This window comes from Ursus americanus, chromosome 18, assembly GCF_024610735.1.
Source record: "Ursus americanus isolate L20-20 chromosome 18, mUrsAme1.1.p, whole genome shotgun sequence".
In the NCBI taxonomy this organism is placed as follows: Eukaryota; Metazoa; Chordata; class Mammalia; order Carnivora; family Ursidae; genus Ursus; species Ursus americanus.
In genome coordinates this window covers 1,775,230-1,839,520 of record NC_142144.1, presented here as the reverse complement: position 1 = coordinate 1,839,520, position 64,291 = coordinate 1,775,230, and the positions used below count along the sequence as shown (strand labels likewise).

Genomic DNA, 64,291 nt, shown 5'->3' with positions numbered 1-64,291 from the left:
TCGCCTCGTTCCTGGTACCGCGGGCTTTTCCCCACCTGGGCCTGCGGTGGCAGCCACGGCATCCTGAGAACACCACTGCCCGGGGCCTTGGCGTGGCACACACGTGCAGACCCACCCGTGGTGTGTTCCAGCAACCCCAACGCCGGCCAGCCGTGCCGAGGTCAGAGCCTTGACTCCCCGGGGCTGGCACCCCAGCGCCAGGTGGGCCGGGGGCGACCCGCGGAGAAGGCGTGGCAGTTTCCCGCCAGGACGGCCAATCCGCGGACGCCGCGTCCGTCAGCCTCGGCCCTCGTGGCAACACGCGGCAGCCTTCGCTTTTAGGGAAACAGTTTCATGCTGTTGCTGCTTCTCTGCAGCGGAAGCAGCCCAAGGTTTTCAACGCCAAGAAATGCTTCTGCCTGAAAACTGCATGCCTGTGTGTGGGGTTTGTTTTACTGTGGTTTTTACTACATTTCTTTGCTCTCTTACTCATTCCCATTAGAAATGGCTGTGGCGAGACAGTCCCCCTGCTATTCAGATCATTCAGAACAGGTAATGTGCTCTCTCTAAAGCAGCAAGGACCACGTGAGGCGGAGAGTGGGGACCATCGCTCTCTGCTGTCAGACGAACGAGTGCACGGATTTTCCCGGGACAGAGAGAAGCAGAGAGCAGGACAGGGACACGGAGACGCTCTTCAGACCAAGTGACTCCCCGAGATCTCAGGCCACGTCCACGGCTCGGGCTGCCATGTGCGACTGAAGACAGAACCCCCAGCACAAGTCCGCTGGTGACCGCGGGCTCAGAGGTGCCACCCAGGAGACCGCAGCCAGGCACCCCGAGCTGCCGAGGAACGATGCCACCCTGGGTACGAGCTGCTTCTCGGCCGGTGCTGGCAGACGCGAGCAGCAATGCAGCCGTGTCCCCTCCATGCGTGACACACTCTGACACAAAGATGTTCCAAGTCAAAGCTCACTCCACAAAAGTCACCACCGATCGTCAAAGGTGACCAAGCCAGTCTCGACCACATGCGTTCCAAAAGGCAAGTTCCTTTCAGGTCGACACCGTCCCCTCCAGAGGATAACCGCAGTCACAGCAGCAGAAGTACAACCCAGGCGTGACTTCGGAATGATTCTCCTCACCTCTGCCTCATTGAACAGCAGGCCTGGGGCCTCAATATCTGACCAGAGACGGCTCTGGAGCGGCGCACGGAGGACACAGATGGAGGGCCCCACGGGCAGACAGGCCGCCTGTGCGCGCGCACACATCCGTCATCTAGACGCCCGTGCACACGTGTGTACAGACACGAGAGAACTGTCGACGGAGGACTCCCTTGCTCGACCGTCATTCACCTTAAACAGCAACGCTCCGGGCTCCGGGCGCTCTACACCAAGACCCAGGACGCACGGCAACCCTCCGGGCTCCGGGCGCTCTACACCAAGACCCAGGACGCACGGCAACCCTCCGGGGTCCGGGCGCTCTACACCAAGACCCAGGACGCACGGCAACCCTCCGGGCTCCGGGCGCTCTACACCAAGACCCAGGACGCACGGCAACCCTCCGGGCTCCGGGCGCTCTACACCAAGACCCAGGACGCACGGCAACCCTCCGGGCTCCGGGCGCTCTACACCAAGACCCAGGACGCACGGCAACCCTCCGGGCTCCGGGCGCTCTACACCAAGACCCAGGACGCACGGCAACCCTCCGGGCTCCGGGCGCTCTACACCAAGACCCAGGACGCACGGCAACCCTCCGGGGTCCGGGCGCTCTACACCAAGACCCAGGACGCACGCGTCCTTCCATCATCTGGTTGACATAAACTCTATGGCTAGGTGAGGGCGGCTTGACCTCACCCCGTCAGAATTCCAAGAGGCAATAAGAAGATGTGCCTTTCCATCATAAGAAATTTGCAACACGACACAAATACCGTAGGGGCTTCGGAAACCGAAGTGTTAAAGCTGTAACGCATCCCATAGAACTGAACGTTAATAAAGCTGTAACGCGTCCCACAGAGCTGAACTAGTTTGCCACATCAAGCCAGAAAGGACTAAAATCTCGAGCACAAAATGCATCCCACGTGTCTGAAATTTCTCATAGTAAGACAGTTCGCTACACCCAGCAATGCACAGAGAACCCACACACTCCTATCAGCCGATTCAGCGCACGCTGGCCTGCAGACAGGATATCGGAGATGTCCGCTGCCGGGGCGCCTGGGGGGCTCTGCCAGTGAAGCGTCTGCCTTCGGCTCAGGCCAGGATCCCAGGGTCCTGGGATCGAGCCTTCCATCAGGCTCCCTGCTCAGTGGGGAGCCTGCCTCTCCCTCTGCCTCTGCTCCCCCACTTGTGCTCTCTCTCTAATAAATAAAATCTTAAAAACAAAAAGTCAGCTGCTAAGTTAGAGCTTGTTGCATAACAGACACTGGAAGGACTGCATGAGGACCATGTCCGATATTCCGTATGTTGACTAATGACATCAAGAAAATCCAGAATTTACCCAGAAGTCTGGCAGGAACGTAATTTCCCAGCTCTCTGCCGGAAGCACCGGAATCTGTCTGAAAAGTAATCACGTTCCACTGACGTCAAGAGGACTGTGTTCTCGGTCGGCAGACAAGCGGTCACACGCCAAGTCCACGAAGGAGGCAGTCAGAAAGCCTCCCCACTCCACGAGACGGAAGGACGCGATGTGTGCTCACTGACACAACGGGAAGCTCCCTAAAGCAAGGAGCCGAGACAGCCGCCAACAGAGGGGCGCAACCCCTCGCCCATGTGATTAATAAAAAGCAAATTCGTTCACGACTTTATTACATTTTAGTGATTTCTTAAAATAAATAGAATAGAATATCAAACATACAGTGAGAAATAAAGCACACGAGTGAAAAGCACGGGGACAAGAAAGTCCACTCAGCACCCTTTAGCGCTCCGCTTCCAGAATCACGCGGCCCCCACTACTTACAGGACGAACTGCTAGCACAGGACTTACAAACTTGTGTGTCCTCGGGGCACGGAGCGTGGAGACGGGCGAAGCGGGAGGAGGGCCTACAGTCCTTCCCGTGTCTCGTGGCCGGTTCCCTCCGTCCTCAGATACAGACCTCACTTACCTTTATCTACCTGAAGTTAGGGAGCAGTGACGTTTTCCGGCTTTCTCTATGGATCTTTACGTTTCCTGCAGTTCGAGATAGATTCAAAGAATACTCCCAAGAAAACATGTGCAAAACTAACACAAGTGACCCCAGAATCTTCCGGCAGTCGGCTCAAATCAAGGCTCAGAGCAGCTGGTCAGTCACACGGCGTCCGCAGGACCGCAGCCCCATGGAGGCCAGGCGGGGCTGGGCGCACCTGTCTCCCGGGAGCATCTGGTCAGGAGAAGCGTCAACGACCATCTGGACCAACATGGGGAGAATCCAAAGCCGTTCGCTCACTTGGAGTCCCAAAATAACTGCGGACAACCGCCTCATTGTTTCTACATATGCAACGGAACACAACGATCGATCTGAACAGAGCACCGCACGCTCGTGGGGCCTGCTGCTCTTCAGAGCAAGAATCGGACGGACAAGTCAGGATGTCCTAAAGCCACTAAAAAAACCGTCAGCTTAAGTGCATCACCTCTCCAGAGAAACATGCTCAGAGTGAGAAATATTCTACTTTACCAAAATCTGTCTTTATTAAAGTGAACAAATCATTAGGACTATCCAAAACTTCACGAGCGATGGCTGTGGTTTGCTCAGTTTGCCTATTTCCAGTCAGGCAGACGCCGGCTGACAGTACCGTTCGCCACTCTCATGATCGCGAGCCGGCAAGGAGCATCTCCACGTCTGTAAACGTCATCTTAGCAGAAGACAGACTTTGCAGATTTTCAGTGCTTTTAGTGAACTCGTATTTTCAGTAAACGTTTTCTGAGCAGCAAAGAACAAGAATTTTTTTCAGAAATCTCAGAACTGGATATAAACATTGGCAGTAGACACAATCAATAAATATCATACAATTTCTCAAATGAACAAGATTCCCCCAATTCAAATTCCTTTCCTAAAGACATTCAAACACCCTGACCCGAGACCGAGCCTCAGCCCTATCATCTCACGGGATTACAGCCGGCCAGCACGAGGGGGTGTCAGGTCACGTGCAAGAGGGGGTGGGGCAGGAGGTGAGAAAGCGAAGGAGATCACTTTCCATTCACACTGAAGGAGAACTTCAAGTAAAGGGATCCACGGCCTGGAGACCTCGCAACACGCGTACCCCTCGTCTGACCCTCTGCGGTCAGCAGCGGCCGCGGCATCCATGAGCCACTCAACGTGGGGCCGCCGCCTCCTCGCTCCGCCCGGCCTCCTGTGTGTGCCAGGAGCCCAGGGAGGGTTTTCTGTGCTTCACTGGAAGCCTCTCTGGAAAAGGTCTGTGACTATGCACACTTCGTACCCAAACGGATGAAAATAAGAAACATCGATCCCGTCCGCGCACCCTTCAGACTCGCCCGCCGGCGCCGGGGTCATTTACGAGTCTGGGTCTTCTTTGGCACCGCGGGCCGCTTGGGCTGCCACAAGTGGTTGTGAATAGTGAGCGCGTCCACACTGACGGACATGGTTTTGGCTGGGATCAGGTTAAACTGTTTTCGGTCTGAGCTGTATTTATACAGCTTGTCAATCATTTTCTTGGTGATGCTCTTTGGCCCCGTGCCCGTTAGTTTGTAGATCTCCTCCGTGTCGGGATAGTAGCAGTAAAGTGCTCTGAACTGGCAGCCGGCGTCCCGGAACAGTATGATGTAGTGATTGGCGTCACACTTCTCCAGCTCCTGTATCGAGGGAGTAAAGGAAAAAGAGACGAGGCCTTGAGAGTCGCGCCAACAGCCAGAGCCGCCAGCGCTCCACGGGCGCCGCCCGAGGCCGGCGGCCGCCTGGCCACCCGCTCTCAGGAAGGCCTACCCACAGCCCGGGGCTCCGGTCTTCCCACTCGGACAGTCGTGCAGCGGCACCTGCCACTGGGACTTAGGAATCTAGATGTGTGAGAAAACAGGCTTCTGACATTGAGTGAAAAATCACACAGGACACCATGAGCCACCAGAGAAACGCAAATCAAAACCCACACTGGGACAGCACTCCCGCCCACAAGGAGGGCCACAATCTAGCAGGAAGACGACAGCGAGCGGGGCTGGGGGTGTGCAGAGACCAGAGCCCCCCACGCGGCCAGAGCGAACGGAAATCAGTCGGGCAGCTGCTCGGGACGTGAAGCAGTCACCCTGTGGCCCAGCGGTTCTTGTCTGAGGCAGGGACACGAGAGGGGCTGAAGCTTCCACACGAAACCTCGGACGTGAATGCTTACAGCAGCATTCTTCATCATCGTCAAAAAAGCAGAAAGCCAGACGTCCTTCAACTGGAAAACGGACCCACGAACTGGGGCACGGCCACACAACGGAGTAGGATGCGGCCATGGAAGGGGGTGAGGCGCTGACACGCGCCACACGGGGACGGGACAAACCCGTGATGCCGTGGGGCAGAAGACGGCCCCCCAAGGCCCCCCCAGCACGGCGTCTTCTTCACGGGACACGTCCAGGAGAAGCCCATCCAGAGACAGACGGCAGGATGGTGGGAGCCGGGGGCCGGAGGGAGGGCGGGGGCGTGGCTCATCGGGACAGTTTCTTTCTATGCTAGATTAGTGCTGACAGCCGTACTACTCTGCAAACAGATGGAAAACCGCCGGACCGACCCAGACGGGTTTGTGCGTGGGAGCGACACCTGAGGGACGCGGTCACAGGCAGGAGCCCAAAGCAAGCAGCATCGTGGGTAGGCACTACAGTGTCCGCTGTGCTGGGCTCTGGACTGCAGAACGTTTTCGTGCTGCAGCTCTAGTTGAACCGCCTGCCCCAGCACCTCTCCCCACCAGGGGTCTGCGAGCCCAGCGCCCTCCCGCAGCGGCGGCCAGGCTCTGCCTTCACCCTCTCGGCCCAGCGTGCAACGGGCTTTCCCAGAGGCGGGTGACAGGCGTTCCTGTGACAGACTGCCAAGCAGACAGGGACCCAGCCGTCCTCCACAAAGCCAGGGATTTAGAAGATTTGTAAAAAATGTAAAACAAAGCCACTCTTCTAAGTATTTTTGCTTTAGAAAATATACTTATTTTTCATAAAAACATATTAGTTTGGTCAGAATATAATAAGCTTGTTATTAACTCCAATAAATTAACACGTAAATATATATTTTAAAAGATTAAGTGGGAAAACCAGAATCCAAAAGTGTATATAACACGGACTTCAACTAAATAAAAATTCTATTTAAACACGGAGCAAGACGCAAATAAACAGCACCTCGAGACACGGGCCTTCCTGCCCGCTCCACGCCCACAGCCCGTCCCAGTCACCGCCCTGCTTGCGTACCCCCGCTCCCACCCTCGCTCCCCTCACGTCTGTCCTCCGCCTGCAGTCCACAGGCCACTCGGAAGGCAGCCTGCTTCTGGGCCCCGCTCTGCCCACAGCAGTATCCACCAATTCGCTGAAAGCAAAGCTGGGTCCCTCCGCCGACAGAGGCCCTGCGGGCGCTGCCTCATGCCCTCTGACCTCCCCCGAGCTCCTCCAGCCCAGCGGCTCACCACCACATTGGTGCCCGTGCGTGCCACGCTCCCACCTGCCGGCAGCATCCTTCCCCGGGCCCTCATCCTGCCCTCCTCCAACTCCCCTGGGCTACTCATCACTTCCTCTCACACAGCACAGGCCAAGCGTGGCACCACCAGCTGCTGTGAACAGTTTCATGGGGACAGAGCCACGCCCACTCGTCCATACACAGTCTGTGCCGGTTTTCAGGCCACAGCATCAGAGTGGAGCCCCATGGAGCAGGCACCGTTTCCCGTCTAGCCTCTCCCAGAAGCAGCCTGCAAACTCCTCTACCAGGGGACGCCTCACCGCCCAGAATGTCGGCTTCACAGCCCGGACCTCCAGGTTTGCTCCCTGACTGATCCCCAGCATCTAGACCAGCATGATGACACCGAGGGAGAGGCGTCCCCCGCCCCTGCATGACGCACAGAGCATCACCCACCCCGACACGGAGCGCCAGTCAGACGAAGGGCATGCAAGTCCTAACCTTGACCCTCCACCTCCAACGGCCTCGCAGACTGTCTTCGTGCCGAGACCACCATCGGCTCACCTTAAAGTGACCAAGGCCCAACAGCACTCTCGCAGCACGGCTGACCAGTGCCGCCCGCACGAAGACACCGGTCCGCGCAACAGAACCAAACAGGCGTGTTACCGCCCAACGTCCTTCCCTCCAGTGACCCGAGAGCTGAAACTGGAGCCAGGCCCGCCGTCGCACTCCCCATCATCCCTCAGGACACCCCTGCCGACTCCTTCTTGTCTCCAGTGGACACCACCTCGGCCACGGGCGTCGGAGTGCGGAAGCCCCGGTCCCCCCGCCACCTGTAGTCACCCTGCCCTCGGCTACCCCGCCGAGGCTACCAGTTCTCGCCACTTGCTTAGCACCAGAGGGCCCTGCCCTAGACTCTAGCTCTGTCCCAAGTGCAACAGCCTTGAGTCTGGCTCGTCTGAAGCCTGCTCTTCCTCCCGCCATCCCTCCCCCTGCGCCACAGAGCGCCATACGGACGGCTCCCGTGCGAGTGCGCTCTCCCACACACCAACAACGGGGCCCGGGGCTACAGGGCAGCCAAGCCACACCAGGCGACAACCTGCACCTGTGAAGGATGAAGTGCTGCTTTAGGAAAAGCCCTTATTTCACAAACACTCTCATTCTGCATAAAAACTTAGTGGTTAAAAACACTGTGCACCGACTATATTTCACTTAAAGATAAAGAAAAAAATGTAATGCTGACATTTGATACTTGCCTCTAACATTGAACCCTTGTGAGGCTCGTTCACTTTCCCAGCCAGACAGCAGTGGGAGACAGCGTGGTGAACATTTCATACTTGCCTCTAATATTGAAGTCTTGTGAGGCTCGTTCACTTTCCCAGCCAGACAGCAGTGGGAGACAGCGTTGTGGATGATCGGCTTGTTTGACTTGCTACTGGGCTCCTTAAAGAGCTTGGGACCTGTGAAAGCAGGTGACATTCACAAAATTACACTCGGGGGCACGCACACGCACAGCAAACCCCCGTTTCCCAGAGCCAAGCAGCAGCCAGGCTGGGTCAGCGAGGTCCATGCTTTTGAAAAGGGAAAGTAACAGCCACTTCAAATATGAAAGAACTCATTCCGAGTTATGACCTTTAGATAAACTGAGGAAAAGATCACAGTGGTTATTAGTTTATCCCCTTTCTAGTTTCACTGACTTGGATACATAAAACAGTCAGTTTTAAAGATCTAAGGTTCCCCATGCCAAGACGCGCCGCTCAGCGTGGGACCACAGGGAAAGAATGGCACGTCGGCGGCCACGCGGGCAGAGACGCGCCTGAGACTTGCGCGGGGCGCGAGGCTGTTACCTGTGTACTCGGCCACGGAGGCGAGCGAGGACGCTGCAGACGCAGTTTCCCAGTCCCTGTCCGTGCTCCTGCTGGGGTTGCGGCTCAGCGTGGGCAAGGCTTCCAGTGACTCAACTCTGCCAATGGAGGGGGGTGACGGGGGCAGGGGTGGGGCTGGTCACGGGCACCCCCTCTCGCCCACGGCCCACGCCAGCTGGCTGAGCCCACCCTGACACCAGCCAGCCCACGCCATCGGGCAGGAAGGACCGTCCGCAGTGGAGGAGACCCGCGGCAACGCGGGGAGCAACCCCATCTGTTCCACCCTCCACCCTCCAACCTGCAGAGCACAACTATAAACTCTGGGCAAAATACAAAAGTCAGACACCTCGGGTACAACAGAGTGACAAAAGCAGACACCCTGGGGGGACATTGACCTCCATCAGAAGTCTGTTTGAGAGAGCCACCCCGATGGAGCGGGGAAGCAGCACTGGGTCCCTGCTGGCTCAGGAAGCTGCAGGACATAGTCTGGGACATCTGTGCTGCTGACACTCAAGACACAAGACACACAAGGGAAGGAGGAAGGGAGGGAGGGGCTGAGTCCAAAACCCTGGGTCTCGACGACTCTCCAACCCCGGGGGGGCCTGAGGGCACCCCTCAGGGCAGTCTCCACGGAGCCCAGCAGAAGCCTGTGGTGGCAAAACGGCACGTGGCTGCTCCCAAGGGGGCCGACCAGCCCAGGTGACCGAGCGGTAGAACAAAACCCCAGCCGGGATCCAGAACCCCTGACGTGGACCCTGCGCAAGGCCCCGGAGACAGGAAGCCACCAGCCACGTGAAGAGGGAGGACCATGTGGCCACGGCCACAGGATGCCACACACAGTAAAGGACAAAGGACACACAGGGGCCAACAACATATGACGAAGGGACAAGGCCATCGGTGGTGGTACCAACGAGGTTCCCAGCGCATCCTCCCAAATTACTGTCGAGTCACAAGGGAAGTTTTCCCGTGCCACAGAAAACACCATCTCACACAGGCCGAGGAAGCACAACACACCTGCTGGCTGCAGCGCCAAACACCAGCACCAGAGACGTGCGGGCTGACCCGCACCCGGGCCAAGACCCAGCGAGGGGCGGTCACCACAGGAACCACAGCCAGGTGACGGAAGACACAGGGCAGAGGACCGGTCTCGACTGAGCAGGCCCACAATTCAGTGCCATGCACGGTCCTGAGCGGGGTCCTAGGCCCTCAAGGACACTATAGGACAGCTGACGACAAGAGTGTAGACTAGAGGCCCCACCGAGGCGCCGTCTGGGAACTGTGGGTATTTAAGGATGCGTCCTCGCTCACAGGAAAGACAAAGCCCCGCACCGGAGGCTCCGGAGCCAGAGGGCTCCACGGCTCCGATGCAGCCTGGGGGACACAGGACGGGGCAGACACGAGTCCCCGGGAAATCACCCCAGAATCACAGCACACAACCTGCCCCCCGCGTTCGCCCCCCACGCCCCCCGCGCCCCCCTTACCGCTGGGAAGGCGTGCCCCCTGAGTGCACACTCTCGGGCTCGGTGGTCGCCGCAGAGGCCAGGGACAGGCTGGAGCCCGACTGGGCCCGGCTCAGGTGGTCCGCTGCTGAGAGAAGAGAGCTGCCGCGAGGCCCGCCTCGGCCACCCCACCGCAGCATGCGGCCGCCCCGCACGCCCCGCCTGCTTACGGGTCGAGGAGCACTTGGTCCCTGAATCGCTGCAGGACTCTTCGCGATGGACGGACTTGGGCCGCGGCTTCTTCGGCTTGGCTTTCGGCTTCCCCAGCCCCTGCTCCTCTAGAATCTGCTGCTGCTTCCTGCGCAGGTACTCCTGCTTGATGAGCTCCCGCCGCGCCTTCTCCTCCTCCTTCCGGATCCGCTCCTCCTCGGCTTTCCGCCTGCGGGACACGCGCGCCACTCAGACGCACTCGGCGGGGCTCCGAGGGCCGGCGGCCACCGCGCCCCGCTCCCCGCACGGCGGTGCGGCCCCAGGACCGTCGCGAGAACTGAAGGGGATGAGCCCAGAAGTGCGTAAACCAGAGCCCGGCGCAGCCCAGCCCAGCCCAGCAGGGCGGGGGGATGGGGCCGGGGGACGCCAAGGGGGACCTGACCGTGGGAGCGGGAGGGCCGGGCGGGGGCAGAAGCCAGGTTACCGGGCCTCGTCTCTCTTGAGCTCCACCTCCGCCTCCAGCTGCTGCTTCCGCACACGCGCCTCCTCGGCCTTGCGCTGCTGCTTCAGGAGGAAGGCCGCCCGCTTCTTGGCGAGCTCGTCCTCCGCCTTCTGCTCATCCTGCAAGCAGGCGGCGCGCATCACCCCGCAGGCCGCCGCCCCGACGCCCCGCAGTCCCCGGGAGCAGACCTGCACGCGCCGACGCCGGGCTCCTGCACAGTCCACACGTGTTCTCACCTTTTTCGTGGAGGATGAGGCCGTCCTCACAGATACTAGAATTCTGGGGAACACAACCAGGCCACCCAGAAACCAGCCCCACCCGTCACCTTCCTTTCTGCAGGTCTCCCACCGAGTCCCGTTTACCTCAGTGTCCACACGGGAGCGGACCCCTGGACTGATACTCGCTTACGTTTTTAGAGCGTTAAGCACCAAATAAAGCGTGCTTGCTTATCGGAGGAGACAGGCCCTACGCTCTACACCCTGACGGAGGAAAGCTCCCACAACCTGTCTCCCCCTCCTACCTAAGAAAACACTACAAGAAAGGCACAGAGACCAACAGGAAGCTTCCTCAGAGACGCCCTCCCGCCCAGCCGCTCTCACAGGCTCGGCAAACCTTGCCCTGGAGGCCGGATCCAGCCCCCCCCACCCCCCAGCCGGCCGCTTCTGCGGAGCCCGCGAGCGAAGAACATTTATGTTTACTGAACGGTCAGAAAACCATCAAAAAGAAATACCACACTTCTGACCTGTGACAATTACATGGAATTCCCATTTCGGGCCCAGCACTGAAGCTTCACGGGCACACGGCCACGCTCGCTCCAACAGGCAGTGCCCGTGGGTACTTCCGGCGGGGTTGGGTCCCGAGTGCAAGCTTCTAACACACCTGCACAAGCAAGGGCAAGAGACGACCCCTGACACCCACCCGACACGGCCGCCAGCGGCAATTTACCTTGAAGAAGAAGCCGACCCCCGGCTTCTGATCGCCTTCGCTGGTGAGATCCACCGAGCTCTGGGGGCCCTCCGTCTCTCCGTCCTCGTCAGGGGCCTTCAGGTCCGAGAGGTCCACCTCGATGAGACTGGCCTTGCTCCTTGGGGGCTCATCCGCAGGGACGTTCTCCTTCCCCGAGATCGCCGGGGAGCCGAGCCCCGCCTCCTTCACACTGCTCTCCAGAACTTCTTTGAGGCTCATCTGTTCTGACAGGATGTTTGCATCTTTGGAAGAGGATAAGACAAATGTCCGCTGGTTGCTTTCATCGTGGAGCCTGTAGCTGTCGAACAAGCACTTGTCATGAGGGTCGTTTCCAGGCTCTGCAACACCGTCCCAGCCCGGGTCGGAGGGGGTCCGAGGGGGGAAGGCCCGTAAGTGAGGGAGGGTCTCCACACTGGGCGTCGGGGTCTTGCTTCGGGAGGAAGCCTGCTGTCTGTCTTTGGGCACCTTCAGCTCAGCTGGTCTCCCTGAGCGGGAATTCCGACCCTGCCCAAGACGCGCAGGTCTGCGGTGCCCCGTCGTCCCGGGGGGAGAGAGCGGCTCCACAAAGTGGATGGCCGCCCTGACCTTCTGGTCCGGGGCGTTCTGCTTCGTGCCCGGGGCCGGGGCCGCGGGGGGCTTCATGAGCAGCTGCTCCTGCTGCTGCGAGATCCTCAGGATGGCCTGCTGCAGCGTGCTGATGGTCTCGTTCAGCTTCTCGATGGACAGGTCACACTCGCTCACGTCCACCGCCTCGCCCGCGTCCTCCAGCAGGGCGGCGGAAAGCGCTCTGCTCTTCTCCAGCTCGTGCAGGGCGGGGGCTTTCGCTCTGTGCTGCTGCAGGAGCACCAGGCCCTCCGCGTCCGCGTCTGGAGACGGCAGGACGCCTTCCCGCCCCTCCTCCTTCAGGAGAAGCTCCTCCGCTCTGCAACCCCCACCCTCCAAGTCCTCCCCGTTGTGCTGAGTGTAGTCTCCCGCCGAGTGGTCCGCCTTCCGCGGCTGGGGGGTGCCGTCAGCCTTCCCCTTCTTGACCACGTGCAGGAAGGCGGCCTTGCCCAGCTTCAGTCGCTGCCGGGCCGACAGAGCCTCCATCTTCTTCTTCTGCGCCTCGATGGCCCTGCGCTTCTCCTCCAGCTGCATGTGCAGCTGCACGAGCTCGGAGGCCAGCAGGCTGGCGTGCTCCCTGCTCTGCCGGCTCGGGCTCTGCTCCCGCCTCTGCTTCCAGGTTGTCAGCGGGGCTGGGCAGCTCTCCGAGGCGTCGGGCGTGGTCTTCTGCGAGCTGCTGGTGCTGGACTTGGTCTCGCAGCTGCTGAGCCTCTGCAGCTTCCGCTCGGCGAAGCTGGTCATCTTCACGCTGCCGCTGGCCATGGACACGCTGCTGACCTGAGACACCGTGCTCAAACACGGGCTCGAGCGGCCGCTGGCGTCGTCCTTGTCCTCGTGCTCCTTCACCTTCATGTCCTCCTGCAGCTTGGCCGACTCTTCCTCGCCAACATACCTGGCCATCACCGCGGGGTGGTCCTCGCCCACGAAATCCTGCTCGGCTTCCTCCAGGTCTGCGACATCCGAGTCCGAGTCCTGCCTCAGGACAGCCCACGGCTCTGCGTCACGGGCACCGGGGCTCCTGGCACAGCTGACGCAGAGCCTGCCCTCAGTGTCCTCATCAGCTCTGGCTGTGTGAAGGAAGAAGCCATCGGCAGACTGTCCCTGAGGTAACAGATCGAAACCGCTGCTGGCTGGAAGCCCACCGCGGGCGTCCCCTGCCACCTGCGGCCCCGGCTCCGTGGGCCCGGGATCCACGCCCACGGGAAGCTCTGGACAGGAGATCGGGGTGAAAGTCCTGCTCAAGTCACGACCACTGTGACTGCTGGGCGCCCTCTTGCGCACCAGGGGCTGGTGACCCTCACTGGGCCTCTTGGACGTGAAGCTCCGTGGCCGCCCCTCTCCGCACTCTTCCTCCTTGGCAATCACCTGCTTCTCCTTGGCTGGCCTAAGCACAGCCGGCATCAATGGCTCCAAGAAGAAACTGTCAGGCTTACTTTCCAGGGTGTCTGCCAGTCTCTGGGGAGATCTGGCATTTGTCGGCAGGCCCCGGTCACCACTATGGGGAGCCACATCCGTCCTAATGATGGCCACAAGCTCTTCATCCTCGTCCTCGATATCAACATTGTTCAGAAGGCTTTTCCCATCGGTCTTTAGCGCTGTGGGCTGTGGCTGGTTCTGCGGAGTCAGGTTAATAATATTGGAGGCCAAACTATCCTTGCTGATGGAGCGAGCCAGGCTGACGCTGTCACCGGAGCCGGGGTCCATGTCACAGCTGGATGCATGATGGAGAGCGAAGGGTGCCGGCTGAGATACAGGCCTGCAACGTAGGGAAAGAAGCCGCTGGACATGCCACCGTCTACAAGCGGTGATTCAAACACACTGAGTGACAAGACACTAGTGACGGAAAAAGAGTACAAATCTGAAGTCTAGGGGATTTAAGCAAACTCTCTCCCACAGCAGGGGACAACCAGAGACCAGTTTAAGTTCGGCAATTCTCAAATGTTTCAGTCCTGGGACCACTTTACACCCTTGAAAATCACTGAGGACCTCAATGGGTTTTTATTTATTATATATTTATCAATATGAAAATTTATCATAGCACTAGAAATTAAAACTGAGACATTTTGGGGCGCCTGGGTGGCTCAGCCGTTAAACGTCTGCGTTCGGCTCAGGTCATGATCCCAGGGTTCTGGATCGAGCCCTGCATCGGGCTCCCTGCCTGGCGGGAGGCCTGCTTCTCCCTCTCACACTCCCCTTGCTTGTGTTCCCTCTCTCGCTCTGTCAAATAAATAAAATCTTAAAAAAAAAAAAAAAAAAACCCGAGACATTTTAAAAACGATTAAAAATTACAATAAGAAACCACGTTCTGTGAAAAATGACCATATTTTCTAAAATAAAGAAGTTTATAATATGAAACACTTTTGTACTTGTCCCTGCTGTCCGCCCGGACTCCCACGTCTGACTCCGATTCAATGTGTCACCAAAGCGAGAAAAGCAGACAAGAGCCCGGCACGGTCAGGACGTGGCTCTGACTGCGGCGCCCGGGGACGGACCCCGGCGGGACAACCGCTAGGTCAGCCTGATGAGCGCTTCACACAGAAACGTCTCTGAGACACAGGCCTCACCTGTTCTTCTTCTCCGGCCACGCGACTGCTGCACCTCGTGGCCGCGCATCAACCCGGGTGAGAGAGCTGGACCGGTGTCTCTGATCTGCGTGAGGAAGCAGGATGCTCGGTGTTAAGCAACTCATTCCATAGCATCTGAAGTTCTTTCAACAGAATAACCATTTCTTAAGGAAATGCATCCCAAGGCAGGACACCGGAACTGCCTGAGAAAAGCACATCCTCACAACAGTGCCGATTTCGATGCTCTCAGTAAGCAACACCTGACTCGGTCATTAGTCCAAACCAGACTCCCAAGTAAACAGCAACACAGACGTTCTCGCTTAGGTACGACACAGCAATTTTCTGTACACTGCATATAGTTGATTACCTTTCAAAGATATTTTCGCTACAGAGACTGAAATTCTGAAGAACATCAATACAAATTAAAATGTACTCTACCACATTCTTCCTCACTAAAACAACTACATCACAGTAGGACATTCGACTTGAGAACGATCATTTTCATAAGCTGCAGGACGAAGACCAGAAGACGAAGGAGGACGAAGGGGAAACGGCGCTCTTACCGGGAGGGCCCTCCCCCTGCACGGCCTTCTGCTGTCTCTGTCTCAGAGGCAGTAAGGGATGTGACGGGCTAAAGGCAGAGGCCCCTTTCCCCCTAAATGGGAAAGAACGGGAGAGAGAATCACTGGCTTAGTCTGCAAGGTCAGGGGCAAATGCGCAATACGCAGAGCGTCCTGAATTCACAACTATCAAGGACAGAAGATTCACAGGGAAAAATTAAGTACAGAAACAAGCCAAGAGAGTGCCAAGAACTTCAAACCTGGGATCAATATCCCAAAACTGCAACTTGGGGATCAGTGACCTGTGGTTACCCTCTGCCTGCCTGGGGGGTCCTGGGGGCAGAGGGCAAGGCGGAGGGAGGCCCTCCCGCTGCCAACCCCCAGCACCTTCTCCCTCACCCCTTCAGAAAGACACCGCAACTCAAACTGCGAAGCAACTGGAAAAGGGCGGCGGGACGGGGACTCACAGATGCTCGGGCTCATCGTGCACACGGTGCCTATGGCCGCCCTCGGCCGGCGGCTGCGCGGGGGACTGCGCGTCGGCTGGGCTTGCCGCTGCGGGGCTGCCCAGGAAGCTGCGCTTGGTGGCGTTGGAGATAGGAACGGGAGGCCGACTGCTCTTGTGGTGAGACACTGTTTTAGCTGCAGAAATGGCAATTTATAGAACTGTTCACATTACGTACAGGTACTTAAAACATCAGCAAGAAGCGCCTTAAAAAAAAAAAACCTGCAGCTTTTATAAGAACTAAAATACAATGCAACTTTTACTTGAACTTCACACGGGCTCGCGTGTGAAGGAGCCAGAGGCAGAGGCAGGCATACGCCTGGCAGGAGAGAGGCAGCACACAGCCCCGCAGAGGGTGCCGGTCCTCGAGGCGGCCAAGTGACCGCTTGGTGCCATGTCCATTCTAGCAGGCCCACGGTGGCAGGACCAGCGAGTCCTGTAAGCAGACACACGTATCCTGCCGGGAGGCTCAGCCACACCAGTAGCCAGAAGTTCGCAGCACGCCCGGGCTGCGCAGCACCCACACCGCGAGCATCGGACCAGGGGCACACCCTACAGAAGAGAGGGGCCCGGGGGGGCCCCACTAGCCAGGCCACTTCCTACAGTGAGCTCACACGGACTCCCTTTCCCTGCACTGCTGCCTCCAAGCCTCCCTCCCGCTTTGTCTGAAAAACCACCCCCCATCCTTCGGAAGCCAGCTCTTCCAGGTCCGAGCACACGTCCCAACACCGAACGGTCACCCATGACACATCTTCCCATCAGCACCTCTAGCGCCAGCCCTGCTCCAGAGCTGATGCCCCACGCACGCTGCTGGGGGGGGAGGCTGAGACTCCTGCGGGAGCACAGCAAGGTCCGAGACACAGAGAAGGGTCACGTGCAGTGTGCAACCTCACAGGTCACGGTGGGAAGGAGAGCAAGTGAGGCAGGAACTAGGACGGGGCCCGGCGGGCAGAGGCAGAACAGGCTACGGGCCTCTCAGGCCAGAGGGGTCGCTACGGTTCTTGAGCTGGGGCAGCAGTGGGGAGGGGAGGGAACCGAACCCGCTTTCTTGCCCCAGCCCCGGCATTGCTCGACTGTCTTACGGTCAATCTGCTGGGGGTGTCTGTCAGCACTGTTGTCTTCAGTATAAGTAGGCTAAGCACCTCTCCACCTGTATTGAGCGTCTGCAGTACTACTTTCTTGAACCATGTATTCAATTCTTTTGCTCATTTTTCTATTCTTTTTTCTTACTGAAATGCATGAGCTTTTTATATATTCCGGGTACCCACCGGGCACCAGGGACACGCTCCGGGTACCGGCTACACACCGGGCACCAGGGACACGCTCCGGGTACCGGCTACACACCGGGCACCAGGGACACGCTCCGGGTACCAGCTACACACCGGGCACCAGGGACACGCTCCGGGTACCAGGTATCTTTTGTACATGTTATAAGTATCTCCCCGCCTTGTGCCTAGTTTTCTTTTTTTTTAACTCTTTATCTTCTTTCAATGAAAAAAAATCTTAATTTTAATATGGCTAAGTTTCTAATTGTTTCCTTTCTGGCTTTTTAGATTCTTTACAAGGAATCACATAGACACGAAGATATCCTCTCATACTACCTTCTTACATCTTTGTGGATTCTCAAAGGCCAGCAGATTTATCCTACCCCGTGGTAAACAGATTTTTGCTTCCTCATGGACTAGAGTGGAGTTTATACTTCCCAACCAAGGAGGCTAAGCAGAACCCTCCAGAAGCTCTTCTCCAAATAAGCTAGGATTCTGATTGTGCAGGACAAGCACAGGCTCAGAGCGGAGAAGCTCTTCGAGTAACTGCTGTGGGCCACGAGGCAAAAGCAGCAGACAGGCAGCGAAGACAGCCACACAGGTGTCCGTGTTCCCAGAAGCAAGCACTTCCACACCGCCTTGTAGGGAAAGGCAGAGACCCCTGATGGGCGCCTTCTGAGCACCGTATCTGGCACCTCTCGGACAAAACCGCTATCAATTCCCAGAAGGTTTGTCACTCACCATCTTTCAGTTCCTGAACGTCCCTGGGCTGAACGAAATCTGGCTTAACGTTCTCGAACCACCAGAAGAGCTCGGCGATAAACACCATAACGTTCGGCTAAAAGAAAACAAAAACAAGGACACGGTAAGTAGCTTATTCATTAATGGGTTTAAAAAATGTGTCTTTAATAATTCCTGGTTACCTTCAACACTAAGGGAGCATACAGCATGTCTTCTAAGGTGAGATAGAAGCATTTGTTCAGATACTCGTTTGAGAACTCCCTCAGAAGCCGGATGTTGTACAGGCTGTCAGCCATCGACGTCACCTCCTTCAAGCATATATCTAACGAATAAACACAAAAGGACAATTCACATGAAGAAAGATACTCTGCTTTGTAAGCGTGTGTACACGCATGTATGTCTAACTCTGCCCTCAACACATCTTAAATGGAGGGAATGGTGGTATTTAAAAGGGTAGCATTAAGATTTAAACATCATAGCAGGGTCGCCGGGGTGGCTCAGTCGGTGAAGCATCTGCCTTCGGCTCAGCTCATGATCCCAGGGTCCTGGGATCGAGTCCCGCATCAGGCTCCCTGCTCAGCGGGGAGCCTGCTTCTCCCTCTCCTGCTCCCCCTACTTGTGCTCTCTCCCCCCACCTCTCTGTCAAATAAATAAAATCTTTAAAAAAAGAAAAGAAAAATAAACATCATAGTAAACATAACAAGTGACACTAGTACACTGAGGAAACACCCAAGAAAAGGATCTGAGAATCTCTAGGATCTGAATTTAACTGTTACCATCTAAAAAGCGTAACAGAAACTATTTGAGACTTGAGACTGGGGCTCCGAAACGGACAGCAGCACCACCCTGCAGTCTCTAAAAGGGCCTTGCTGCACAACACGGGTTAACGTTTTACCAAGTTTCCTTCAACAACTGGAAATCCTCTGCATGAAGTGATCTCTACTGGGGAGGCACAGGGGGACAGACCAGGAAATGTCAGGCTATCCAAGGAACACTACCAAATACTACTAATCACAAAAAAAAAAAAAAAAAAAAAAAAAAAAAAAAAAAAAAATCAGGAGACAACACATAGCAGAAGTCTCCCTCCATGAAAGAGGTTGGGGACTGCCGGCCACTGGCATCTGGGGCGGGACAACTTCCCAGGTACTGCTTTGCAGGATGCCAGACCCTTCCAGCGGTCAACTCGTGCTTGGGCCTCAGGTCCCAGGAGTCTGACTGCTGGGGGGCGGGGGGAGGGGAGCCGGCTGCTCTGGGACGAACGCGGAAGGAGCTGCACTGGGCACTCACAGTACTTCTGCCTGCAAACATGCATACGTAAGAAAAGAATGCCAGAGGTAGAACTTATTTTAAAATAACTCTTTTTAAGAAGAAGCCACTGCCAAGAGTGTGGAAGCATGACAACTGAGATTTGCAGTGGTCACTGAGGAACCCGGGCTGCTGCCACGCCCGCTGCCAACTCTGCAGAGAAACCTGTTCGAAGCTAAGGAACTTGCACGCTGACAGTGCTCAGAAACCCGTCCTTTAAATTCGGATAAGAAAACATTACAAAGATAAGGATCAGATTCCCGGATGCCCTCTGTGCAGATGGAAGAAGTGGTAACATCATATCTTATCGGATTCAGATCTTTTCTTCCAGTGATAAAATACCACAGACAGTGTCGAAGCCCACCCGCACCCCCAAGGCAACGGCTCTCCTCCAGCTGCGGGACCCCCTCCCGCACGGGCTTCGGCGCTGCCACGAACGCAGTGTGTCCACCCACACGACACTGCTGACCTGGCTTTCTTTCATTTACATTCGTAACATGCTCTGCCTACCATTTTGGGCCTGTCTTTCCCCAATCTCAGGTTTACATTTCCAAGTGGGAGCAGACTTCAGTCCTCGGTGCGAACGGCTAGACGGCATCCTATAGTTCTCACCATTACACCGTGAGAACCACATTTGCGTGCGCGCCCTGCACCTGCAACACTCCGAGAAGGGGCTGGAGGGACCACGACCTACGCTCCGCACACCTGGCGGCCTGCTCGCAGCCCCCCCGCCACCACCGCCTGGGCATTCGCAGGCCTCGGGGTTCCTGGCACCTGGACGGGTGTGAGATCCCCCTTCTTAAACGGCAGCTCCCTGAGCACGGGCGTGCTGTCATTCTTGACTCCCTCTTCCACCAAAAGCCTGTTCTTTCTCTCTCTCTCCAGGCTGTTCATCTTTTTCTTACTCACTTGTACAAATTCTTTACTCATGATGGTTACGAAAGGATTGTGTGACGACCCTTGGTCAGTTTACGTTTGTTCCAAACATTTTTTCACGGTTATCGTTTATCACTTCATTTTGTTCACACTGCTCCTTTGTCAGCACGCTGAATTTCAGTATGGTTAGATGAAATAATCTTTTCTATTGCTTGTGCATTTTTGTAATTGCAGTAATCCATCCCAACACTGATGTCCTAAAAATATTTTCCTGTCTTCTCCTCTCAAAATTCTTAAGTTTTGCTTTTCAGGAGCAGATCTTTCATCCAAGGCAGGGACGCCCACCTCAGGTGGACTGAGACCTCACAGCCTCCCGCAGACGGCCACTCGTCCACAGCGCCGTGAGCCTCACCGACACCAAGCCCCTAGAACACCGCCAGTCCAGCTCCTCCAGGCCACATGACTCTTTGGCCAATGTAAAGTTCAACAAAACGTGGTCTTTGTAGAGCCCAGTACCCACGCTCTTATTCTTCACAATTAACTTGCCTGACACCTGCGATCACCCACAACAGAAGAATGAACACGTGGTTACAATCTGCTGGATAAAACAAGAGCCCGTGGGACCCTCCTGACAGAAATCAACATGTAAGTCAGCGGCAAGCACACACGCCACTCCCCCGCAGTGGTGGGCTAACGGACAAATAGGAAAGGCCAGAGAGAGAAAACCACAAATGGACGGGACCACCGGTAGGTCGAAGTCTGATGAGAAACAGGGTTTCAGTCTCAGAGCCCCTTCCCCAAATTACTAATTAATGAGAAAGCAAAACCGAGTGGTCTCAGCCTGGAGAAGCCCCGGGACACCTCCTGAACCAAATGACCCAGAGGGCCACCAACACCAGCCCACCCTGGGGAGACACACCACTCTGGGGCATTCTTGCTAAAAACGGATGCCCTGAACCTCATTAGGAGGGTAAAATGGACAAATCCAAACAAGGGACATTCCACAAACTAAAGGACCTGCTGTACTCTTTGAAAGGTCAAGGCCAAAAAAGGCAAGAAAGACTGGGAACCAGCTCCCGACGACAGGACACCACGAAGAGGGCTGACGGCTACCTCCGGTGAGTGGTGCGGGGCTCGAACCCCCGCTGGGAGCAACAGCGGACAGCGACGCTACGGGGACGACTGACAATGTCCTCGGACCCTGAGTCAGTGCTCTAGTGCCGCTAACTCCCAACGCTCGCTGTGATGAGAGAACGCCTCTGTCATTCTCAAGTGGTTCAGAGAGAAATCCAACATACACCCGACTACATGTAACGGGACGTGGGTAAAACTACAGCAGAAATCCCTTGTGCGTCCTCTGTACACTGAAACATATCCAAATAAAATGCTGCAAAACAGTCATTTTGTCCCTTTGGCCTTCACTCTTCCAACTGAATTTTTCCGTTACTTTGTCCACTTCTGTAAAAATTCATTTATTGGACTGGCAAAAAATGAAAGAAATCACAATTTTTATACTGATTCTCGGCATCTAAGAATATGGTTTAAAACTTCTTCCAAGGACTATAAACAGGTCCTCCTTTGTTCAGGACTCAGGGCAAGGTGCTCCTGGAGGCAGGGCAGGAGCGGGGCAGGACCCCAAGCCAGGACCCTAAGGGCAGGACCCCAAAGGCGAACCACAGCAGTGGGGCACGAACCGGCGGGCTCCCAGGGCGTCCATCACAAGTGGGCAGTGGCTTCGAACAGCCTGCGTTCTGCACATTTTGTACTTGTCCGGGGTAAGTTCTCCCGCCTTCCTGTCCTGTCTGTCCAGACAGAGCCTCTCACTGTTCCACATCTTCTCTCCCATTGTCCACTTGGTTTTGAGCTCTGCTTTCTGGGAGAGCTCTTCAAAGTTGTCCTCCAGCACTTCAGCGAACTCTGAAATTTCAGCTGCCAAGTCTTATTTCCAGAGCCCATCTGCGCGCAGTTACACCGCACACCCGCATTTGACACCGTCCTTCAGACGGTCTCCTCCAGCGCCCTGGCCACAGATCCACTGTCCCCCCTCATCTCCCGTGCTCTCTCCTGCCCTCCTGTATGGCCTCTGCTGACTCAGCTGGTGCCTTCCTCACATGTCGGGGTATTGGCGGCCACCCAGAGTCAAGGGTAAGGCAGCAGGAAGTAGGCTTTGCAGAGGGGTTGCGGGTGGCGGGCAGCGAGCAGCGGACGGCAGCCAGGGCTCTCTCAGAGGACCGCAGGAGGGCAGCAGCTGTGAGAGTTCTGCCCAAGGCCAGTTTCTGCAGAGAAGAATCCTCCCCCATTGTTTCTTTAGCACTGTATATCCGTTTATTTATTCAATGATATAAAAATTGTCATTATGCCATGAAATGAGATATAAAACACATGCTCACTTAAAAATTACTAATACAAAGAAATGCTGGTAAAAATTAAATGTCTTCAAACGCATTAATGTATTCCACTTGACATGATGACAGTAAGCAAGACTGGAGAGAAATTAGCGAAACTTTTTTTTAATATTTATTTTTGAGAGAGAGCGAGCGCACACGAGCGGGGCAGGGGGGGAGGCGGGAGGCACAGAGGGAGAAGCAGACTCCCCACTGAGCAGGGAGCCCAACACGGGGCTCATTCCCAGGATTCCGGGTTCATGATCTGAGCCGAAGGCAGACACTTCACCAACTGAGTCTGGTGCCCTAGCACAACTTTTTAAAGTACAGTCGACGTACAACATTACAGCAGTTTCGGGTGCAGAGCAGAGTGATTCAGCAATTAGACACATTATGAAATGCTCACCACAGTAAGTATGGTCGCCACCTGCCACCGCTCGGGGCTGTTGTGATACTGCTGACTGTATTCCCCGTGCTGTACGTCTCATCCCATGACTTTTTTTATAACTGGAGATCTGTACTCTTCATCCCCTTCATCCAGTTTGCCCACCCCCACCCCTGGCAACCACCAGTTTGTCCTCGATATTTATTTCTGTTTTGTTTTTTACCTTCCACACATAAGTGAAATTATACACTATTTATCTGCCTTATTTCACTTTGTGTGATACCCTTTAGGTCCATCCATGCGGTCGCAAAAGACAGGATGTCGTTCTTTTTATGGCAGCATAACACTCCATTGTGTGTGCGTACCGTGTCCCCTCTACTCATCGGTGAGTCCTTCCCCGGTCTGAATGTACGCGGACTGGCGCCGTGGAGCCAAGGAAGGAAGGAGGCTCCCTGCGACAGGCGAATGGAGAGGAGAAGCAGTCTCACCTTCCAGCAGGAAGGACTGTACACAAGGCCCAGCTCAGTGAGCTCCCTCGTACCCGCCCGTGCGTGAGACATCAGAGAGAGAGCTGACCGGCTCGGCTTCCCCCAAGAGCGGTCGCCCATCTCCTGAGGTGTATGGGGAGGAGGTCACCGCTGCCCGACGGAGGCGAAGGGACCGCACCCTCACTGCAGGCTGCGAGCACCCCCGCCAAGTCCCTGCGGTGTCCCACGTCCTGAACGCGTCTGTTCTGCTGCCTTTCTGGGATTCTAGACAAGCGAGCCAGCCTCCTTCCCGGGCTTGAGCTCCTCCGCTCTGCTCGTCACCACTCGCTCCTTAATTAGGTGCTTGCTGCTCAGAGTCCAGATGTGTCCTGCTTTCCTCCAAGATGGAATCTGCAATTCAGCTCCTTTGTGTCGGGGACTTCTGACTACAGAAGGAGAGGGAGAGCTACGCCTTGTTCTCCTCCTTTCAACTTTCTTTAGGCTTACTTCTTTCTTAATGCACTAAGTCAACCTAGCTCATTAATTTTCAAAAGTCCTCCTTTTCCAGAATGTGTCCTGAGGCCACAGGTCTGCCTTTCCCTGGCCCCTGCGGCTGCCCACCACAAGCTCTGGCGTGTGTGTCGTTCACTCGCTGTGCAAGTGTCTACCGAACACCAACTTGTCCTCGGCACGAGTGACAAGGGTGGGATGCGGCACTGAACAAAACAGACAGAAACGTGGGGAGCTCACACCAGAGAACCCCATCGGGAGAGCGACGTTGGTCCACAAATATTCCAAAGCATCCCCTTTGGTTTCTAAGCATTAAAGATTTTAGAGGTTTGGAGAAAGCTTTCTCATTTTACTGCATTGTGGGGAGAGTATCAATTCTCTGCAATCTGTTGAAGTTTCTTTTGGGGCCTTAATGAAGCTGATCTTTTACACAGGCTTCTGGGTCTGCTCATTTTAAAAGAGCATACTCCACAGCAGTCAGTGCGCTGGGCCAGGACTCTTGGCTTCGCGCCCGAATCCTCCATGGCCTTCCCCCACTCATGTCTGCACTTCATCAATCAGTTTCTGTGACTGAACCTGGGAGTGCGACTCTGTCCGTGCCTCCTGTACCTCTGTCACTTTTAAAACCCATGCTGACACGCCGCTGTCGGATGCAATGAGGCTCGCCACGGCCACGTCCCCCTGTGGCTCCACCTCCCCTGTCCTGGGGACTCCCTCCCGCTAGAAACTCGCTGTGTCCTAAGACCCCCAATGGACAGGCCAGAGGAGCAGGCCAGATACAAGTGAAGCAGTCTGCACTGTGAGCCAGAAGGCAGACCTGAGAACTATCTAGAACACAGAGGGCAGCAGGGACGGAAACACAAAATGAGGTCCTGAGGGCATGGGAAAGTTCCGGCACACACGGAACAATCCCGTTCCCCCATCTCTCTTAGGGTTCCGACCTCTTCTTTCTTGTCCTTCGTCATTTTGAACATTCCACGTTCTCATTCCAACATTCCTTTCCACTCATGCCAGGGTGCCAAACTTGCCTGCATACCTGCCGGTTCTGCACGGCCGTTTCCCCACATGGTCCTGCTCTCCCACGGAGGTCGTCTTCAGCAGTGGGGTGGCTGTTCTCCACGGGTACACAGTGAGCCCTGGCTCCTGGAGGTGCCCCCCATCAGCAGACCTCCACTCTCCCTCCTGCCATGGCCCAAGGCTTCCACTAGTGCGGGACTCAGATGAGGAAGAACCTTCCCCTTGCCACACGGGCAACACACACATCAACCCCTTCGCACCCATGATGCATCCTGGCAGCTCCATTTCCTTAAGAAAGATCTCCACCCCAGGCCCAGGGCCACGGGCATCCAACAAGTCTCCTCCATCTTTCCAAGGCCGGTACGTGGGCCTTTCCTAGTCCTTTCCTTGGTCTGGTCACCATGCTCCCAAACACACATGGCCCTGAGGCCAGATGAGCATGAGAGGCCCGATGGACCCCGGGGCGAACAGGTGTCAATTTGGGGTTTTCTCTCCAAGATAGAGACCCTCTCTGGAACCTGAGACTCTCCCTTTCTTTCAAGTTCAGCTATTGCTTTAGCTATAAAAACTACATAATCCAGCACTCTTGTGCTTGAGGCAGGACCAACTTCAGCTCCATCCCCTGGTGCCAGGGTCTCACACAAATGTTTCACAGGTAAGAGAGTCATCCGGGCGTGCTCCTGGCCTGTACCTGCCTCCCTCAGAAAGAAGGAAGGATGCTTAGCAAAACCTAAATCAGAATTCCTGTTCCCAAGGCCCCCGCAGACTTCCGCTGTTGTGCGGTCCACGGAGCCGTTCTTGTCTCCTTCCCCACCAGCGGGCTGTGAGCGCCTAAGAGATGCATTGGCCTGTCACCAGTACCATGCGTGCAGGAGTCGTTCATAAACGCATTCTGCACTTGCCCAACCCCAAACTAGGTTTTAGATGGTTTTGGTTCTGTTTATTAAGTAGGGCGTGGAGCCCAACGCAGGGCTTGAGCTCAGGACCCTGAGATCAAGACCTGAGCTGAGATGGAGAGGCGGATGCTAAACCGACTGAGCCACCCAGGCGTCCTGGTTCTAGATGTTTTAAACCAATTGTAGCAAGTCGGACAAAACCCTAACCATTCTGAAATGTAAGAAAAGTGACATATATTTAAGACTTCACCCAAATACTTTCAAAGTCCAATTTCTTCATTAGATAAAAATGCAGGTTAAGTATAAGCACATCATCCTTGTCTTTTTTTTATCTACACGCTACTATCCCAGCTGGGATCAGGACTCGGCCTGCTACTCCCCGGCTGTACACACGTCTGGACCCGGGTGCGTGGGGCGCTGAGGGGCTCAGGGCCGCTCCCGGGGGCACGCGACACTCACCGTCCAGCTTCATCTGCTCTGGGCAGTAGTAGTGGACCACGGCCAAGAGCGCGGCCCCGTCACTGCCGTCCCGCATCAAGTCCTCCAACACCGGGAAGTAGGGTGGCTGCCTTGTGGACGGGTGCTCTCGGCGGTAGCGTACCTGCAGTTGGTAAAAGGAAAACGGTCTACACACGAGATGCCTCCACGAGCACCGCTGTCACAGGCAGGCCGCTACATCAACAGCTAACGTAAAGCCCGCTGGGTGATGTTTACAACAACGGCAATCACACGGTAAAAGCTCAAACGTCGGGATGACACACTCTGCCTTGAACACACATGCCAAGATCCAGGGAACTGAGCGCCACGGCCACCTGGGGCGACAGCGACTAGCTGCGGAAGTGCCGGACTGTCCACTGTACGCGGCACACGAGAGGAGGCCGAATGCACGGCCACACTACCGAGAGCCGCACACTCCGAACAGATGAGAAACAAGTTAAAGGGCGAACAAGCAAAGGCTCGGAAGACCCGCCTTACTGCTCCTTTTCTCAGTATTATCAGCAGTAACTTCAGCCATTAAGAAAAGTACAAAACAACATTAATATATGGTTTGAGAAATTCCCCAAATCAGGGTAGACAAAATTTCCTAGAATACGTCAACCAGGCCCTCTAATAAATGCAACAAAGCATCAGGAAACAGAATGCAAGCAAGGTGCAATCTGAGACAAGTGGTTTGTCACGGTTTCCATACTTCTGCCTTTGGAGCAGAGGGTGTGTGCGGTGTTCCGAGCCACCCCCCGCCCCCCAGCGCGGCCCCCACCGCTGAATGTCAGGTGACGAGTGTACAGACACACAAGACACCAAGGGGAGGGGATCCACACGGGCGCCTGTCCCAAATGTCCTGCTGCGCGCTCGCTTAGTTTCTTCTGCATTAACGTTCACAATACAGCTGCCTCTTCTCCGGGGGAAGAAAATACGGGAGACAAACCGGAGAAAGAAAACCAGCAGTCCATACGAACGACTGTGGATTTCTGAGACCTATGCAGAGGGGTTCAGCCCGAAGAAAAACCCATCGCTCAGCAATTGAGAATTTAAAGTCTGAATGAATATGCAGGCTGGGATCATCAATACTGGTACCCGGCATGACACACATCTAACACACTCGTTCAAGCAGGAATGGGATCCGTTTCATGTCCCTGAAGTCTGTGTTGACGGAGACTTTAACTTGTTTCTCAGGGCCCGCAGCAGCGGTTACGACGGGCGGCAGCGCACACGGCCCGCGGGGCAGGGGCCGGGGCTGCGGCATGCAGAGCGTGAGGACATGCGCCAGGCCAGGCTCGCACACACACGACACAGCACACACGGTGACTGACCACGGCATGCAGTCAGGCAATGGTCTCCACTGAAGATGGATGGCATGGGTTTAAAATCAGGGAAAACAACTGAACTGCAGGGTCCAGTCAGGTGTCTAAACCCTCAGGCTGCGGGGCACCACGGCGGAATGTCTAAGCCTGCCGGGCCCGACCACACCTTACCGCGCTCGTCCTCACTCGCCGATCTGCTGGGCACTGGAGGCGCAGCCCTGGCTACCAGTGTCTACAAGGGAACCCGAAGGGTCACTGCTCTGGTCACATCTTTCAGATTCTACGAGACTCTCTGCTGAGACTTGACTTCCTACAGGACAGCTCAATTTTTGACAATACCCTCACTAAATAACATACCTTAATATTTAGCTCTGTGGCCCTCAGGATTCAAGTGAAGAGATATGTAAATACTCATAACAAGGTTGTCCTCTTCTTTGGTACAAATACATCTCAAAGAGAAGCAAAATTATCCCCAAAGTTGGCCACAGGGCAGAATATATCACATGGAGCCACTGACCAGCTTACAGCCACGATTATTTCCCTTATGACAAAATTCTAAGGACTCTCCGGTCCGAATAATTCAGCTAAAGGAGCGGGCAGTGAGAGTCTGCAGAAAGTTGTGCCCCACAGCTCCACTCTAAAATGCACCACGGGGAGGGCCAAGTGCTTTTCCACCGGAACGGGGTAACAAACGGATTCTGCTTCCAGAATGCATCACCAACGGGAGCACAGCTAAAATTGGAGATCCAAATCACTACTTTCTAACTTTGTTCTTATGGGAAAATTCACACTGAATGTTAAGCTGGATTCCAGAAATCCTGTATCCCTGCTGACGGAGTTCAGGCCTCTGCCTGGCTGCCCCTTTCCCTGCCCCGGGGCAGGGGGGTGTTCTGCACACCCCAGGAGACGTCTCTGCAGAGGGAAGTCCTTCTCTGCCACACGAGCAGCCTTCCACGAGGCACGTTACCAGCATCCATCACGTGACATGTTACACTTACTAAGAGATGTCACGTTAAGTATCACCGTTAGGGAAGGTACTATCAGAAGGACAAACTGTCGAGAGTAACTTGGAAATCAGACTGTCCCTTCTGGTATCTGTTTAAGGCTAGAGATGGATCCTCTCATTTATGTTTATGTTCATCACATAAAGAAGTAAACAGGGGGCTCCTGGGCGGCTTAGTTGGTGAAGCGTCTGCCTTCAGCTCAGGTCATGACCCCGGGGTCCTGGGATCGAACCCCGCATCGGGCTCTCTGCTTCTCCCTCTGTTGCCCCTCCCCGGCTCATACTCGCTCTCTCTCTCTCCCCCTTCCCTCGCTTGCTTTAAATAAAATCTTAAATAAATAAAATAAAATAAAATAAAATAAAATAAAATAAAATAGAAGTAAATAGGTGTCCATAAGAAGAAATACCAAACTCTCTCTGTAAAATTACCTAAGAAATTGGGCAAAACCAAACTGGATGTGGTCTACAAAAAGCCTATTGAGCCCGGAATCTGGACATTGCTCGTACTGTAGAAAAGCAGTAACAACATCAAAGAGGACATTTAAACACAAGAAACAGGCTTGAGTGTGAGCAGCTGTTTGATGGAAGCGAGTGACTGCAACGGACGGCTGTCGGATGCAGCTGGCGCGCGCGGAGTTCACTTACGGGCACTAACTTCCAGTACCACTTGGAGGGGGACTGCTCGGGAAGCAGGGGAGGAAGCAGGAGAGAGTGTCAGCAGACAGGCCACGGCTGGACCGCGTCCGACACTGTCACACAACATTCACGGGAGAGCCGGACGTCCTCTGAGAACTAAGGCCTGTCGGGCGCACATGACCTGGACACCCTCCTATCGTCACACGACTGAAGTGGACGGTCACAGGCACCGCCACAACACTAGCCTCTGCGGGAGCAAAGTACACCCCGGAAAGGGCACGGGCCGGGCACCACGAAGGACAGACGCCAACTGCAACTCGGAGAGGCGCTCCGTGCGTCGTCTGTGCCCATCTGAAGAACAAAGAGGCTCACAAAAGCCTGGCCCAGGGTGTGGTGCCCATGGCATCCCCAGAGGCCAGGAGCACATGGAGGAGGCAGAGGGATGCCGAGACCATAGACGTGACCGAGCCACATCGTACATGCGTTAAAGGGATGTGGATTCAGTCACACACCTGCTTAGCAAAAAAACACGATCACAGGGGAAGGAAAGGACAGAAATGAGCAGAAAGGATAAGGCGCCATCTGTGTCACTTCATAAGACACGTGACGTTATCTGCCTGAATTCCATGCAGGGTTTCAGAGATGCACCACCAGCCACCCTGGACCTCACGGGCAACAGAAGGGGTTCTCAAGGGCACCTTTGACAGTAGCAATTTTCTCCTCCACTGGTGAAATCTAGAAGCTAATTCCCAGGGAACGCTGTACGCCCCCCATTCTTGAGCTTCCGATACCTCCCAACATCTCCCTCACCTCCCGCGTGAAATACAAACCCACCCCCCACCAGGGAGAAACGAGGAGCGCACTGGCACGCCCACCACCGAGGCCCTCGTGGAGCCAGTCTGCCAGGAGACCTCGGAGCCTCGCTCCGCTCTGAGGGGGTGCAAATAAAGAATAAGCAAGTAGTGAACACTGACACAATTTTTTAAAACTGGGAGCAACATTAACCAGATGCATTCCAGAATAAATGTACCCTTTACCTTTTGATGAGCTGGACTTTCCAATAACTGCTGTTTTAACTTAACTTCTTTCTCTGTTATCTCTCTCATTTTAAGATTTACCTGAAGTAGAAAAAAATGCATTAAAAGGGCAATGGCTTCCGTATGTTCACATCCACATCTTTGCTCCTCCACCTAGAGACCCCTCCTCGCTTGTTTGCGTTCCCTTAGACACAGGGATCATTTAGGCCAATAACACATATGCAGGAATGTATGGATTCCACACGGCCGGCGCTCGATGTGGAGACCAAAGCTGGCCTGCTACTCCAGAAAATACTCTGTGCCTCTGCACACCACTGTGATGCTCGCCACCTCGCCACGGGGTCAGCGGGCCACGTCGCTGAACGCCTGGGGCGCACACAGAGTACAAGGTGTCACCATCAGCAAACGCCACTGCTGAGACCATGTGTCTGGACGGCCCGCTGTAGAGCCTAGCGGGGGGCTCATGTGTTCCCCACCCGTTCATACATGAACCAAATCAACTTTAATCATAAGATTTAACCGTACACCCTTTAACAATGAATACAACTTATTAGAAATTAGAGTATTCTCTCCTGAATGATTAACCCAAAGATAAAATCAAAATTGCGATTATAAAATAATACCATAGAGGGGCGCCTGGGTGGCTCAGTCAGTTGAGCTCCCAACTCTTGGTGTCGGCTGAGGTCATGATCTTGGGGTCCTGGGATCGAGCCCCAAGTCGGGCTCTAAGCTCAGCAGGGAGTCTGCTTGAGGATTCTCTCTCTCCCTTCCCTCAATCCCCCACCCCACCCCTGGCACACACGCACGTGCACGCACACACTCTCTCTCTCAAAATAAATAAATCTTTAAACAATAAATAAAATAAAATAAAATAAAATAAAATAAAATAAAATAAAATAAAATAAAATAAAATAAAATAAAATAAAATCATGGAGAAAAATACTCATCAATGCTTCAAGGGACATGATCAAAGCTATAATCGGATGAAAACACAGAACTGAATGTCTTACTAAACAAGAATACAGGGTGCCTGGGTGGCTCGGTTGGTGCAACGTCTGCCTTTGGCTCAGCTCCTGAGCCTCGAGTCCCGGGACCGAGCCCCACGTCAGGCTCCCTGCTCAGCGGGGAGTCTGCTTCTCCCTCTGCTCCTCACCCCATTCATGTTCTCTCTCTCCCTCTCTCTCTCTCAAATGAATCTTTAAAAAAATAAACAAGAATACAGATAAATGAACTCATGCAAATCACATCAGGAAGGTAGAAAATTTGTTTTGAAAAGAAAAAGGTGGAAGAAAAATTAACACAGACGAATTTTAAAATAAATGAATGAGAATAGATGAACGGATGGCTAAGTAACAGTAAATACCATAAAATGTTAAATGTAAAATCTAAGTGTTGGGTACATGCGTGTTCTCCATATAGTTTTTCATGTTTACAATTTTTCGTAATAAAAAAATCTTTGGAAAATGTGTTTCTGTCATTCACTACACGGCTTTCTAGTATGGGGAGGATTTTACAATTAGACTGATGGTGGCATTAATGAGTGTCATGTTTGAGTCTGTTCATGAAGTGTGGGCTCACTGGGAAGACCCACACAGCTCCCCGTGACACCATGTTCCAAATGGCCCATGTATCAGTCACAGTCGTGGTGAGGAGCAGGACCAGGAAGGACACAAGAACCATAAGTGGACTTTAATATAACCACAGACAAAAGTCACTGACTTAATATTTGGAACATACAAAACAATTCTTATAACAATAAAAAGACAAAGAATCTGATTTCAAAATTGGCAGAGGATCTGAAGACACGTTTCCAGAGAAGACCTGCGAATGTCCGACACGCACGTGGAAATGAAAAGGGGCTCCCACCATGGGATGATTCATGGGATGATTCGGACTGAAGCCATGAGACACCACTTCACTCCCTCGAGAACGGCTCAAATCGAAAAATCAGAAACCAAGTGCTCGTGAGGACGCGGGACGCTGGAAGCCGCAGACACCGCGGAAGAAACATACGATGGTGCACCGTTCTTCAAGAAGGTAAACGCAGAGCTCCTGCGTGAGCAGCAGTTCCGTCCCCAAATACCCAAGAGACACGGACACACATCCACAAAATCTCATACACTCGTGACCCCAGCAGCACCGTCCGTGACAGCCAGAGAGGGCACGCACCCCGAATCCCCTCGGCTTGGGAGCACACAACGGAGACCCGCGCAGTCGTACGAGGGATAGAGCGCTGGGGCGAGCTACAACACGGGTGACGGGAGAACACGGGGCGCCGAGTGGAAGCAGCCAGACCCAGAAGGCTGCAGAGTATACGCTCCTGCTGGTACGAAATGCCCACGGTCAGCAAACCCGCAGAGACAGGAAGCAGGTCCACGGCAGTCAGGGGCCGGGGGTCGGGCCGGGGAGTGAGTGCTGATGGGGACTTTCTTTCTGGACGTGATCAAACTGTTTGGAATTGATGAGGACAACTGTACAACCTTGTGAATATATTAAAAGCCATGAAACTAATTCCATGGAACCATGGAATTAAAATAGTGAATTTTCTAATGTGAATTTTATCTCAAATTTTTTTTAAATTGGTAATAGTTTCAAATCCCATATCGTGCTTTAACCTTTGAGAAACGACTACTCGTCAAGTTTTGGTGTAGAATCAAGAGATGCGCGATGGACTTGCGGGAAGATGGCAGAGTAGGGGTTCCTGAGCCCCCCTCACCCACGGATACATGCAGGTATCATCCACATCATGTAAAAACCCAGAAAATGGCCCACAGACTAGCGGCGCGGACTCTCACAGCTCGCGGTAGAGAAGAGGCCGCGCCGACAGCGGAAGCAGCATGGCATTCTGTGACACGTCATCTCAAAAACATCCAAACCCCCCCTCTTCCACACAAAGTCGGATTTCTTCACACACTTCAATACAAGCACACTCTGGCAAATTACATGCAAAAGCAAGGAAGAGAAGCCAGCTCTTCTTCCAGGAAGCCAGATGTTAAAGAAACGCACAAAACTGTAAAATATCACTTTTTCTTCCAAAAAATAGTTATTTTTCATAAAAATATATTATTTCTATTAGCTATTAGCATGACATTAGTTTACTGAACTTTTAAGCAAATCAAATGTTGATATTTTTTAATCCTTTAAAATACACGGCAATTTTTAGAAGTGTAATGGGGACCTGAGACCAAAAGTTTGAGAACTCTTTATCTATGTAAAAGAATGATGTGCAAAAACAAAGGATAAATATTCCCTATTTTCAATCACTTTAAAAGATATCTAGGGGAGCCTGCGTGACTCAGTCAACTGAGCGTCTGACTCTTGATTTCGGCTCAGGCCATGATCTCAGGGTCATGGCGGGAGTCTGCTTGGGATTCTCTCCCTCTCTCCCTCTGACACTCCACACCCTTGCTCACGCCCATGCTCGCTCTCCCTCAAATAAATAAATCTTTTAAAAAAATAATAATGATGAAAAAACAGAAGCCATCTAACTGTTGAAAGCAGAAGCACTATGTCTGAGAGTACAGTAAAGTGAATGAGAGCAGCATCACGGAGGCCGGGAAGGGAAACGATGTTCCTGACATCACTTGTGAAATGGTATCGCTTTATCTGAAGGCCAACTGTAAAGAACTAAAGATGCATATTGCAAACCCTAAACCAGCCCCCCAAAACCTACTGGATAAAACAGAGTACTAACAAACACCCAGCCCAAAATTAGCCATAAGAGAAGAAAGAAAAGGAAAAAATGAGATAAACAGAAAGTAGGTTATCAAACCCAGGCATCTCAATAATCACATTAAATGTAATTGATCTCAACACTTCAAGGATAAGTCAGATTCTCATTTTAAAGAGAAAAACAAGAGAGGGGTGCCTGGTTGGCTCAGTGGTGGAATCTGAGACCTTTGATCTTGGGGGATTGTGTGTTCGAGCCCCACATTGGGTGTAGAGATTCCTGAAACTAAAATCTTTAAAAAAAAGTAAAAAGAAAAGAAAGACAACAAGAGAGTAAAAAAGCAAAAATAAGAGAAAGGGAAAGGATACAGCCTAGGTACATTAGTGGTTAGAAAGCTGGAGCAGCTGTGCTACAGGAAATGAAGGAGCCCCTGGGGACAAGGACTAGCGCCTGTGAGAGACAAATTTTCATGATGACAAAAGGGTTATTAATGCATCCAGAAGATATAAAACTCCTAGAAATTGTAGATGTAACAGCAGACTGCAAACACCAACACAGGAGAGTAAAACCGATGGCGGACGCTGGAGACCTCAAGTCCCATCAGCGTGGCTGCAGGACAGGGCACCCACAGCCAGTTCACGCCCACACGCAGAGCACCCTGCCCAGCCCCGGCACAGCACGCACCGTGTTCAGGTGCACACGGGACACCCTACAAAGCCATGCAGTGGACTGCAGAACAAATCTCAATAGTCCGAGGGCTGAAATCAAGGACTATACTATCTGAGCACAACAGAATTAGAAACCAAAGCACTCAAAGAGATCTAGAATCACCTCCCCCAGCTGGGTGGAAACTAAACTACAAACTTCTAGATAACCCATGGAAAAAGTAGGACCGTGCAGGTAAAACTGAAAATGGTGCAACCAGAAGGACGAGCACCCCAGCATGCAAACGGGGGAGGCTCCTGCTCTGAGGAGCCAGCAGCTTGAAATGAAGAAAGGGCTGAAAGAACTCACTTTCTACCTTAAACTAGAAAGGAGAGAAAATTAAATTCAAAATAAATAGAAAAAATAATTAAAAGTTAAGATAAGTTAAACAGAAAATAGAAGAAATCAGTAAAAACCTAAAGCAGGTTTTTAGAAGATTAAGAAGATTGACAAACCAGACCAAACCAAGGAAAGAAAAAAAAGTGACAGAGCAAGAAACAAGAGGAGACATCACTACAGACATACGCACATTTAAAAGATAACAATGTAATTCCATCATTTAAGTAAAATTGAGAAATTCCTTGAAAGTCACAAGTCACCAAAACTGACACAGAATTATACAAAACCTAAAACTGGGCAAAATATTTAAACATGCACCTAACCAAAGAATATATACAAATGTCTTCAGCCGTTAGGGAAATGCAAACGAAAACCACCATAAGACAGCTCTACACAGCCACTCAAATGACTCCCACTAAGAGACGGACTACGCCGAGTGCTGGCAACAGTCCGGAGCAACCGGGGCTCCCTCACTAGTGGGAGCTTCAAAGGGTGTCATCACTTTGGAAGATACTCTGGCAGTTTTTCTAAGGTTCAATACGTCCTTGTTGCTGACCCGGCAATTCTACTCCTACATATGCTACTCAAAGAAATGAAAACCCATCTGCATGTAGACTCGTACACAAGTGTCCCTAGCAGCTTTATTCACAGGAAGACAGACACTGGGAACAACCGTAGCGTCCATCAACAGGGGAAAAGGGGAAACGTGCTCTGTTCATAGAACGGAATTCTCCTGAGTATAAAAAGAAAACCACTGACAGATGCACTAATATGGATCAATTTCAGAATCCTTTTACTCCGTGAAAGAACCCCGGCCACAAAATGAGCACATACACACGATCCATTTTTATCAAAACCTAGAAGAGGTAAAACTAACTTCCAGTGAAGAAAGGAGATCAGTAGTCATCTGGGCTGCAGGATTAACTGCAAAGGGACACAAAGGAACTTTTTTAGAGTGATGGAAATGTTACCTTGATTGTGAATGTTAAACAGATAGCCACTTGTCAAAACTCAAAGAACTGGACCCATTTATTGCATGCTAATCGATTATACAGCAGTGAAGCTGGGTTTTGTTTGTTTGTCGGGTGCGACTGGGTGGCTCAGTCGTTAGGCGTCTGCCTTCGGCTCAGGGCGTGATCCCGGCGTTCTGGGATCAAGCCCCACGTCAGGCTCCTCCACTGGAAGCCTGCTTCTTCCTCTCCCACTCCCCCTGCTTGTGGTCCCTCTCTAGCTAGCTCGCTCTCTCTCTCTCTCTGTCAAATAAATAAATAAAATCTTAAAAAAAAAAAAAAAAGACTAAGCAACCAGCTAGGCATCAAAAAAAATGTCAAAAGCCACAGCAAGATGGGTCCTGGTAAAACTCCAGAACTCTGGGGACACAGGACAGCTCAGTCACACACAGCAGAGAATCTGGAGAACAGCTCTGTGGTGAGTCCCAATCCCAGGGAGGGCAATTCCCCACACCCCTCCAGAGTGCCTGATGATCCAGGGGAGGGAAAGGGGCTTGTTCAGGAGCTGGGAAACGCTGGCAAGGCTGCAGCCTTTCTGAGCATGCTGCCATGTCCAGACATGCTCCCAGCACAGAGGCTCCGGCTGAGAGCGAGGCAGGTGCGAGCTGACAGACAGGCAAGAGCCAATGTAGCAACCACTGAGCCACCTGGACTGGGCAGGACAGTCCCTAGAAGTGATGCAACACAGAAAAAAAACTCACACAGGTCGCCTGACAGGCCTGTGACTTCAGAGTGGCTGAAAGGGCTGACAGCATCCAGACACAGAGTCAAACACGGAAAGGAAGTGAACCCACAGAAATACCTTCCCAAATGAAAACAGGCCAGCGTGGCAGTGAGAAAAGCTTAAATCTGTACTCAAGTGTAGTCACCCAGCAGGAGTCTTGGGAACACTATCTACAACCACAGCTTCAAAGAAGATTCAGATATCTTATGAGGCATCGAAGATCGATGCAGGACAGAAAACTTTCCTACGTGAACTCTCAAGAGCCCAAAACTTATTAAACATGCAGCAGTTTTCAGTGGGGAGAAAACCCACCTGCAAAATGAAGGTGGGAAGGCTTTCAGGCCCAGCTGTGAGCCGTCAGGCGTCAGAGGACCCACAGCCACTGGAGTCCACGTAGGAAAGGCTTTGGGGAGCTCACACCTCATCACAGTTCAGGGAAAAACCCTCTGAGTGCAGAGAGCATGGGGGCACATCTCACCCTGCCTCAGAACTCACACCTGAGAGGAGCCTCACAAGCAGTGAGTGCCAGAAATCTGCTGAGTGAGCACACCCCTTATTTGCCACCTGCAAATCCACGCTGGAGAGAAACTGCATGAAAGCAGTGAGTGTGGGGGGAGCCCTTGGCCAGAGGTCACCGCTCAGTCAACATCAAAGCACACATGAGGGAAAACCTATCAATGTAAGAAACTTGTGTTCATAGGGAAATGCTAAAGAACTAGCAAAACACGGAAAAAACATTCAATAAAAATGTAACTATTGGGCAAGGACCAAAAAAGGTCACGAAAAACTGAAGCAAGTATTAACTCCAGGAAAACCAAAGTGTGGCATGAGAAAAGGGTTGCGAGCTGTGAAAATGTTGTTCCTTGCCATAGTAATGTCACATCTGACCACAGATCCAACCACAGCAGGCCATGTGACCACAGGAGGCCTGCAGGGACCTGAGGGGAAGGTCACATGAGCTAATAGCAAATTAGAAGGCAACGCCTACCAGAGGCAGAGGCAGTGCCAGAAACAGAGTGCATTTCTTTACGATACCAGACAGCACATATGCACAGAGAAAAGTGATGCCGCTGGACCACATGAAGATCACCTTCCACACACCAGCCAGGGTCCAAGGTCAACCAAGGCAGCAATGACCACATGAAGATCACCTTCCACACACCAGCCAGGGTCCAAGGTCAACCAAGGCAGCAATGACCACATGAAGATCACCTTCCACACACCAGCCAGGGTCCAAGGTCAACCAAGGCAGCAATAACCTGGAAAACCACGCCTAAGACTATGGCACGTGGAGAACACCCTTAATATACGAGAAACGTGATCGGGCAGGGGAGAAAAGGAATACACCCCACCCCCAAAGAAACATGATCAAAGATAACAAACAAGGGGCGCCTGGGTGGCACAGCGGTTAATCGTCTGCCTTTGGCTCAGGGCGTGATCCCGGCGTTATGGGATCGAGTCCCACATCAGGCTCCTCCGCTATGAGCCTGCTTCTTCCTCTCCCACTCCCCCTGCTTGTGTTCCCTCTCTCGCTGGCTGTCTCTCTCTGTCGAATAAATAAATAAAATCTTAAAAAAAAAAAAAAAAAAAAAAGATAACAAACAAGCACTTTACAAAAAAAAAAAAAAAGGAAATAACCAAACATATACTCTATTTTTAAACTCCGATTTGACCAATGAATGGAAAAATAAAAGTAAAAGGAGACACGATGTTTCACCTTTAAAACGGCAAGCTTTCTTTAGTAGTATCTAATTTATGGGAAGTCACGGGATAAGACACCTCCACAGACTCACAGTATGAAAAACAGTACAATCATAAGGTCAGAAATTTGGCAAAAACCAGTCTAAAGCCTTTAAAAATGAACCTCGGCTACACGGCAACCACTGCCCACCGGTTGTGTGTGGGAGGAACATGGCCGCCTATGGAGCCGGCACCTGGAGACAACAGCAGGTGGGCAGCACAGCCGGCCCGAGACCCCATCCCCAGCCTGCCAGAGGCAAGCCTCGGCTTACGGCCCAGCAGCTGGAAGCACCTAATTGTGCTTTTAAGCCTATATATCACGTCCAAATGAATAAAAATGACGAGAATTTATATGAACACACTACGTTTCCAGGTGGTAAGATTACAGGGAATTTATATTTTGTTTGTTCATCATGTTTCCTACACTTTCTGTAAGGACTACGTCATTTCGTTCATAAGGGGAAAAATTCAATAAAAGTTATTAGAGAGAAAAAAAGTTAAAACTTGCACTTGGGCAGGGATGAAAGGTGTAACGTAGGGAATATGCTCAACCCCAGGGAGGCTATGTGGTGACGGACGGTAGCTACGTTTGTGGCACCCACGGCACGATGTACAGACTTGCTGAATCACTATGTTGTACACCTAAAACTAACACGGCACCGTATGTCAAGGATCAAAAAGAAAAAGACCTGACCACAGTAAACTCATGTTGAGACTTACAGAAATATCACCCAAGAGCGCCTGCTTGAGAGTCTCTCTCTCCCTCTCCCTCTGTCCCTCACTACCTCCCTTCCTCTCTTAAAAAAAAAAAAAAGGAAAGAAAGAGTCGCCCAGGGTTCAGTTGCCTATGGAAACACGCACCAGTCCCAAACATCATTCTTTAGCCAAGTTCTTGTGGGTGCTTCCCACATGCACGGGGACAAGTAAGACATGGTGCCCCCCACCAAGACACAACCTTCTGGACAATGGCCAGCTTCCAGGTTTAAAGCAGGATCCAGAGGGGCGCCTGGGTGGCACAGCGGTTAAGCGTCTGCCTTCGGCTCAGGGCGTGATCCCGGCGTTCTGGGATCGAGCCCCACGTCAGGCTTCTCCGCTATGAGCCTGCTTCTTCCTCTCCCACTCCCCCTGCTTGTGTTCCCTCTCTCGCTGGCTGTCTCTATCTCTGTCAAATAAATAAATAAATAAATCTTTAAAAAAATAAAATAAAATAAAGCAGGATCCAGGGATTCCGGTGAACCCTGGAAAAGCCCCCTCCCTCACTGAGCAGAGATTTAAGGTCATCTGCCCCTATATTCGCTTCCCCTGACCCAATCTGGGTAGGAAACCAAGTAAACAACAGGGGTCTTAGCTAGAAGTCACAACACCACTTGACATAAGGCCTTGCTTCTCACCATGGAAGCCCTTTCAAGGGAGCCGACACACACACCATGGCCTTTGCCTTGTTCTTCGACTAATTCCATGGCCACTGATTTTGACCTTGCCTCTTATTAAATAAAGCCTCACTTTACGAATACACGTGCCAGCTATGTAGCGAAATCATTTCAAATCCGCGGCACACTAACACAACTTCACAGCGCACTGCTCCGCCTTGTTTCCTCTGCTTCCTTAGCCAAGCGTCCCTCTCTGCACACCTTTTTGCAAATAAGGATGCTTAAAAACCAAAAAGTTTTGGTGAGGTAATCCTATAAATAATCTCATGCCACTAAAAATACTCTTTCTATACATTGTATAAAAGATTACACTGTAAGCTTTTAAACTTAAAAAGAGAAAACAGCACTTAGGAAAATACCACTTTCCTTAATCTTATCAAAACACCTTGTGAAATCAAGCACTCCTTTAACGCACGGAGATGCTGAGATACAACTCCACAGAACGTGACCATTCAAAGCCTGAGCGCACCCCGCTCCCCGCACCCCGCTCACACCCTCCCTCTTCACGTCTGGGAGCAGACCTGTTGGCTCTGTCTGCGCAGCAGCAGACGCGCTGCGGGACACAGCACTTTCACTTACTGCGTCCGTAGCCCCTCCAAGGGCAGGTTCTCAGCGTGACACACGAGGAGGGTGCCTCCCTTCCTCGGGGGGGAAAGCACCTGCCACCCAAGGAGCACCCCCACCCATTCACACTGCTCAGGGAGACAACCCACAGCCCCCTGTGCCCGTCCTGGCCACGGCTCCCGGCACTCACCTTGTTCACCCAGAACACCATGGCATCCTCGAGGTCGTAGGGAAGCTCTTTCGAGGCACTGAACGTGGAGAAGCGCTTGACGCTGGCCACCACCTTCTCAATGCTGATCATCTCCACGGTGTAGGCCATCATGAGGGCGTCCACCATCGCCATGTGGGCGCTCTGGACGCAGAGACAACAGTCAGCGTGGCCCAAACCCACCTCTCCTAGCAGCTTCAACACAGAGACCCTGCTCACAAACTCTGACCCAATTCCATTGTTTCAAGGTCGATATCTGCACGTTACCCGTCCCCAGGGTCCAGCCAACTCGGCACCCTGTGGTGTGGAGGGCTCCGTGCCTCCTTTCTCGTCTCCATGGCAACCTGGAGAGCCCCAAGGGTGGCATCTCTACTTCATGGCTGAGAGAAAAGGTACAGAGGGAAGAGATGTGCCTGAGGCTGCAGGACCGGGAACAGGTCCCCGGGTACCAGTCAGGAGCCCTGAACACGAAAATCACACCACATCTTTGCACCGTCTCGTCCCAGAACCTGAGGAACATCCTCTTGACTCACAACACATCATCGCAAAGCCCACGAGTGAAAAGCCACAGAATGCGAAATGCCAGTGAACAGGCAAAACAGCAACGCGGGAGGCACCAAAACTCGCTGACCCAGAGTGGTCTAGAAAAGTCATATCAGTGGTGTGGCTTCCAGAGAAAAATGGGGAGAGGGAGAAAAAGGCACCTTTACTTCTTTACCTGGACACAAAAACACGATGTGCGTGAAACAATCTAACAGGATAGGCAACAACTACTTAGCATAACCCCTGCAAAAAATTTGCCTCCAAATGTTTTCATTAATATGCCTCAACTTAAGCTTGGCATCCACAGAGCACTGCCGATGCGGAAGAGAGCAGAGAGGAAGCGGCTCTTTTCCCCTTTCTCTGCAATCACAGGCACTGAAAGAGAGGCACAACAGCTCAGAACCTCATGGCAGACACAACCCCGGCCATCCTGTGGGACACTCATGCTCATGCCATCTGCGCCTCAAGTTTCAGGGCGACCTTGCCGCCCGCACGCCACCGAGCTGCAGAGGGACAGCTGGCAGCACGACAGGCCGGGGCGCCAGGCGGGCGCCCGTGGCCCTAGAAGCGGTCCCCGCTGGCGAGACACAGCCCCTGCCCCCGCAAACGTGCAGGAAACTCACCATCTTTATGGGCGCGTGGCTGAGGTCGGGATCCATCACAGGGGTGTCGTCGCTCTCCATCACGTAAATCCCTTTCCGGGACAGAGCCTGGATGACGGACTGGTGTCCCTGTAAGGCGGCCACCTGGTCCCCCTTCAGGATGAGGCTGCACACACGGCAGTACAGCTCGCTGGACAGCAGGAGCTTGATGACAGGCGGCTTGATGTGCTCCTGCTCATACTGGTCAGTGTAAAAGGGGTCCCTGAGGTCCTCGGGGATGTTATCTGAGCCAAGGAAGAGATCACCACGTGAGCGTGACACGTCCACTCCAACTGCTAACAGAGGACTGAGCTGCCACTGACCACGATGGGTGACTCATCACATACTCGCACATCTCCCCCGGCAGAGGCAAACAAGCTGCTTACACCACCGGGGGGGGGGGGGGGACGCGTGGGCAATGCACACCTTTCAGCAACTTCACCACCACAACCCCAAGGAGCAACCCTCCCTGACAGAGGGGAGCGGGAGGCAGGTGTGGGAGTCCAAAGTGGGTAGTGGAGCCAAGGCAACCAAGACTCAGTCAGGCTAGGGGAGCAGGGCATCTGGTCACACCACGGGGGCCACAAGCAGCACCCAGGGCCACCCAGCACCTGGCCGCCCTGCAGGACGGCATGCAGCACACCCAACATAAGTGCTGGGGAGGGAGTCAAGTGCATCTTTTTTCTGACGTCCAGCTGGAGAGGACAGCAAGGCCGAACACCGGGGTCTTTAGAGAACGCCAGGCCTGCAGCCACCGTGGCAAAGCCAGAGCAGCGGCACCAGGCCTCCACCTGACTTCGGACCAGGAAGCATCAGTGCCACGCGAGCCGTGTCAATCAAGCATCACCACAGTTCCATCAAATCGAGACTTTTGTCCCCGCGTTACAGACGGGGAAGCAGAGGCACAGAGAGTACACCATGTGCTCAAGGTCACCAGCGGCAGAACCCAACCGTGCACGCACCCGATTCAGGGTCTACACCACCTCCCACACAAATACTCCCACCATCTGTGTACACTGGGGACACTCACTTTCTAAATGGCTGGCATGGCTTCCCCAATGGTGTCCCTCACACTTGCCCTCCAAGATGTCAACTGCTGTCCCCCAAGAGTGGGGGACACTCTGTACTCAAGTAGACTGGGAAACACTAAATTAAACAGAGTTAGGCTGATCTCTTCGGGTAGGGCCCGTAGACCTTTAACTCTCCAGCCCGGAGACTTCCCCCATGGTCAGGTTCTGGAACCATCCCCACCTGTGGAAGAGTTCAGACAGGCCTAGTCTCTCCAAAAAGGCCGGTGAAGGACACCCGTGCCACTCACTGCTGAGACCCGGGGCTGCCAGCACACCCTCTCCCTGCACGGTCCAGGCACCGCCTGAGGAAGAGGCCAGTGACCCCCAAAAGCACCCTCCGCCTCTTCCCCTGGCCCCTCACCCTCTTCAGCTACAGGCACTATTCTCAGAGCCCTGAATCGCTTCACTGTGGGTCTGGGGCTCCTCCGTGTTTCCCCACAGTCTCCTTAGCGCTTCACACCAGTTCTTACTTCTAACAACACTGCCGCCCTTTTGTTTTCAAGCACCGTGGTTCAAAGCTCAAAGCTCGGGGAGAGCACCACCGCAGCCCAGCAGGCACAGACGGCCAGGGCCAGAGGGACACACCCTTGCCTCGGGAACAAAGCAGCAAACGGCTTGTGAACAGACCCTGTCAGAGACTATCCTATTTTGAAATCAGCAGGAGTCCTGAAACACACAGATCATACCAATAATAAAAGAAGTGAGTCCCAGTACAAGACACAGTGGGACGATTTCTGCTTTCTTGGTAGGTGACGGTGACGCATGAGTGGGGGGCTAAGGGGAGGGACAGGAGCCGTCCCAGGCAGCAGAGAGCAGCCTGGAAGGACACACGTGGAGGACACAAGGCCTGGTCCCAAGAAGGATGGATGTCGGGAGAGGACACCGAGCCAGGGAGTCCATGGTCTGAGGACGCTTTCAGGGGGGAAAGACGCAAGCAAGGCTGACCTGGGCAGGGGCAGTCGGACCAGCCTCCACCCCAGTCCCCCGCCTCTCTCCGTGACTGCCCCACCTCCCTCCCCTCTGCTAGTTACCCACCATTTCTCCAGACACTGGAAGGGGCACTTCCCACCTCAGGTGGCAGGTGACCTCAGTCATCTGCACATGCACATCCTGACCCCAGCCACTCCCCCGAACTCCTCCATCCCTCTGCTTCCTTGAGAGGGGCAGGTAGAGGCTGCTGGCCAGGGAGCCTCATCTGCCTGTAGGTGGACTCCACCTCCCCCACCAGCCCCTCCTGGGCTTCGTCTCAAGGTCAGCTGCTCAAACCAAGAGCTTCAGGGTCATCCAGTTCTCTTCCTGCCAACCCCCTGGCAACCCCGGCTGACTCTCCCTTTGAAATATATCCAGAAAATGACAGCCACTGCCACGCCACAGTCCCCCTAACCCCAGCTCCTCTCACCTCTCACTTAGGTACCTGATGGGCTCCCTCCAGGAGAGCAGAGGCCTGCAGGCCTCAGCAAAGAAAGGTTCCCCGGGGTCACAGCTCTGAGAGGAGGGGATGGGACACAGGCATGGTGGGGGGCTGGCCCTAGGAAGGACGGGAGTCCCAGGAACCCCGGAACCCAGCAAGGCTGGACAGAGCACCCACCCTGGCTCTGCAGCTGCCTTCCCTTTTCCAATCGACTGGGTGGAAAGGTTTTCCATGGGTGGCCCACTTAGTGGAAGCTTCAAAAATAACCAATACAAATCGATTCACATAAACCACTTTTTAATTACGTCTAACTGTGAACATGAGTCACACAACCGATTCACCTAAGCTGCAGATTCGGGACCCCGTGAGTTACGGGGAAATGACGCGTCCGCTCCAGGTAAACGCTCCGGACTCCCACGAAGGCCTCCTGCTGCCCGTCCCTGCCCAGGCACCAGCTTCCTACCCCCACCCTGAGCGAGGCCAGGCTCCCGCCCCTGCCCTCACTCGCCAGCAGAGCGGAGCGGAGCCAGCTACCCACAGCTGACCTCTGCTTCAGGGGGTCGACTCCTGCCGGGACTTCCTGGGCAGTTCTGAAATTTCCCCTCAGTTTTATTAAAGTCAACAACTATTTTAAACAAAAAACTCTGTCGACGCCTTGAACCTATTAAAGTGACTTATTCTTCCTTTCTTCTACAAACCAAAATCAGCTTGTCAGAATTATTCTTCTGTCTAGTCACTATTTACTGAGCACCTCCTGTGAGCCAAAAACGCACAGAAATGAGGGGAGTCCAATGAGGCAGAGCTCCCTCCCAGGGCAGAGCTCTTAGACTAAGAAGGCACCAGGCGACACGCACACAAGGCACGGGGCGCCACACAAATGGGGACGCGGTTGGGGATGGGGTGCTGTGGGGCGCAGACGAGCCACCGAGCCGGCACCGCGGGGCAGGAGGCAGCCAGGCTGCCTGCAGCCGTGGAGCAGGAAGAGGGGGGCAGGGACGACGACACATGAGGAACACGCGAGGGAATGACCCTGACGAGAGGATTCTGGGAACCTGCTGCTCGGAGCCACAGGAGCAGCGAGCTGCACAGGCCACTTCTACACTCGCCCGACAGACACTCGACGAGGTACCTGCCAGTACCCCGCACCAGGAGGGACTCGGGGCATCAGTGGGGGCCGTCAGGGACTGAGGCAGGCACAGGTGCTCTGACGGCCTGGAGTAACAGGTGGGACTGGCCCGGGGCGGGGCCGCTATCTGCCGGAGCCCCAAGGCGGTCAGAGGCCTGAGTGACGACGGGGGGCCGGCTGTGAACAGGGAGCACCGGGAGGGGCACGGACACCCAGGAGCCAGTGGCATCGGGGCTGTGGTACGACCCAGAAAGACAGATTTCCCACTCTGCCAACGAGATGCAGGACGGTGCCTTCTGTTAACACAGGAACCAGAAGCATGGAGGACAGTCAGGGGAGAAGGACACTCTATTTCAGGCATGACGTCTCTCAGGTGCCTGTGGGGCCCTCGCAGAGATCTCAGAAGAGGCAGAAGAACACAGAGATCAGAGCAGAAGAGAAAGGGGCCGGCTGGAGACATAGCCTGGAACCCTACTACGCATCAACCATCATCGCAGCCACGGGAGCGCACGGAGGGGCACACCCAGCGAACGGCCACGCATGGGGCAGGCCTGGGAAGAGACGCCAAACAGCGACGCGGAGAAGTGACCAGAGAAGGGGGTGCAACAGAAGGTGGGGTCGGAGAAAGAACATTTCAAAGCAGGAGTGATCGGTGAGACGAGACACAAGGAGCCCAGAAGGTGTCCGTGCATTTACAACCAGGAGGCAGTGCTGGCCTTGGGAAGAGCAGGGAGAGGAAGGTGAAGGACGAAGGGGCCGAGGAGAGGGCCAGCACCTCCTGCTGCTTTGAGGGAGGCAGCGGGGCCAACACGCGGCAGCAGGAGCAGGTGTAACCGACCGTGGGAGAAGAGCCAGTGGACCGAGGTCTGAGAGCGACAGGAGGGAGCGCCGCTGCTAGTGGTGGCAGCGGCCGTGTCTCCGGCTGAGAGGATGGACAGAAGGAAGGAAGAGGAAAGAAGGACGGAGGAAAGCGGGAAGGGTGAAGCAGCAGGTGAGTGTGAGGGCAGTGGCCACAAGCTGAAGGACCCCCATCAGACACCTGGAAAGCAGGAGGCTCCTGAGCGGGAGGGCAATGCCTGGCAATCAAGCAGGACTGCTGGCGGGGCCCCAACACGGGCCGAGTGCCAGAAGAGCACAGTCTGGGGGACAGCGGTGCCAGTGACACGGGCCTGCAGTGGCAGCGTGTACAATGTGGCTGGCTGGCGATGCAGGGCTAGGACCCTGCGGGTGCATGGGACACAAAGGCGGTATGAGGGATGGGAGGGTTCTGGCCAGCCTGCACCACAAAGGGAGGGCACTAAGTGCAGAAGGAAGTGGAGATGGACAGCAGGTGCGCGGGGGACAGAGGGTCAGAGCCCCCTACTACGGGGCCTCCCAGAGCCTCAGGCATGAAGAGAGCCTGTCCTCCCATCCCCCAGGTTGGGGCAAGTTCAGTCAAGGCAGGGATACAAGTCACGGTGCTGAGGGCAGAGCTGGAGCCCACGCGTCTCACGCACGTGTTAGCCGTCACTCTCATCCACACGACTGTCCAGAGGCTCCAGAGACGCATCAAAGAAGCGCCACCGCTGTCCGCCACACCGCGCTCCACCCTGCAGAACTGGCGCCACATCCCAAGAGACGCATCAAAGAAGCACCATCGCTGTCCGCCACACCGCGCTCCACCCTGCAGAACCGGCGCCATCCCTGCACCCAGAGCTGGGCAGGGGAGCCCGCCGCCAATCCCCCAAGACAGCCCCCCACTGAAGCCTGAGACCCCAACAGGCTCCAGCTGGGTCTAAGGACAGCAGAGACCACCACCCAGCCGCCAGCGACCAGCAGATCGCACCTCAATCTGGGGCTTTCAGCAACCCCGCGGTGCCCCACCCCAGCCCAGCCCACCTCCCACCACGTGTAGAAGCCCACACGTCAGCATTCGCACCACTGACTGAGAAGTGCCACTACTGAGGCTCCAGAGGTGGCTGTGCCCGTCTCCGTGAAGAAGAGCTACGACGCTTCTCACGGTGGGCACGCGCAAACAAGCCTCACAAATCATCATAAGGGCGGTAACCCTGGCCAGAGGCCTTCGCGTTCTGCCCACACCCAAGCCTACGCTGGGGACGTCAGACAGAAAAGAAAGAAAAACAGCTGTGCTGGGCAGAGCCCAGTGACTTTCCTGCCCTACGCCAGGCAAGCACCAATAACAAAGAAGTCACAACAGTCGCAGGGAACAGGACGCCCTGTGGGCTCTTCTCTGCCCCGCTTTGCTGAGGCAGGCTCAGCTGCAGGAAGCACAGACTCGTCTTCTGGCCCAGACCCTGGGAACCTGCCCCCACCCCCACCGGAAAGCAGGAGGGGGTGCTGGATAGGGAATCCTAAAATCTGTGTGTATGTCCCAGATGACCCGAGTCGCCCCTATGTGACACCAACGGGGATCGGCACAGCAATGACTGGAGAACTACACTGGGGCCCAGGTTTCACCGGGTGTCCCGTGGCCAGGCCAGAGCGGCCCAGAGGCTTTCAAGACTAAACCACCACTGAGCTAAGGCCTACGCAAGGCAGGTCATCGGGACTCAGTCTCAGCCTAACCGGGCTGGCTACCTGTTTAAAAAAAAATTCTCTAGATTTTAACAGGATCCAGAGTCTCTCACATGTAAGAGTCAGAATGTCCAAGATACAATCCAGATTTACTCCACGAAGAAAACAGAAGGAATCTACAACTGTTGGAGGAAAGGCAATCAACAGACCCCAACCCTGCGATGGCCCAAACGTCAGACTCATCTGAGAAGGACGTGACCAGTTTTTGTAAGCATGCTCTAAGAAGGAAGAGCAAACATTTTTTACATGAATAAAAAAACTAACACAAAACTCTTAGCAACTCCAGGAAAAAAGATGTCCCAGGATGGAGGGAAACCAAAGACCAGAGCAGAGGAGGGCCGGATGCTGGTGAAGATAAGAGTGGGCTGCAAACTTCACAGCACTCCTCCCCTGTGAGGTGGAGACACAGCGGCACTGGGCCAGCACACAGCGCTGCTGGGTACCACTGGGAAGCTATGGAAGCCAAACTCAGGTGGGAAGCTATCAACCTATCAACCCTCAGCACGCCCCTCCTCCTCCTCTTCACCTCCACCTCGAGGCCCAGAGTACAACTCGGAGAACAGCTCTCTTACCAAGGACGGTGCCGAGGGGAGGGGAGGGGTGGGGATCAACAGGAAGGGCCGAGCACAAACCCTAATGCCAGCGTCCTGGCAAGACCCTCCTCACTCACACCTCAGACTCCCCAGGAAGTGCTAGTCTCCCCCCAGAGAAGAGACAGCGCGTGTAGCTAACACCCCAGGGATTCCACCACAGGCACCAACAGCAGGACCAACGCGAAGGAGGTGCAGACTGAGTACCCATATCTGACAAGGGAAGATTCGTGGCCAAACGTGACCAAGCACAGAGTCAGGATCTTTACACACCCGCGTGGAGAGCTGTCCAGCACCGATGAACAGCATGATCCAGACGGTACACAGAGAATTAACCACCTTCGAGGGTCACCTAGCTGACTGGAGGGCAAGATTGCTGGAACATGTTCCAGAGAGCCCGGGCTCCTGCAGCATGCTCACCGGACGGGGTGCTCCATCCTGTGTCCCAGGAGGACCTGTGCCTCCAGGGCAAGCATAAAGAGGGCAAGCCAGGGCGCCTGGGGGGCTCAGTCCATGAAGCATCTGCCTTCGGCTCAGGTCATGATCTCAGAGTCGTGGGATCGAGCCCCACATCGGGCTCCAAGCTCAGTGGGGAGTCTGCTTCTCTCCCTCTGCCCCTCCCCTCGACTTGCACATGTGCTCACTGGCGCTCTCTCTCTCACTCTCTCAAATAAACATAATCTTTAAACAAAAACAAAAAAAAAAAGACGGTAAGCCACATTTCTGGCACCTTTCAAGTTATAAGGGCAAAACTTGCATTTACAGGGCCGGACGAAGACAGCAGGGAACCCTGGTAACCTCGCAGATACTCTCAGCTGGGAACCCCAAGGTCTGCACCCTAAGAATAGGCTTGACTGGGAAGCACAGCAGCCCCTGAAAGCACTCAGAGCCGCACGCTGGAGGGAGGGGTCAGGGGCTGGGGCCGCGTCTACAAACTCGAGTTCCTCCCAGAGGAAGGCGCCATCTCAGGCCTCTGATGATCCCTGCCATCTTCAGAGACCTCAGCCAGTCAGCACGAATGAAACTAAGCAGAGGAGCAAAACAATGGGACACCCTACATAAAGCCCGCAGACACAGCCAGCAAGAGAAGCAGGGTCCCAGGCCCGCGGTGCGGCCAGGCTGAAGGAGGGTCAGGACAGCCTTTCCCCACTGACCACCATGAACTCTGCACCAAACCAAAAGCAGCCACACGAGGATTCTAAACGCCAACAACAGCAGGCAACCATGGGAGCAGAAGCAAAGCCTGAAGAAGCAACACTTACGGGGTCCCCAGCTCTGTACCCACCTCCTCTCCTGCCTCTGACCCGAACGCAGCCCGACGCAGCACCACACGAAAGGCACACAGCCAAAATTCTGATGGAAACCGGGACCTTCCAGCCAGAGGACTGGGAAAAGGGCTCTGCAAGCTGGACAGAGGGAGGAATCCCGGGCTTTATTTCCCTTCTCTTCCAGCTTGCCCTGGTTACAGGAGGGTGGTGACAGTGCAGGCAGCCGGAACGCTGAGAGGGGACCGGCCTCCGTGGTCTGAAGACGTGAGACCACCTGTTGTTTCCGTCCTCACCGCACCGCCCCAGGCATGCAGAGCTGCACGATGATAGCACAGGCAGCTAGGACTCCATGTGAAGCCCTCTTTCTAGCCAGAGGAGAAGCGCTTCTTGGAGCCAGAAAGTGTAGAGGGAATCCAAGAAAGGAGAGAGCCGGGAAGGGGACCCCTAATTCCATGGATGAACCCACACAACCCTGAGCTACGTGCATGTGGAACAGACCCAAAGAACCAAACTGACCTTGAAACCAGTGCACACAAACGGCACAAGAGACCCATGGCCTGAACCTAAAGGTGTTTACTACCACCCAGCTACAAAACAAAGCACCAAAACATATCCGCAGGATCTGGAAGACTTTAGCAGTACCCAGAAAACAACCCCACAATGTAATATGCAAAATGTCCAAGGCACAATCCATAATTAATCAACATATAAAAAACAGGAACGGGGTACCTGGGGGGCTCAGCTGGCTGAGTACCTGACTTGGTCTCAGCTCGGGTCGTGATCTCAGGGTCATGGGATCAAGCTCCAGGATCCATGCTCAGCAGGAAGTCTGCTTGGGATTCTCTCTCCTTCTCCCTCTGCCCCTCCCCCCCACGCACTCTCACTTGCGCTCTCGCTCTCTCTCTAAAATACATAATATATCTTTTTTAAAAAATAAAAATAAAAAGCAGGAAAATGTGACCAATTCTCTGGGAGAAAAAGTCAATCAACAGAAGCCAACCCTGAGATGACCCAGATGTCAAAATTATCAGACTTTAAAGCATGGATTATAACCAGGCTCCATGAGGTCAAGGTCACGACTCTTGAAATAAATGGGAAGATAAAAGTTCTCAGCAGAGAAATAAAATTAAAGAGAAAAAAAAGAACCAAAATTTGAGAACTGAACAATACAGTGTATTGACGAAACGTTCCCTGACCAGGGAGAATGAAGAGGACGGGGAGGTGGGTCAGCGAAGCGGAGACACATGCGTGAAATCATCGAGCTGAAGGCACAGACTGCAGAGAAGAGCCTCAGGGAGCAGTGGGACGACTTCAGAAGTCGAACGCCTGTGCTCCTGCACAAAAGAGACTGGTGCCCAAAAGCATCTCAAGAAGTCACCGCCGAAACCTCCCCGTACCTAGTGAGAGACACAGATTTACAGGCTTCGGAAGCCCAAAAAACCAAACAGAACTGACTGGAAGAAAACAGTGCCCGACACTTCCTAACCAAACTGCAAAGAAACAAAGACGAAGAGGAAGTAACAGGCTCTCGGGACCCATGGCTGAGCAATTAGCTACAGACCTCCCCTGACTATCCTTTAAAACAACGAAAGGAAAAAAGACAAGAGGAAGGGGCGCCTGGGCGGCTCAGTCGGTGAAGCGTCTGCCTTCGGCTCAGGTCATCATCCCAGGGTCCTGGGATCGAGTCCCGTGTCGGGCTCCCTGCTCAGGGGGATGCCTGCTTCTCCCTCTGCCTGCCGCTCCCCCTGCTGGTGCGCAGGCTCTCTCAAATAAATAAATAACTAAATTCTTTTAAAATAAAATAAAAATAAAAAATTTAAAAAAGACGAGGAAGCATTTTGGCAGAAACACAATTTGGAAATTACAAAAAAAGAACTTGGCAAATTAGAAAAATGACAAAGCAGAAGTTCTAGAACAGAAAAATACAGTAACTAAACTTCATTTCATAGACTGGACTGGTGAACAGCAGACCAGCCACCAAGGAGAACATACAGTCGAGAAGGTAAGTGGCAGGCCCTGCAAGTGTCACAGCAATGTGACTGGAGGCCCACAAAGGCAGGAGAGAAAACACGGGACAGAAACTATATTTCAACAAATAGGAATTTTCCCATACTTGTAAAGTTCATGAAACCCAGCAGAATAAAAAAGGAGATGTACACACCAAAGAACATCGTGGTAATACGGATGAAACTGAAAAACAAAGCAAAACTCAGAGCAGCCATGAGGGCCCTGTGGTCAAGGACAAGGTGGCACAGACTTGTCCCTCCCTGCTCCCCTCCACTAAGTGTAGCAACCATAAACCTAGGAAGTAAGTCAAAAGGCCACCACAGGAGAATCTGAAAGCTGCCCGAGGACGGCAAACTGTTTTGGGACCCCTAGACTAGAGGTACAGCACAGGCACAGGGCACCTCATACCCTTCCACCCGACAGAAGGTGGCCACACCTGGTTTTCTTGACTCTCAGCCTAGCAACAGAAGGCAAGCCAAGTGGGCTCGTTCCCACCCCACACTGACCGGGAGGCCTTCTACAGCGGGCCAGCCTGGCAGAACCAGTAGGGTTGGACAGGAAGGGCCGCTAATAAGCAATCTGAACACCTACTTCCACAAAGCCCCCAGCCCGGAAGTACTCTCTTTCCCCACCCTGCCTGAGACACACACCACCACCCCAACAGTTTGTGCAGGGGGACCCCACCACAACAAGCACCCGGTCTGGGAAAGGCTCTCTGTTCTCCAGAGGCTCCAGGCAGTCCCGCGCCAGGGAGCTCTTCTGCCTCCTCAAAGCAGCGCCAGCAGCGTCAGCAGGAGCCCCTGAGGCTGCAGACACACCAGGCACATGTCCCGGCACCACTGGGCTCCAAACGTTAGACTGTCATTGGCACCACGCTGCACAAAAGTAGGTCCGGGCCCGCGTGCTGCACCTGGCCCGGGAGGCTACTGCTGCAGGAACTGTGAACGGGACCCAGAGGCTCCCAACACAATACGCAGAGTGACCAGAAAACGATGGAAAAGCACCACACCCAGAACCAGGAAAATCATGACTTAATGAGGAAAGACCAGCACCTGACACCAGCACCAAAGCGAGTGAATGTTGGAATTCTCTGACAAGGGCTTTAAAGCAACTATCGTAAGAGTGATTCCACAAGCAATTACCAATCCTCTTGAAACAAGAAAAATAGAAAATTTCAGCAAAGAGAAAGAAATTATAAAAGAACTGAATATAAAGCTGAGTACTAGAGCGACCAACTGCACCGGCTGGTCGGGCTCAACAGTGGACACGCGGAGCCTGCGGACAGAGAAACCAGTTCCCTGACCTGCACAGACAGAAAGCACGCTGAAGAAACACAAGTGGGGACGAACACGAGAGCCAACATTCGTGTCACTGGAGTCCCCGAAGTCACTGGAGTCCCCAAAAAGAGGGGACAGTGAGTGGGGCTGAAAGAGTATTAGAAGAAATCATGGCTGAAAACCTCCCAAATATGGCAAAAAATACAAATCCACAGGTTTCAAGAAACCGAGTGAACCCCAAATAACACAAACCCAAAGAAATCTACACTGAGACATATCATCACTAACTTCTGAAAATTAAAGACAAAGAAAATATTTGGAAGCAGCTGAAGAGAAACGCTGGGCCAAAACCAAGAGTCGGATGGATGCCCAACTGACTAAGCCAGCCAGGCACCCCTGAACAGAGGAAACCTTGAAAAAAATAATAATTTCCAGGATGCCTGGGTGGCTCGGCCAGTGAAGCATCTGCCTTCAGTTCAGGTCATGATCTCGGGGTCCTGGGATCAAAACCCACATCAGTCTCCTTGCTCAGCGGGGAGGCTGCTTCTCCCTTTCCCTCTGCCCCTCTCCTTGCTCTCGTGCTCTCTCAAATAAATAAATAACATCTTTTTTTAAAAAGTTTTTACATATTAAAAAAAAATTTCTAGCAAACCGTAAATGATTGTCTAAAGGAAGTTCTCCAAATAGAAAGAAAATGATACAAGAGGGAATGCTGGAGGCTCAGGGAGGAAAAGTAACAGAGAGGTACAGACAATTTGTGTAAATACAATAGACTGTCCTACTCATGAGTTTTCTAAATTACATCCGGTGACAAACAAAAACCCCAACACCTTCAGATACTCATGACAATGGTATTTAACGGTAGAGAGAGCAAAAGGTGGAAAAAGGTTTTCCACACCTCACTCGGAATGGCAGAACAATACCAGTCAGCTGGTGTAACTCATACATACCGTGATACCCAGAGCAACTACTAAGAAAACAGTAGACACACACCCAAAAACAATATAAATAAATCAAGATGGAATCTTAAAGAGTAGTCCAGTAATCCACAGGAAGGCAGGAAATGAAAACAGGAACCAGAAACATAAAACACAATAAAATGTCAGACTTAAGCCTTAAATACCAACAATTACATTAAATATAAAAACTCTAAGTACACCAAATAAAAGACAAAGATTGGCAGAGTGGATTAAAAAAAAAAAAAAAAAAGCATGGGGTGCCTGGGTGGCTCAGTTGTTAAGCGTCTGCCTTTGGCTCAGGTCATGATCCCAGGGTCCTGGGATCGAGCCCCGCATCGGGCTCCCCGCTCAGCAGAAAGCCTGCTTCTCCCTCTCCCACTCCCCCTGCTTGTGTTCCCTCTCTTCCGGTCTCACTGTCAAATAAATAAAATCTTTAAAAAAAAAAAAAAAAGTAATACAACTATCTGCTGTTTACAAGAAACTCCCCTCGAACTTGATGGCTTAAGTAGGCTGAAAATAAAGGGATAAAAAAAGCTATACCAGGAAAACACTGTTATCAAACAAATGCAGGAACAGCTATAACAGTATCTGATAAAAGAAAAAGAAAACTACTAAGGACAAAAAGCTATGTTACATAACAGTAAGAGGGTCAACCCATCAGGAAGACCTTACAATCCTAAATGTGAATGCATCAAACTACAGAGCCTCAGGACAGGAGAGAAAACGCAGAGAGCTGAGAAGAGAAACAGACAAGGGCGCAAGTACAGTTCTGGGCTCCAACACCCCTGTCAGCCACTGAGAGCTGCTACACAGAAATTACCGAGGACAGAGATCTGCACACCACCACCAACCAAAAGAACCCAGCTGTACGTGTGGACACTCCGCCCAACAACAGAAGACACATCTCCTCCAGTGCCCACGGAACATTCCCCAAAAAGACCTTATCCTGGCAATAAAATAAACTCTAACAAGTTTTAGAGAACAGAACCCCTACAGAGTATTACCTCACCACAACAGAACCACACAAGAAATAATAACTAAAAAACAGGAAAATCGTGGAAATTACAGTCGTAAACAAAATAATTCAGGGTCAAAGAGAACCATCGGAGGAAATAAACTTCATAGAACTGAATGAAAATGAAAATACAACATACCAAACGTATCTGGGACGTAGCAAAGGCAGTACCAAGTGGAAAATTGATAGCACCAAGAGCTTAGGCTCGAAAACAAAAAGGGATTAACAATCTAAGTACCTACCCCAGGAAACTAGAAAAAGAGCAAACTAACCCCAAGGCAAGCAGAAGGGAGGGAGGCAGGTGTGGCTATAAAAGGCAACAGAACATAAGAGGTCTTTGTGGGAACGGAATGTTCTATATCTACCTTATACAATGTCAATATCCTGGCTGTGACACCAAACTACGGTTTTGCAAGAAGCTACCACGGAGAGACTGGGGAAAGGGTGCCCAAGACCTCTCTGTGTAATTTCTTACTAATGCCATGTTAACATACAATTATCTCAAAATAAAAGATTAATTTTTTAAAACATTGGCCAAAGACCTGAAACCACTTAACGACAACAACAAAAAGATTCACATGGCCAATAAGCATAATAGAAAACGCTCATCACCGTGAGTCATCAGGGAAATGCATACCCAAACCACGGGAGACGGCACAACCTGTATGACTGAGTGACTAAAATTAAAAAGACTGACAACGCCATGCGCTGGCAAGGGTGCAGATCAACTAGAACTCTCATGCTTTGCCGGTGGAAACAGAAAGGGGACACGCCGACCTTGGAAACCGGCGGGGCAGTTAAGCACACTCACGTGACCCAGCAAGTCCACGGCCAGGTGTCCCCCAAGACGACGGAAATGGAGGTCCACACACAGCTGAGTCCGTGAGTGCTCACAGCGGCGTTCCCCGCGGCAGGCCGAAGTCCCAGCAGCCACGCAGGAGCAAGTGGGCAGCCAGGCAACGGAGCCCCCCCCCCGGCCCCGCCACGCAGGGAGTAGCTGAGGTGTGGGGAGAGGCACCTGAGGCTGGAGAGAAACCAAGCTCATCCACAGCCCCTGGAGCACATCGGTGAGGCGCTGGGCCGGGACCCGCTGGAAGGGCCCGCGCAGAGCCCTGGAGACAGCCCGTGGAGAGGGCTCACCTTGACCGTGCTCAGACCCCTCTAACTACACTCCTGGAACGTGTGCGCTCCGCTGTACGAAGGATGTAAGTGTCCCTCCACAAAGCTGATTCTCCCAAAGGTCAGAACGAAAACTCTTCACTGCACACCTGCCAAGTGACGGGCACTACCCTACCCTACAGGGAGTTCTCTGAGAGGCACAGGTTTCAAACGTCTCTTCCCTCCTCAGAAAGCTTCAACAGCTCCCCAGTTCACACACGACAAATCCCCACCCTGCCAACCACTAGCCACTCAAGGCGCTCCAAACCTGGCCCCAGGCACTTCTCCCAGCGCACCCTCGCCTTCCCGCCACGCCGCAGCTCCCTGCCCCCAGTGCCCGCGCCACCCCCAGCTGCAAGGCTGGTCGGCCCCTGGGCAGGAAGATGCCCACATTCTACCCGCCTCTTCATCCTGGCTTCTGTCTGTGCCCTTACCTCCGCCCGGTTCTTACCCACCTAAGCCACAAACTTCAGACTCACTTACTTGAATGGAACATTCTGGATTCCCTCAGGAGAGTTTCGCCCTCCCCTTACCTGCTCTGCCCCAGCACTTGCTCCTTTCCCAGGCTCCCGTCTCCTCGGCCTTGCATCACAGGTGTCTGAGTGTGCGGCCGGGTCGGGCACTACCTGCGCCCCGAGAGGCCTGTCAAGCACCCCAGAGTTCACAGCACATGCTCACTGAACTGACGGAAGTCTAATTTTGTGTGAGTGAGTCTGAAGTGAGTAGAGGGCAGTCAGCGAGGAGCACGGAAGTGAACTGGTTAGCACGCACAGTATAAAGAGCTCAGCCAGACGGAGGACTCAGAAAGAGAAGCTTACAGGTGAGTTTCTGCCATGAAAGCAGAAAAGCTCTGTAGAATGAGGCCTGAATATTCCCATCAAGGGAGCCTGTGCAGGCCCACGTCCCACCCTGACATCAGTCAAGCCCGTCTTGGGGGCTCTGCTTTCCTAACACCTGCGGCTCATCCGCTCTGTCACCCCCACTGCAGACCAACTAGGCGAGGCCTTGGCACATCAACCGAAATGACAGCAGCTCTGCTACGGACTCAGTGTGCACCCTCCCAAACTCACAGACTGACAGCGCTCCCAAGGTGAAGGAGTGAGGAGCTGAGGAGGCTAACAGGGTGGAGCCCTCACGAGTGGGATTAGTGCCCTTAGAAGAAGGTTCCAGAGAGCTCCCCCGCCCCTGCTGCCCCATCGAGGAGACAGCCATCCCCAAGCCAGGAAGCAGCCTCACCAGGACGCCGACGCTGCCGGCACCAGGATCCTGGACTTGCAGCCTCCAGAGCTGGGGGGACAGATGTCATCCAGGCTACGGAACGTTGTCGTGGCAGCCGAAACGCCCTGAGACATGATCCCGGTATTCCACCTGACTACAGCCTCTGCCCACTCCAACCTGCTAGAACAATCTTGCCAGGCTCTGTCTCTCATCACACCACTCCCCCTACACAAAAACCTTTGCAGGCACACACCATGAAGAAATCCCTAGCCAGCTTGGAACACCACAGAACATCTGGTCCAGACCGTTTCCGAAACTAATCACTACTGTTCCAGTCCACAAATCCTGTCATGAGGTTACTCGACTCGGTGTTGAGCACTTCTTCCCCCGCACATGACACAGCCCAATGCCCCCCCCCTACCCCTGGAGGGGCTACCCACACCCTACCCATCCTTCAGAGCCTCTGACCCACGCAGCCTCCCCACTGCGCCCTGCAGCCCATCCCCACCCGGCAGCCCCCCGTCTGCCTCCAGACAGCTATGGCACTGCCGCCACGCTGCACTCGTTCGTGTCCCTTCGCACACTGGACGGTTCACGTGGACTTGGAGCCAGTGGGAAGACCTCGTCCCATAAGCGACGCCTTGCGCGACGTCGTGTGCACAACGATGACGCACACAGCAGCTGCGTGGGTATCGCTGGCTCCATCCTGGCCACGCTCACATCAGATGAAAGAGGAACGCTGCCTGAGCTGTTCAACAGTTCAACTAGGAAGTAAAAAGAACACGGTACACATACGGTACCACGGCCACAGAAACAGATCCACCGCAGGAGCAGCGAGGGGCCAGCGGGGGCTAACGTAGCACAAAGGAGAAACACCAGGGGATTTCCGGGCGAATACGTGAGGAAGTTTAACACGCTGCAGCATGAGGGCCGCCAACTGTCTTGGGGGTCGCTCCAATTTAAAGGATCGGGACAGTATGAACTGAAAGATGGACGTCCGTTCTCCAGTTAACGTTTATCTGCTGGCATCAGGACAGGAAAGACAATGTGTGTAAACTGCTACAGCTTCAGAAACACAAACTCATCCACGTTATGGCCACGAAGACAGAACACAGATCGTATCTCTACGTACTTCAACATGAAAGCAGGAAAGCTCTGTAGAATGAGGCCTGAATATTCCCGTCAAGGGAGCCTGTGCAGGCCCACCTCCCACCCCGACATCAGTCAAGCCCGTCTTGGGGGCTCTGCTTTCCTAACACCTGCTCCAAGAGGTTTCCAACTCGAGCATCCATTGGACAAGTAGCTGAGCACAGCAAACAGGGAGGGCATCCACCGGGACAACCATGACCCTGACATCACAGACCCCAGACAGTCCTCAGCGCACCCAAGCAGAGGGAAGGTCGTGCCACAGGCCAAGCAGTGGCCCCTTCAGTATCTAGAAAACCTGGCAGGTGCATCCACACTGCCCTGTCACCTTCATCTCTGAAGCCCCCAAATCTCTTGCCAAGAACAAATGACTACTAAGAAATACAATCAAGGGGCGCCTGCACGGCTCAGGTGGTGAAGCGTCTGCCTTCGTCTCAGGTCATGATCCTGGGGTTCTGGGATCAAACCTCGTGTTGGGCTCCCTGCTTCTCCCTCTCCCTCTGCAGTTCCCCCTGCTTGTGCTCTTTCTGTCTCTCTCTCTCTCAAATAAAGTCTTTAAAAAAAATTTTTTTATATATAAAAAAAAAAATACAATCTGAACTCATAAACCAGGAATCTGAGTGAATCACCAGGTAAAAAAATGACTATTTGCTTGCAAAGGTGGACCTCCGCACTAAGACTCATACCGGCCCTGTTCCCCCAGCAGCCCGGGGACGATAGCAGCAGCCGGCTCCGTTTCCAGTCCTGGGGCCTGGAGACGGGTTCCAAGTACACAGTTCATTTTCACCAAAGGTCACTGACAAAGCGAGGTGGTGACCCCTGGGGATGACAACAAGGAGATGTTGCTCCTAATATCCATAAGCAGCCAGTGCAGGCTATCCCTGCGGTCTGTGTAACGAGACCCCGGCAACGGCTCCACTGCAGAGACCCGAAACGGCCAGAAGGACTTCCCATCCCGATCTGTTGTCTGATCACTCCAACGCGAGAGTGAGAGGGCAAGAGTGTCGATCCCTCCCCAAGGGTGGGCTCTACAGGCCCCGTGGGCTCTCTCCAACCCGGGGAGCTGCCCTGGCGGCCCCTCCGGGCCTGCCCGGCTCAGGCAGCTTAGCCCTGGCCATGGAGTGCTGAGGTGTGGTCAGTGTCAGCCTGGTTTCCAGGGCTCCTCAGACGGGAAAATCACCACCACTCGGCCACATAGCAACAAGTCTGCAAACAGCTGAGTGCCTTCTAGTACTTTCCCTGGTTGTTGTTTCAACATTGTCCTTGGGAGAGAACAAAAATTATACCGTCCCACTATCCCCTGCAACCAAGGCCTAGAAACCTTTAAGTTTCTAAGGTCATGGGCTTAAATCAAAGCCAGGAATGCAGTAACCCCTTACGGCACTCTGCTCTGTAAACAAATGGCACTTCAGCTCGCTCCTTTTTTACAAATTTGTTACAACTTTCATCCAAAAAAGACATCACAAAATATTCCAGCTAAGCAGGTTCTACTTTTGTTTTCTTGCTATTTTTTTTTTAAGATTTTATTTATTTGACAGAGAGAGAGAGCGTGCACGCGTGCGCACACACGGGCAGCAGCAGAGGGAGAGGGAGAAGCAGGCTCCTCGTTGAGCAGGGAGCCTGACACGGGACTCAGTCCCCGGAGCCTGGGATCATGACCTGAGCTGAAGGCAGACGCCTCACCCACTGAACCACCCAGGTGTCCCCCTTTTTTTTTTTTTTTTTTAAGTAAGCTCTAGGCCCAAGGTGGGTCTTGAACTCACAGCTCAGATATCAAGAGCCGCATGCCAGCCGGGCACCCAGGTTCTACTCTTTTCTTGCAGATACTTCTAAATGAACAACCTTTAGCATATGCAATATATTATCTCTGAGAAAATAATGAAGCCACTGTCAATGAAACAACAGCCACCCCAAAGATGGGGGGGCAAAGCAAGTACAAGGTGGCCCCCAGCTCTTGGCGGCAGCAAGCTGGAGGAGCCTTTCGGTATCACCACACGCCACCACCAGGCCTGGCCCAGGGAAACTCTCCGGAGCCTCCCCATCTACTACAAACAGCAGACAGTGACCCAGGGGGACACCGAGAGTCCCAAAAGGCAAACACAGAACATAAAGGCAGCCTCAGAGCACCTCGCCCTAGTGTGTCTGCATGTTTTCCATTCCTGCACAGTTTCAATTAGCTACTTAATGACAACTGTAACAAGTAAAATATTGAAGGCACTTTCACCATCATACCCTCCCAACACTGACTCACCACTGAAGTTGCAGACTGAAAGAACCATGTCTAATTAACTGTAAACTAAACTGGAGAGATACAGGGAAATGTCCCAAAGAAGAAACAAAGAACAGGCCCCTGGATTAGGAGAATTTGGGGGCGGGGGGGGGGGGGCAGGAATCTAAACTATCCTACCAAAATCCACCCCCCTCCACCTTTCTGCTCTCCTGAAAGACCAGACCGTGTGCTGGGTAGCAGCAGTCTCCCACCCAGGCTGTGACCGCCACACCAATGACCTACACGAAATCACTCCAAGCTGAGCCAAGGTGAGTCTTCTGGATTACGTGAATTAGGATCTCCCAAATTTGTAAATTTAAAGGGACTCTCAACTAGAAAAAAAGTCTGTTCCCTTTCTGAATCAACATACAGAATGGAAAAGCCTTCTTGTTCAGCAAAACTGAATGGAAACCAGACCTCCTAAACTCAGCGTTTGCCGAGCGCACCACTGCGACGGGAGAGTGACCGAGTAACCGACAGGCAATGTGCAGTCCAGTCTTAGATCCTCGGACAGCATCTACTCTCCTTCAGCTCCTGCTCACGTTCTGCTCTATAAATACCCACCCTGGATAATTTCAAAACTGTAAGGCCTATTTTAATATGAGCCTTTGAATTAATTACCTGATGAGTCAACAAGTATTAAAGAGAGATCTGGTACTGGAAATAAAACTAGACCAACCCTGAGAAACGCACATTCATTTCCAGATAGCTGACAAATCCCACACTGATCGCCAAAGCCAAACACAACAAGATAAACATGCATTTGCTTTGCTAAAGAAATTGGAAAGCAAGCAATGAGAGGGCTTTTAAAAAGTATTTGTGTCTATATAGAATTCATTACCAGAACCGTAGTCATTTCCATACATAAAATCTTAAAATTACATATGAGAGTGAAACCCTGCACGTATGCCCCAGGAGCCGTACCCAAGAATACACTGTGCTTCTGAGCAAAGAACTGGAGCCTGGCCAGTGCCCACGCACGGCGAACGGGCCTCCAGTGAAATACTACACAGCCGTGGAAAAGCAAGAAGTCTGGACGAAGCTAGGAAGCTCCAAGAACGTCACATGAAGGAAAGCCGTCTCAGAAGACGACAACGCTAGGACAGGTGGCAGAACAGGTAAGACTAAGTGTCGCGGGTTAGCGATACACACTAACGTGGTGACCCGCAAAGAAAAGCCAGCCAACAGCCCACTAGAGGCATGAGGCCGGCCACCAGCAAAGCCGCAAAGGTCCACCACGCTCACGGGCTTTTCCTTAACCTGACTGCAAGGTACTGAATGGCCGCTCTGGGTATTCCTCTTTGCATCTCTCTCTCAAGTCCTGTACAGTTTTTACCGACCCCATGCTTTCCCTAAAATCATGTAAATTCACGTGTGCGGCGGTGTTCCCCCACCACACTCCACAGAAACCGCAAAGGCTTCAGTGCAGCTATATACGAACACTGCAAAACTGAACGCTGCAAAATCAAGGACAACGCGCTGCTTGCATGCTATTCAACCAACTTAAAATAAGGCGACGCACGGAGGCTGTGATTGCAGGCGTGTTTATCCTCATGACTAACTGAGCCTCCCCCACCGCACAGGCCACTCCAACTGGTGCGATCCTGTCACAGGGCCACCCTGCTCAGGGGCTGTTCACACCGGGTCCACCAAGCTCGTCTCCAAAGGGCGCTCTCCCCACTTGGGTGCCGCTCTACAAACAGGGATGTCTGCACCAGAGTAAAAGCCATTTTAAAAGAGCCTTCAAATAAAAAGGCAGATCACACAGTATTAGCTCTTCAGTGTGTACCCAAAACAAAAGCCCCAGATATTACTAACGCCATGACGAGAATCACTTGGTCTGTAAAATTCTGGGAGCTGGAAATAGGAGCGTCTTAATCCACTAAGCACATTAGGGCCTAACAAACTGGATTCAATAACAAGGTTACCTAGTTCTTCAAAACGGGAATTAACCAAAGGTAAGGATGCTCGTTAAGCACAATCCGTTTGAAACACAATTTCTCGTTGGGGAATTCCGCGTGTGAGGTTCCGAGCGCATCCCGAGCGCTGGGCGTCCAGGGCTTGCCCCCGCACTTAAGCCCCGCACCCACCCCTGGGCAGCGACCGACCGGCAGCGACCGACGCGCCGACTCCTCGCGGGACCTGCCGGAGGACCCCCGCCCGCGCCCCCGCCCCCGCCCCGCGCGCCCCCGCCCGCGACCGGCCGGCTCCGGAGGCCACCCGCGCGGCGCCGTGCGGCCCGGGACCCCGCGCACAAAGGCGGTCCCGGACCCCGGCCCCCCGCCCCGCCCCGGACTCCGGACCCCGACCCCCGGACCCCCGCCCCGGCCCCGCCCCGACCCACCTATGCCGTAGGCCTTGGCGCAGATCCACTGCAGGTTGGCCGCGATCTTGGCGCGGGCCGAGTCGTAGCGGTCCAGGGGCACGATGTCCACGGCGCCGTCGGGCGCGGCCTCCATCCTCCTCCAGCCCTCCCCGGCCGGGCAGCCGCCCGCGTCCACCATCTGCACACAAAAAGGCCGCTGCAGCGCGGGCGGCGCCCGGCCTCCGCCGCAACAAAGGCGCCGCGCCCCTCGCCGCGCCGGGACCCGCGAGGGGGCCGGGCCCGCGAGCACCGCCGCCCCCGGGAAGCCGCCCCCGCCCCGGCCTCACCTCACAGCCGCCGCCGCCGCCGCCGCCGCGGGTGCTGCTGCTGCATGCTGCGGGGCCGCGCCGGGAGGCCGGGGCGCCGGGAGGCCCGGAGGCCCGGAGGCCGGGGAGGCGGCGAGGCGAGGGGCGCGGGCCTGGCCGCGGGCCGGGGCGGGGGGCGCGTGCGCGGGCCGGGGGCGGGGACGGCGGTGGCGGTGGCGGCGGCCTCTGAGGAGGCGGCCAACCGGCGGGAGCGCGCGCGACGCCGAGGCCTTGCGCACGCGCGCTGGGTGCAGCCCGCTGCTCCGCCGCCCCGCCCCCCGGCCCGCGCTCGCCCCGCCCCTCACCGCACGCGCAATGGGAGCAGTCCACCTCCCGGCCCGCGCTCGCCCCGCCCCTCGCCGCACGCGCAGTGGGCCAGTCCGAGGCCCCGCCCCTCTCCGCCAGCGCCGGGCGCGGGGTCGCGCGGAGCGGGCGGGCGCGGGCCGGCAGGAAGGCAGGCCCCAGCGGGTCCCGCAGCAGCCCTTTGTCTGGGCCGCGCCTCCTCCGCCTCGGTCCCAGGTCCTCCGCCCTGGAGGTCCCAGCCGCCGCCCGACGGGCCGACTGCCACCTCGGGAGGACGACACCCCCCCAACCAGGGCAGCCCCGGTGGCCCCCCCTTCCAGAGAGCGCCGCTGCAGCCGGGGCCGCCCCGCCCACAACCGCGGGGCCCGGACCCCAGGGACCCCGAGCCCGCTGGGGGCGCCCCTGCCGCCCTCGGGAGACAGCGTGTGTGCCCTGTGGTCCCCCACGAACCCCCAGAGACCCGGGGCCCTCGGACAGGGAAGGCAGCCACCCTACACCATAACGAGTTCCCCGCAGTCACTGCACAAGCACGCGGCGGAGAGCCCTGGGCTAGGTTCCCCGGGCGGCCGGCAGGGGCAGGGGCAGC

General features: G+C 53.9%; 1 protein-coding gene across 5 annotated transcripts; it reads right to left on the bottom strand.

Annotated features, from left to right (window-relative positions):
* Window positions 1-3,611: 3,611 nt before the first annotated feature.
* Window positions 3,612-63,520, bottom strand: CAMSAP1 (calmodulin regulated spectrin associated protein 1). Of its 5 annotated transcripts, none has more exons than XM_087869202.1 (19): window positions 63,385-63,520; window positions 63,077-63,236; window positions 41,627-41,889; window positions 40,443-40,604; window positions 30,071-30,151; window positions 29,043-29,075; window positions 26,052-26,193; window positions 17,935-18,074; window positions 17,753-17,849; window positions 15,709-15,883; window positions 15,245-15,336; window positions 14,682-14,766; window positions 11,494-13,873; window positions 10,531-10,667; window positions 10,067-10,275; window positions 9,879-9,984; window positions 8,380-8,495; window positions 7,874-7,992; window positions 3,612-4,758 (listed from the first exon to the last, which is right to left on the bottom strand). In XM_087869202.1, exons 2-19 carry the CDS (start codon window positions 63,234-63,236, stop codon window positions 4,456-4,458), a joined length of 4,800 nt encoding a protein of 1,599 aa, XP_087725328.1. In that variant the 5' UTR covers window positions 63,385-63,520; the 3' UTR covers window positions 3,612-4,455. The 5 variants fall into 5 exon arrangements, with proteins under 5 accessions (XP_087725328.1, XP_087725329.1, XP_087725330.1 ...); XM_087869203.1 differs by having other exon boundaries at window positions 9,879-9,981; XM_087869204.1 differs by lacking the exon at window positions 29,043-29,075.
* Window positions 63,521-64,291: the final 771 nt, after the last annotated feature.

What these genes read in the sequence shown, in the direction of transcription:
- CAMSAP1 (XM_087869202.1), bottom strand. Translation starts at nt 63,236, where the DNA reads ATGGTGGACGCGGGCGGCTGCCCGGCCGGGGAGGGCTGGAGGAGGATG. An exon ending in TGGTGTTCTGGGTGAACAAG is followed by an intron (nt 30,152 to 40,442) that starts GTGAGTGCCGGG and finishes TTTCTACTTCAG; the next exon opens with GTAAATCTTAAAATGAGAGA. An exon ending in CACGATGAGCCCGAGCATCT is followed by an intron (nt 15,337 to 15,708) that starts GTGAGTCCCCGT and finishes TTTCCCATTTAG; the next exon opens with GGGGAAAGGGGCCTCTGCCT.